The sequence below is a fragment of the Taudactylus pleione genome, unplaced genomic scaffold, assembly GCF_031769625.1.
Source record: "Taudactylus pleione unplaced genomic scaffold, aTauple2 ptg000016l, whole genome shotgun sequence".
NCBI lineage: Eukaryota > Metazoa > Chordata > Amphibia > Anura > Myobatrachidae > Taudactylus > Taudactylus pleione.
In genome coordinates, this window is record NW_028284418.1 from 11,706,797 (window position 1) to 11,778,885 (window position 72,089).

General features: G+C 45.7%; 2 protein-coding genes and 1 pseudogene across 3 annotated transcripts; all 3 read right to left on the reverse strand.

The window, feature by feature from the left end:
* Positions 1 to 36,607: 36,607 nt before the first annotated feature.
* LOC148540900 (uncharacterized) lies at positions 36,608 to 38,986 on the reverse strand. The gene is made up of 2 exons (XM_088474106.1): positions 38,952 to 38,986; positions 36,608 to 37,688 (listed from the first exon to the last, which is right to left on the reverse strand). The coding sequence occupies exons 1-2, from the start codon at positions 38,984 to 38,986 to the stop codon at positions 36,995 to 36,997; spliced, it is 729 nt and encodes a 242-aa protein (XP_088330232.1). The 3' UTR covers positions 36,608 to 36,994.
* On the reverse strand, positions 37,594 to 40,569 carry LOC148540901 (uncharacterized; annotated as a pseudogene).
* On the reverse strand, positions 40,486 to 45,999 carry LOC148540902 (uncharacterized). 2 transcript variants are annotated; one of them, XM_088474556.1, is made up of 2 exons: positions 45,936 to 45,999; positions 40,486 to 43,950 (listed from the first exon to the last, which is right to left on the reverse strand). In XM_088474556.1, the coding sequence occupies exon 2, from the start codon at positions 41,847 to 41,849 to the stop codon at positions 40,644 to 40,646; it is 1,206 nt and encodes a 401-aa protein (XP_088330682.1). In that variant the 5' UTR covers positions 41,850 to 43,950; positions 45,936 to 45,999; the 3' UTR covers positions 40,486 to 40,643. The 2 variants fall into 2 exon arrangements, with proteins under 2 accessions (XP_088330682.1, XP_088330691.1); XM_088474565.1 differs by lacking the exon at positions 45,936 to 45,999 and adding an exon at positions 44,037 to 44,663.
* Positions 46,000 to 72,089: the final 26,090 nt, after the last annotated feature.

Genomic DNA, 72,089 nt, shown 5'->3' on the forward strand with positions numbered 1-72,089 from the left:
GTGAAAAAGGGTGTTTTCACACCCTTTTCATATTATTTTAGTATCACCTATAGTTATTACAGGGCAATTGGAGTAGAATTCGTAAAGTATTACTTATTTTTAGTAAGCAGATCGCATTTCGCATTATTGTAATGGAAAATGTGAACCGACCAAAGTTACTAAAAATAAATTGTAAAAAAATACCGGGGAAAGCCCTGTGATAATAACAGGGTCCAGGGTCTCCCCCAGTTACCGGGCTTCTACTCTGCTCTAAAAGGCAGAGCAGAGCCCGGAGCCGGTCCCAGTGATCAGCTGTGTGGTCTAAACAGACCGCAAGCTGATCTTTGCTAAAAAAAATAAAAAAATTTACTTACCTGACTCCATGGACCGGTGGTCGGGGCTCCGGTGATGTTCTCCCTCTGGTCAGCTGGTCTCCCATGGTGCACGGTGGCCCTGTCATCAGGTGATCGGGTCCCAGTGCAGTATGGGATATCAGCTAGCTGACTGGAGGCATGGAAGACATCACCGGAGCACCGATGACTGCAGGTAAGTGCTATTAAGGGAGGGGGGTCGCGGGGGGGCCCCCGATTGTGCGAGCGGGGCTTAACGATGGGGGCGGGGCTTAGTGCCAGGGGGGGTAGCGACGGCGGTCGGCCGGCACATGCGGTATTTTTTGCAAAAATACCGTGACTAGTGCGCGGATGGGATTCGCAGGGACAGAGCTTTCTCGCAAGCTCTGTGCCTGCAAGGGATTTGTAATAAATTCCTGTGATATTGCCTGAATTTGCAATGCAAATTACAAATGCGGATTGTAGTAAATAGAGCCCATAAACTGATCCACAAGGACAGGATTATTACTTCCCACTAATCTATAGGGGTAAATTTACTAAAGTCAGAGTGTTTAGAAGTGGAGATGTTGCCTATAGCAGCCAATCAGATTCTACTTAACATTTAATATAACTAGCACCTTCTAGAAGATAATCTAATTATTTGCTAAGGGCAACATCTCCACTTCTAAAAACTCTCACTTTAGTAAATTTACCCTATAGAGAGTGGAACGTATCCTAAAAGCTAATGTAATGGGTTTTCTGGTATAACTTCATGCTTAACAGTATGAACGCTTTTTGGATGCACAATATCCACTTATTTATTTTTTCTAATCTAATATTTTTTGATGCTCAGAATCAAAGGTCAATCATCGCTGAAATACTAAGCACAGACACATATCGTATGGTTCTCTGCCTTAGTCCAACTCCAATTTAACACAGGGAAGACCCCCTACATAATATGTACTACATTTTCTTCTACTATTTTCTGCTGATCTTGTTCTAAATGGTATTTGCTTAGTGTGTGCCCAGTCTATGTTACAGACAATACGGGATACATTTACTAAGAATCATGTTGGTCGGAATTTGCCTGTACCGGAGTGTTTAGTAATTTTTTTAAACACGGGAATTTACTATGGAATCTTTAGAGCTAATTACGGGCGATTTCACAGTTAAAATACACCCGAAAATACAAACAGAAATGACTACACCATCATCACAACTCAGCAGTACTTACCCTAGACAGGAACACAACACAGGAATTTAGCAAAAATCGTGATTAGAATCACAGGTGTAATAAAAGCAAACACAGTGTCCAAATAGAAGTTTCAAATAGACCCCCCTCCTGAGCAGCGTGCCCAGCAGAAACATACATGAGTACTGCATGTTCTCCTCAGTATCACAAATGAACCACCTGTGGATCTGTCAGTCAGTGATGAATACACCTGTGTACCAACTAGGAGATCTGGAAAACATGAACTGTTAGTAAAGAGTTGCCTACCCTCCCGATTTTAGCGGGAGGCTCCCGGTTTATAATGAAGCCTCCCGCTCCCCCACAAACTTTACTTCAACTCCCGTTTTTTAGAAGCAATGGGACTGTGCATGCGCAGAATTGAATTGAATACGGAGGAAACTTTTTGCATGGCGAAATTATGTCACTCATGATACTTTTCCGCAGAAACTGACTTTTCACACCTAATTGAGTACGGCCCTTTGTATGACACATATTAAAGCTGTGTTACAATCCGCTACCAAGATTTCTGACAGCCTTAGCAGTGTGTTGTCCTAGCTGTTGCTAGGCAGCAGGGAAGCTGTTAGTATTGTTGAAGCTTTCAGCTACAGCCAGGCTGCAATCTACAGTAGCTCTCAGTGTGTATGCAGTTCAGATGTATTGCAAATAGGAGGATGGTTGCATTGGTTCCTCTTCCTGTTATATTGCATTCACTCCCAGCATTCCCTGCCTGTGACAGCTTATACCTTGTGTTGCTGCCTGGTCCGTTCCATGTTCTGGTCTCCTGCTCTGCATATGCCCAGCCGTGTCAGTTTACTACGTTCTTGTGGAACTTTAATTCTTGTTTCTACCAACTGCAAACCTACATAGTGAATATCTGCCTTGCACATCTATATTGACACAGTTAATATCATCTCTGCTGTATTGTTTCTGCAAATACAAATATCTGCCTTGCACAAGTATATATATGTATATATGCTGTGTTGGATTCTGTTCTACTGCTACAAGTCTTGCTGTGTGGATTATTGTGGCTGTCTGCTAATTCACCTGTTTGCAATCCAGACTAAATGTCCTGCAATTAACCCTGTGGATGCTGGTTCTGATTCTGCAATTACAGGTACCCTGACCCTGTAAAGTATCTGTATCTACTCCAGCCAATATCCAGTGATTGCCTTTGTATTGTATAAGCCCCTACTGCCTGAGCTTATATCCTGGCAGCTGCCTAAGTACCGGTGAGCGAATTCAACTATATGGGAACAACGGGAGGGGTCTTATACATATACAGGGGCATTTCATAACATTATCACCAGCCAAAATTAAATATTTAGCTGGAAGATGAAACCTGCAAAGTCCTGGCCAATCAGTTTCAGGCATTGATTCAGAAATTTCAGGGCTTGTCCCTGCAAGTGGCCTCTCATGATCAGAGTCTCCACACTGCTCCATTGGTAGCATTAGCTAGTAAAGAACCCAAGATGAATCTCCCAGATCAATTCTCTGGAGATCGGAGTCAGGTCTTTAATTTTCGTGAGGCATGCAAAAAATGCATAAAGGATCATCTGGTGCAGTTTCCATTGCCGAGCTCCTTGGATGCCTTGATGCAGTTGGCCATATGGGTAGATCGTCGCATCAGAGAAAGAAGGATGGAGAAGGAGGGTCCATCCCCACTTTACCATACTTTTGCCATCACGTCTCCTAAGGTAGGTCCGGAGCCTGTGCAGATAGGTGATTTCCACTTGCAAGCCGAGGAGAAGGCACGTAGATGTACCCTGGGTCTGTGTCTCTACTGTGGTGGCAAGGGGCACCAGGAACGTTCCTGTCCTCAGAAGTAGGGAAACAACAGAGCCTAAGGGATGTGTGAGAGATCCACTTAGACCTGTCAGCTATGTCAGAGGCAAATTCCATCCTAATTTCAGTGTGCATATTAGTCAGAGGTAAGTAGGTCAAGGCCTCTGCCTTCCTGGACAGTGGAGCTGCAGGAAATTTCTTGGACCTTGCCTACGCACAGTCTGTTGGCAATCCTGCAGATGTACTGGACTCTCCGATTTCCATCTGTGGACTGGATGGACAACCATTGCTTAACGGTCAGGTGAAGAGGCAGACACCTCCTCTTCTGCTATGCATCAGGGCCCCTCATAGTGAGCAACTGTCCTTCTACCTTATCCAATGTCCTCTGGCTCCTATCATACTTGAACGTCCTTTGCTGAAGACTCACAATCCTGTCATTGATTGGGAGAATGGTGAGGTTCTGTGATGGGGTCCAAACTGCTCCAAGGGTTGCCTTACCCTTCCCATATGGGTGCTACAATCAAATTCTAATCCGTTATCACCTTAGCTGGACTATTTAGATGTATTCTACAAGCAGAAAGTAGACACCCTCCCTCTGCATCGTCCATATGACTGTGCCATCGAGCTAGTTACTGGAGCCAAGCTTCCCAAAAACAGGTTATACACCCTCTCCATTCTGGAGTCTGAGACCATGGAGCACTTTATCAAAGAGAACCTTGCCAAGGGATTCATCATCCTTCCAAATCCCCGGTGGGTGTGGGATTCTTCTTTGTAGGCAAGAAGGATGGAATTTTGTGACCCTGCATTGATTATCAAGGGCTCAACAGGGTCACCATTAAGAATTATTACCCTTTGCCACTTATTTCGATCCTATTTGATCAGTTCCGGGACGCCACCATCTTCTCCAAGATTGATCTGCGTGGTGCTAATAATCTCATCTGGATCAAAGATGGAGATGAATGGAAGACAGCATTTAACATGCACTTGGGACACTACGAGTACCTTGTAATGTTGTTCAGTCTGGCAAATGCTCCTGCGGTCTTTCAAGACTATATCAATGATGTCCTCTGAGAGTTCCTGGGTCATTTTGTGGTTGTCTACCTAGATGACATCATGATCTATTCATCTTCTTTTGAGACACACCATGCTATGTCCGCCAGGGTACTGCAAAAGTTATGAGAGAACCACCTCTATGCCAAACTTGAGAAGTGTTAATTTGAAAAGACCGAAGTATCCTCAATCCCAGTTGTTTGCTATGGACCCCGGTAAACTTAAGCCGGTGCTGGAGTGGACCCGACCCACCAATCTGAAGGCCATTCAGCGCTTCCTTGGGTTTGTCAACTATTACCGCAGCTTTATCCGGTCATTTGCCACCATTTTAGATCCCATTGTGCAGTTGACAAAGAAACATACAGATACTGTCCATTGGTCTCTAGCAGCTATCCAGGACTTCCACAACATCAAGGCAGCCTTCACATCAGCATCCGTCCTTCAGCACTTAGACCCAGCATTGCCATTTGTGGTGGAGGTAGATGCTTCTGAGATTGGAGTGGGCACTGTCCGATCTCAAACGGGACTCTAGACTCCATCCATGTGCCTTTTTATCCAGAAAGTTCTCCCCATCAGACACTATTTATGATGTCGGCAATCGGGAGCTTTTAGCCGTCAAATGGGCCTTTGAAGACTGACGACATTGGTTAGAGGATGCTAGACATCCCGTCACTGTCTACATGAACCACAAACATCTCATCTACATTGTGTCAGCTAAAAAGCTAAGTTCCAGGCAGGTGCGGTGGGCGCTATTTTTTGCCAGATTAAATTTTAATATTTCCTATAGACCAGGATCAAAGAATGTCAAGACAGATGCTCTGTCTCACAGCTTTCAGTTGGTACAAACTGCAGTTACACCAGAGAAATCTATTATTCCGTTCACTATTATCCATGCAGGTTTGGCCCAAGTCCTGGAACCGTGCTTTTCAGGACCAAGCACCGACCGAGACTGGGCATCTGTTTATTCCACAGAATCTTTGGGCAACAGTTCTCTCACAGTTCCTTGTTAACAGTGCCTCGGGACATCCTGGGGTGGCCAAAACCTTGGAACTCTTGTCTCGTTCGATGTGGTGGCCATCAATGACTCAGGACACACAGGAGTTTGTACAGAGTTGTGATATCTGTGCCAGGAACAAGGTTCTCCGCAGAGCACCCAGTGGACATCTTCTGCTTCTGCCATTACCTCAGAAACCATGGTCTCACATTACCATGGACTTTAATGTGGACCTTCCTAGGTCAAGCCAGTGTAATTTCATCTGGGTGGTCGAGGATAATTTCAGTAAGATGGCTCACTTCATTCCACTGACAGGATTACCCTCAGCAAAGACACTTTCCAAGTTGTTTTTGCAGCATATATTCCAACTGCATGGCCTCCCACAAGATATTGTGCCGGACCGTGGATCTCAATTTGTGGCAGCATTTTGGAGATCTTTTTGTGCAGCTCTCAAGGTCACTCTGAATCTATCTTCTGGGTATCACCTGCAATCCAAAGGGGAAGACCTATCGGGTAAATCAATAACTGGAGCAATATCTTTGATGTTATGTCTCCGAGTATCTAAACAACTGGACAGATTATTTGCCTTTGGCCGAGTTTGCGTACACCAATGCTTTCCACTCTGCTACATCAGTATCTCCATTCTTCTGTGTTACCGGAATCCATCCGAGGGCTGATTCCTTTGAGCCACTACAACAGGCTTCCAGATCTTAGACTTTGGGCCATCTGGAAGGGAGTTCATCAGACTCTCTAATCTAATCGTACCTGTGTTTCTGCTGACCAGTGACAAAGACCGTGTGACTTCAAGGTGGGCCAATTGGTTTGGTTGTCCACAAAAAAAAAAAAGACTCCGTCAGCCATCGCAAAAACTAAGCCCCAGGTACATTGGTCCTTTCAGAATAATAAAACAAGTTAACGCAGTGGCACGTAAACAGAGACACTAGATGCGCTACCCCTTTAATCAGCAAATGTAACTAATTCAAATCTAGCAGCTCCAACTGCAGGATCTGCTACTTGCACAAACATTATAATACAAGTGGAACGCTTGTTTGAAAAAGTGCACCACAATGAAAGAAAAATTAAATGTTTAATAGAACAGAGTAAAAAAGTAATACACACATATACAGTCAGGTGCATAAATATTGGGACATTGACAGAATTTTCATATTTCGGCCTCTATTCACCACCACAATGGCTTTGAAATGAAACAAACAAGATGTGCTTTAACTGCAGACTTTCAGATTTAATTTGAGGGTAATTACATCCAAATCAGGTGAACGGTGTAGGAATTACAACGGTTTCTATATGTGCCTCCCACTTTTTAATGGGCCAAAAGTAATGGGACTATCAACTCAAAAGCTATTTCATGGACAGGTGTGGGCTATTCCCTCGTTATTTCATTATCAATTAAGCAGGTAAAAGGTCTGGAGTTGATTCTAGGTGTGACATTTGCATTTGGAATCAGTTGCTGTCGACTCTCAATATGAGATCCAAAGAACTGTCACTATCAGTGAAGCAAGCCATCATTAGGCTGAAAAATCAAAACAAACCCATCAGAGAGATAGCAAAAACATTAGGTGTGGCCATATCAACTGTTTGGAACATTCTTAAAAAGAAAGAACGCACCGGATTGCTCAGCAACACCAAAAGACCTGGAAGACCACGGAAAACAACTGTGGTGGATGACAGAAGAATTATTTCTCTGGTGAAGAAAAACCCCTTCACAACAGTTGGCCAAATCAATGACACTCTCCAGGAGGTAGGTGTATATGTGTCAAAGTCAACAATCAAGAGAAGACTTCACAAGAGTGAATATAGAGGGTTCACCACAAGATGTAAACCATTGGTGAGCCACAAAAACAGGAAGACCAGATTAGAGTTTGCCAAACAACATCTAAAAAAGCCATTACAGTTCTGGAACAACATCCTATGGACAGATGAGGCAAAGATCAACTTGTACCACAGTGATGGGAAGAGAAGAGTATGGAGAAGGAAAGGAACTGCTCATGATCCAAAACATACCACCTCATCAGTGAAGCATGGTGGTGGTAGTGTCATGGTGTGGGCATGTATGGCTGCCAATGGAACTGGTTCCCTTGTATTTATTGATGATGTGACTGCTGACAAAAGCAGCAGAATGAATTCTGAAGTGTTTCGGGCAATATTATATGCTCATATTCAGTCAAATGCTTCAGAACTCATTGGACGGAGCTTCACAGTGCAGATGGACAATGACCCGAAGCATACTGCAAAATGCAACCAAAGAGTTTTTTAAGGCTAAAAAGTGGAATGTTATTCAATGGCCAAGTCAATTCCCTGACCTGAATCCGATTGAGCATTCATTTCACTTGATGAAGACAAAACTGAAGGGAAAATGCCCCAAGAACAAGCAGGAACTGAAGACATTTGCAGTAGAGGCCTGGCAGAGCATCACCAGAGATGAAACCCAGCGTCTGGTGATGTCTATGCGTTCCAGACTTCAGGCTGTAATTGCCTGCAAAGGATTTGCAACAAAGTATTAAAAAGTGAATGTTAGATTTAGGATTGTTTAGTTTGTCCCATTACTTTTGGCCCCTTAAAAAGTGGGAGGCACATATAGAAACCGTTGTAATTCCTACACCGTTCACCTGATTTGGATGTAATTACCCTCAAATTAGATCTGAAAGTCTGCAGTTAAAGCACATCTTGTTTGTTTCATTTCAAAGCCATTGTGGTGGTGAATAGAGGCCAAAATATGAAAATTCTGTCAATGTCCCAATATTTATGCACCTGACTGTATAATCAATAAGGTACATATGAACGCTCAGACTAAAAATGTATAGGTGAGAATGAAAATGCAATTCAACAGAAGGTAATATATGGAGTGTAATATGGAACCAAAACAAAGTCCCTCTCTCGTGAAATATGTCAGTGGATCGCACTTTTCAATAAAGGCAATACTCAGTGTCCAGATAAAGTGCCAATAGTCTCACCCAAATAGATGGTTTATCTCTCACCGACCTGGTATATAAACTGCAGTAACATGCAGTGGTTCCAGTATCCACTGCAGCGGGTCCGCCTTTAGGTAGCGTCTCACTCCGGACTTATGAACAGTCAGCCTTCCTGGTGCTGTACAGACAGGTATTGGTCGCTAATCTCAGTCCTGTGTCCCGGAGCGGCAGTTATCGCCAGGCTCTCCTGTTAGCAGAGGTATGCTGGCCCCTCTCTCCTGCTCCTCTAGCAGAGGTCCGGTGTTATGGGCACACTGCTCCCCAGAGCTCACAGATCAGCGGGAGGGAGGGGGGGATAGAAGGCCATAGTGGGCCAGGCGGTGTAAAGGCAATTTAGAAGCAAAAAGGCTGAGCAGTTACTGGATCGTTTGCGCGTTTCTCTGGGAAATAACCCTCAGTTTGGTCAGAAGGCATGATCTCCAGTGTGGAAGTGTGGAGTTTAAATAGCTGCATTCTCTGATTGAATTATCCACATCATTTCTAGCTAAAAGCATAATTAGACACAGTGTTATTTTAACTCACACCTTATAGTGATAATAATGTTTCTAAATATACACATTTCTAACGAAGATACATACAATCAATTTATACATATATAAAATGTAGGAAAAGATTATGATAATGTTTTTATAGGAGAGAGGAAAATAACTTTGTATCAATGATCTGACAACAGACAAATAGTGCACTAGTGCACATTGAGATCAGACTTAACCCGTTCAGGGTGTAAACTGTTTATAGTGCATTCATTACAGATTGTCTTGCTTCAATATAAGACATATGCCCATTTTTCGAAGAAAGAATAAATGAATAAAATAAATAAATGGAATCCTTGTTGATCTTCTTAAATAATTAAAACAACCAAATAAATAAAAAAAATATAAAAATATAAAAAATATAGAAGTAGAATATAAATAAAAAATAAAATAAATAAATAAGAAATACTAATAGAACAATGATTCAAACTTTTAATAATTAAATATTAGTATAAGGATTATAATAATATTAATCATCTTAATCTAAACAGTGATGTTTATATATAAATAAACAAAACACGAATCTGTATAAACACCTATGTTATATATTGTTATACTCATCCTGCATAATCTAAATGTGAAACAGATCTGCAGACCCAAGAATAAGCACCGAAAGATCCTTCTGTATATTGTGCAATCTTTCCTCAAAGGACATGCACAAACAGAGGGGAGATTAATCTGTACCGCAAACCTAGAACAGAGATAAGGGGACTCCAATAATTAATAGAAAATACATAGGACTCTAATTCTATGGTTTCATTGAAACAATCAGGGAACGGTGTGTGCAGAGTGTGGATCCAAAAGGCTTCTCTCATACATAACCTTTTATAATGGTCACCGACTCTTTAGGTGACAGGGATCTGCTCAATAACTGTGGCTCTCAATAATTCAGGGTTAGCTGTATGTTCCTTTGCGAAATGTCGGGCTACACTATGTTTCATATTCCTATTCACAATATTCCATCGGTGCTCCATAAATCGGACTTTAAACTTTCTAATGGTGCGACCGACGTATTGTTTATTACAAGGACAGGATAATACATAAATAGCTTTTTACAATTAGTGATAGTACTAGTCAAATATACTTTTCCCGTATTTGTTAAAAAAAAAAAACTATTTTGTCTGTTTGATATCTGTCTACATATAGTACACCTCACATGGCTACATTTGAATCAACCAACTATTTTGAAGCCCACCTGTTTTTATTGGTTGGTGTTTTTATTTTCACCTGTTTTCCAAAATGGCTTGAGACTAGTTTTCTCTGAAGGTTGTCAGACATTTTAAACGCTAAGGTGGGTTTACTCTGTAGCTTGTTGTTCAGGCCAAGGTCTAATTTTAAAGTGGAGAAGTTTCTGGTTATTTTATTTCTAATTTTATTGGAGAGGTAATTTGTTTAGACACAAAGACAACTGATTTTTCAAAGTCGCTTTGGCATTCCGCTTGGAATTACCAACTTCCCTTAAGATTAACAGTACTTTCCACTGTTTTCTGCTCAAGCCAGTCATGCTCTCCTGGTCCGTGCTACTAGAAAGCCAGCTCCAGTCTTGATATAGGGTCATCAAGAATATGAAGTGGATAATGTTCTAGACTCCAGGTGGATGAGAGGTCGGCTTCAGTTCCTGGTACACTGGAAGGGATACGGTCTGGAGGAGAGGTTGTGGGTTCTAGAGAGGTTTGTTCATGCCCCTAAACTCAAAATAGCATTTTTCAGCAGTTCCCTAGTAAGTCAGGTGCTAGGGGAACCTTGATTCCTCCTCGGGGGAGGGGGGTACTGTTACGATCCACTACCAGGATTTCTGACAGCCTTAGCAGTTTCTAGTCCCTGCTGTTGCTAGGCAGCAGTGAAGCTGTCAGTATTGTGGAAGCTTTCAGCTGCAGCCAGGCTGCAATCTAGCTCTCAGTGTGTATGCAGTTCAGCTATATTGCAATTAGGAGGATGGTTGCATTGGTTCCTCTTCCTGTCATATTGCATTCACTCCCAGCATTCACTCCCAGCAGTCGGTGATAGCTTATACCTTTTGTTGGTGCCTAGTCCGTTCCATGTGTATCGTTGTTCTGGTCTCCTGCTCTGCATATGCCCAGCCGTGTCTGTCAGTTTACTACGTTCTTGTGGAACTTTAATTATTGTTTCTACCAACTGCAAGTATTACCAAACCTACACAGTGAATATCAGCCTTGCACACCTATGTTGACACAGCGAATATCATCTCTGCTGTAGTGTTTCTGCAAATACAAATATCTGCCTTGCACAAGTGTGTGTGTGAATATATATTATATATATGCTATGTTGAATTCAGTGATGCGGCTACACCTACAAGTCTTGCTGTGTGGATTATTTTTGCTGTCTGCTAAATCACCTGTTTGCCATCCAGACTAATTGTCCTGTAATTAACCCTGTGGAAGCTTCTATCTATCTATCTATCTATCTATCTCTATATATATATATATATATATATTTTTTTTTTTAAACAATGGTTCTGGTAAAAGTGCTAAAACCAGTCGGAGCTCTGGGCCTGATTCAGAGCCGAACGCTCTGACAGAGCGCTCGCTCTGAATCAGGGCAGGCCCTCTGGTTTTTCAGAACGGCCTTCTGGCCGCTCGCATAGCTGTGGGTGACCACCCACAGCTATAGCGAGCGGCCATGATGATGGTCGCGATGGTCAAGACCATCATGACCATCGGGCTTGCGACGAGACCCATGTGGTAGGGTCTCGTTGCCGCAAGCCCAAGAGTGCTTTCGGCTCTAACAGAGCCGAAAGCACTCCCACTGACATCACTTGTGATGACAGTTGGGCCGGCCCCAGACGGTAGGTGTTCCCATGGGAACGCCTCCGTCTGGGCAACCACACCCCCGGCCCGCCCACCAAAGGGGGCGTGCTCTCACTCAACATCGACAGCACACCCCCTTTGGTACGAGACCCGGAGCGACGGTTTGCCCGTCGCTATCCAGGTCTTGCGCATGCGCACGACGGAGCCGGCTCCGTCGTGCGCATGCGCACTGGGCCACCATCGATACGCATGCGAGCGCATAGCGCTCGCGAGCGGGTCTGAATCAGGCCCTCTGTCCAGATATATGTCTTTATATAGCAAGTTTTAGTCCACTATAATCCTGATGACAACGTTGACAGATCAAAGCTCTCCAAGTGGACCTTTGCTGTACAGTCCCAGGCGTTTATGTAATATAAAGGTATAATATATATATCATATATATATATATATATATATATATATAGTATTATATATAATATAAAGGAACAAGCTCCATATAGTGTAGTATGTTTAGTAAATTCACTGTACGCAGCACAAACAAATAAAGGCGTACCGTATTACCCTATTAAGAGGGCATGTAATGTAAGGTCTTTTGGTCCACTTAAATTCCCATCACTGTTCATGTGGCACTTGACTCAAGAGAGGAAACACTCTCATAGTGTAGTAATTAAAAGCAATTTATTGCAAAAAGACAAACACAAACACACATAGAAATGCAAAAATACATTCCAGAGATATTCAAATAGCTTATCTGAGAGAGTAGCAGATTTGGATAGCGGGGGTCACTGCGTCCTTAGCATGTTTCGTTACTTACGCCTGTCTAGCTGGACTTCGTCAGGAGGATAACCTTAGGGGACCCTCCACGGACTTACTGTATATACCCTACTTACTAATTGATGTTGACCATACATGGCACGTCCGGTAAGCCAATGGTCAGCACCATCTTGGATGTTACCGCGCATGCGGTAACATCCAAAACAATTATTTCTAGCAAATATAAATAGGGACCATTGATAAAAGTACATATGTAAATATAAATTCATACTAAGATATACACTACAGGCATGAATCAGACCCGCTCACAAGATGCGATCGGTTGCTTACAGAAGGGCCGGATATTTAAATTAAGTGCTCGCACTTCATCGCATAAGAACGCCCACTGTGTGTTAGCGAGCTACAGCAAAGTGCGCTCGCAAGTGTCTGAAGACGCCCCCTTGCCACTCGCAACACACGTCATCTCCGGGAATTGTCTGATTAATCGGGACCATCGTCATTCATCGGAGCTGCTCAGAGCCCTTGGGGTTGCTTTAACGTTCCGCAAGCACAGCGATCAGTGCGGTCTGAAATACATGCAGGTGACGTGTACAGTTACGCTACTTTGCTAATTATGTACGCCCTTTAAACGCCGTTTTGGCGGGCAGACACACCTGCGTTCGCAAAACCACTCCCCCGTTCACATGCACCTTCCCCTGTTGCCACCCACAAACGGCACTATCTGTCACTCCAAGCAGCGACCTAGTAGTGGCTTACGAGCTACCAAAAGCAGATCGCAATGAATGGCTTGTGCACGCGCACTGCGAATTATATGCATGCGCAGTTGGGGGAAAATTACTCAGAACGAGCGATCGCCCCTTAGCGAGCAGGTCTGAATCAGGCCCTAAGTCCATAAGATGTCAACTCAAATACAATAAATGTCTAAAAAGTTGCTAAAACATTAGAAGAATGAACCCAATTGGGAATGGCAGAATAAAATCATATCATGTTTAGTGTTAAAAACATGGAATATAAAATAGGGGAACATCAAAAAGGGGTACATAAAAAATTGGGGTACATCATAAAAAAGGTGTAATTTCATAGCTTTCATTTAACCCAATTTTAACCATCGTATTAAGGGTGTAAATCCAGAACATTTTCCTTTGGGAAAACTTCTTTCCCTGTCTCCACCCCTATCGCCAAGCTGTACACATTCTATTGCTTTAAAATTTAAGCCTGACGGATCTGCATTGTGGTATTTGCCGAAATGTTTAGGTATTAAGTGGTTATCGACTTTGTTTTTAATACCCCTCACATACTCTTGTATCCTAAGTTTAATATTTATTTTGCTTTGCCCAACATATTTAAGATGGCATGGGCATTCTATAACATATATCACCCATGTGGTCAAACAGTTCATTAAACTATTTATTTTGTAGGATACTGTGTCATTATAGTTAAAAAATATATATACTATTAGCACATTTGCAGATATTGCAACTATTACACTTGAAGAACCTTTTACTGTTTTGGATCTATTGTTTAGTTATCACTGCCACAGGTTAAAGTGCTAGGTGCCAGGTGATTTTTTTTTAAGTTTCTTGCCTTTCTGAAGGCTATTACTGGTTTATCAGGAAGGACTTTATTCAAGATGGTATCTCTTTTCAATATGTCCCAATGACTATTAAAAATCCTCTTTAGCTCTTTTTCTTTTATGGTTATAATGTGTCACAAAGATTACTTTATTATAATTTGTCTTCTTCTTTTACTATTGCAGTAGTGCATTTCTTTCCAAGTTACCGGCATTGTTTACTGTTTTCTGTATGGTTTCTTCTGGATATTGCCTATCACAGAATCTCTCTGAAAATATGTCCAAATGTTTTCTGAATGTAGTATCCGAACTGCAGTTTCTGTATATACGACAAAACTGTGAGAATGGTATATTAGTCTTCCAATTGGTTGCGTGGCCACTATTATAATGTAACTATTAGTGTCTACGTTTTTAATGAAATTACGGCTAACAAGTCCATGATTGTCACTCTCATGACCAAGTCCAGGTATTCAATTTCAATAATATATGCTGAATTTTCAACATATTATATATATATATATACTGTGTTGGATTATGTGCTGCTGCTACAAGTCTAGCTGTGTGGATTATTGTGGCTGTCTGCTAATTCACCTGTTTACAATCCAGACACACTGTCCTGCAGTTAACCCTGTGGATGCTGGTTCTGATTCTGCAATTACCCTGACTCTGTAAAGTATCTGTATCTACTCCAGCCAATATCCAGTGATCACCCTTGTATTGTATAAGCCCCTACTGCCTTAGCTTAAGTCCTGGTGGCCACCGAAGTACCGGTGAGTGCTTTCAACTCTATGGGAACAACAGGTTGTTGTTATAGGCAGAAGATCTCAGTAGGAGGCTCTAGGGGTCTTATACATATACAGGGGTGCTTCATAATAAGCTTGGTTAAGTGCTAATTACAGTATGTCCTCTTCATGGATTGGCCTCTAAAATCAAGCATTTGAAACTCCCCTCTAGTGTGTTCGCCCATGAAACAGAGGTTTACTTTAAATTTGTAGAAAATACAGTGAACAATTAATGTAATACACATTTTGGATCATAAATTCCAAGGACTATTTATCCTACTCACAGAGGTACCAGGTGAGGGTGACATATGGGGCACACTATATAGGTTACACTGGGTGGAATAGGCAATGCCTAGAACAGATGAGACATAACGGGGAAGTAACAGAATACTAAAGCAAGATCCTTACAAAATCATCAGAACCATGCATTGGTCACCCTACTCATGTTCATCCTTTGAATACAGTAACTGATTATAAAATTCTAAGTAGTGGGTCTAATGCTAAGTTCTATTGCAGTAGAGAAGATAGCCTTGGCAGGTTCTCCTGGATATTTTAACATAATCTTCCTACATGTTGTTAATGATCAAAGTTATTAGAAATAATTAATGAATTGGGAAAAATATGAAAAAAAAATCTAGATGGTATACTATATTTACTAAAGGTCTATTTCAATTGATTTTGTGTTTCTCCAGCTAAATCACATAATAACTAACAAGACAATTTTCATTTGTTTTTTTTAAGTGTTAGTACATGCGTGATTTAGCCCCAAAAACACATCAAAAGATCGATTTCAAATTGACTCAAATTGATTTAAAAAAAAACAACATTGAAATCGACCTTTAGTAAATATACCCAATAGTCTCAAAAACAATTTGTAAATTGAACCAAGATGCTTCATAAAATGCCTTTTCTGCATTTAGACAAAAAATGATGGTTGGGTTTGGATGTGTTATTAGAGGGGGCTACTGCTGTGTATATGCCTTTTACAGAGTGTTGATGTGTGAAGTTTAATTGTTGTGGGGTTAGCAGGAGTGACATGAATGCTGTTTGCTAGTTCTGTAAGTAATTTAAAATCTTGGTTTAGCTACGTGATTGATTGCAAGATGATAAATGTTCTGGAGTTTTTTCTGGTTTCAGCAGAAATATTGCATAGAAATATTTTGAAGGCCTCATTGAAGTGTGGAAAAGGGATATTGTCTTTGTGATTTCTCTAAAATAGGGTTGTTAGGAATGCTGTAATATCTGGCCTCAGCATTTTATAGAAGTTTCTATCAAGGTCACCTGGGACTGGCTATATCGGTTTATTGGCTTTCAGTGATATTACTGTTGAACCACTTGCCTGGCACTAACTCATGAGATGCTGACCATGGGCTTCATTTACTAACAAGTTTGTCCTGTTATGATATTTACGTTACTGCTCGCCATGGCTTTTTTTGTTTTTTACTTGAATTTATCAATGATGTGCTCGCCGGCGAGCGGTAATGAAAATCATCCTGCCAGCACTGTTTCTGATTTCCTAGCTGTGCTAACGAATGAAGTCGGCTCGCCAAACTCAGGAAGCCGCACTATTTTCTACTCCCTCGGCCCCATCTTGGTGCCAGGCTGCCAGCAGCAGTAAGCGAGAGGCAGGGGCTGGGGAGGGAGCTCTGAGTCTCTGAGGCTGGGGCAGGGAGCCGAGAGTGCTGAGTCTCAGGGCCAAATCGACTGATAGCGGAGATCAGTGAGAGCCCCAATCACCGTTGGAAAGGAACTGGAGCCCTCAAGCAGCCTCCATGGACTGCTACCGCCGCGCTGCTACCTCACGGCCGGGACTGAGCCGCAATGGGTATAGACTTGTATGCTGGGGCAGCTTGATCGGGACCACAGCGCTTATGAGCATGCTGGACCCTGGAGAACTGAAAATAACACAACGAACGGTAAGTTACAAATACCTCTTATTTTTAAATATCAGAAGCCTGTCATTTTTAATGTACATATGAAAACTAAATAGCGCTGCAATACAACAATGCCATCAATAATGATAAATGGCTGCAGCTAAAGTTAACATTCCCAACAAGTTTAAAATGGCTAAATCTGGTTAGTAAATGGAGCATGACATGCATTTGTGCTGTCCTGCTGTGTTCCCCTTGTGTAGTGTGGGATATCAGTCCTGCAGTTGTGCAGAATGGATTTCCTCCTCCTGCTCAGTGATGTTGCAACGTGCGAATGGCACTCCAGGGCACATGCGCCTCAAGTTAAAGTGTGAGGAGGGGAAAATAGTTCCCCTCCAAGCAAAAATATGTTGTTCTCTACATGTGATGATGATCAGTCCAGGCTTGCCTACCCTCCTGATTTGACCGGGAGCCTCCCGATTTTCCGGTGCCGCACGCGGCCCCCTGGAAAGACTGGCAAGCCCCCCGGAAGCCGGCATCCCTCCCTACCCCCCGGTGATGCGATTCGCGCTGAATCGCGTCATCGTGGCTCCGCCCCCTGCTTCATGATGTCGAAAATAACGGCATTGTGAAGAGGGGACGGGGCCACAATGACGCAATCACGTGGCTCCGCCCCCAAATGTGATGTCATGGCCGGGCACGCCCCCCGCTGTTAGCCGACAATCAGCTCCCTCCCGGAAGGAGGGAACTGATTGTCGGCAAGTATGGATCAGTCCCCCCTGTCCCAAGTTCTGCTGCACTCTGCAATCAGTAGAGAGGGCAGGGCTAGGCCACAGGGAAGGAGGGTAACGGGGGGAGGATGGGGTCAGCTTTTGGCACTGGGGGGGGTACGTTGGGTTATGCTGCTCCATAAAAAAAAAAATTGACAGGGGAGGTATATTAAAAATAAAAAATATAATTTATAGTGACACATGAGGAGGGGACTAATCTGGGACCCAATTGACACTGGGGGTGAGGGTGGGGACTCTGCCACAGGGATTTATTACTACAAGGAGGGTGAGGGTTGATAAAGCTGGGAACCTTTTGCTGCTGGGGGGGGGCTATTTCTGATGGGGGTTGGGAAATTTTATTATAATGTGGGCCTATGACATGGGTGGTGCAAAACATCCCCTAGGTATATATATTTTTTTAAATACATGTTTAAAATAAAAAACTTTTTAAACTTTTTTACATTTTAAAAAAAATCAACAACATTTTCTGAGCAGTTTTGGTGAAAAAATGTGTCAGTTAAGTGGTTCATTTGATTTGTTCTACTAATTCAGGCGCTGATAGAAATCTTTATGTATATATGTTTAAATTGACTAATATCACTAGTTATCAACAACTGCATGCACCCAGGTATGCCTGTGGCCGCAGATACTGTAGGTCTAACCAACAGGTAATCTTTCTTGTTCCACAAGTGAATTAAATAACAATATATCTCCTTATGGTACAAGGGCCTCATTCAGCCTGGATCGTAATTGCAACAGCGTGCGCAGGGCCTGATTCAGCACAGATGTAATTGCAACTACGTATGCAGATTGAGCAATTGCTAGCCATTAAACTGCGATTGCGCATGCAGACAGTAATCCATCGCAGAGTGAGTGACAGACCATGAGCGTTTGGGGTGGTGACTAGGGAGTGGTTGCAGAAACGCAGGCATGCCTGTCCATTTAAATGCCAGTGCATGGTCGTGCATTAATTAGCCACTGCGATTGCATACACAGCTTGAGAGCCTTCTGCGTGCGTCGAGATGTGCAACTTTTGTGACGGGTCAGAGCTGCTGTAATTGTGCGCGATGTTACCGATGTATACCAAAGTATATGCAGGACTGCGAGGTGTTACGGATGTGAGAAGGCAGTAGTGGGCGTCTCTATGCTGGCTGAGCTGTGGCTGATGTTACCGATGTATACGCAGGACTGCGAGGTGTTAAGGATGTGAGAAGGCAGTAGTGGGTGTCTCTATGCTGGCTGAGCTGTGGCTGATGTTACCGATGTATATGCAGGACTGTGAGGTGTTAAGGGTGTGAGAAGGCAGTAGTGGGTGTTTCTATGTTGGCTGAGAGGTGGCTGATGTTACCGATGTATACGCAGGACTACGAGGTGTTAAGGATGTGAGAAGGCAGTAGTGGGTGTCTCTATGCTGGCTGAGCTGTGGCTGATGTTACCGATGTATACGCAGGACTGTGAGGTGTTAAGGATGTGAGAAGGCAGTAGTGGGTGTCTCTATGCTGGCTGAGCTGTGGCTGATGTTACCGATGTATACGCAGGACTGTGAGGTGTTAAGGATGTGAGAAGGCAGTAGTGGGCATCACTGTGCTGGCTGAGTGGTGGCAGACATTAGCATATTTTTGCAGCTTCATTGTGTGCGATTACGCAGCTGTGATCACAGTTGCGATCCGTGCTGAATCAAGCCCTAAGTTCACAATAAGGATCAATGGGCCTGATTCAACACAGATCGCAACTGCGATCACAGCTGCGTAATTGCACACAATGAAGCTGGGAAAATATGCTAATGTCTGCCACCACTCACCCAGCATAGAGACGCCCACTACTGCCTTCTCACATCCGTATACCTCGCAGTCCTGTGTATACATTGGCAACATCGAAGAACATCGTCCCCTTGCTCACAATTACAGCAGGTCTGACCTGTTTAAGAATTTGCAAGTCTCGCCACACGCAGTGAGTGCTCAAGCTGTGTAGGCAATCGCAGTGGCTAATTTATGTACAACTAGGCAACGGCGTTCAGATGGACAGACACGCCTGCGTTTCTGCAACCATTCCCCCCGCCACCAGCGCCAAACGCTCACGGCCTGTCACTCACTATGCGATGGATTCCACAGTGCGTCCATGATCACAGTGCGATCGTCGCACATGAGCGGTGCATATGCATGCGCAGTACGCAGCAATCAGCTGATCTGCATATGCGGTTGCAATTGCGGTCCATGCTGAATCAGGCCCAGTGTCCTCTGGATACACACATACACATATGGTCCACACCGCAGGATTTTTTTAATGGCTATATTCATTAGCCATATAGCATACACTGATAACTGCCTCCTACGGCATAACTCGACCTCAATATAGTGTATAAGGGAGGGAGGGCCTGATTCATTACTGATCGCAACTGTGAGTACGTGACGTGAAGGTCTTACTGCGATTGGACTGCGATCACAGTGACTACGCAGACCCATCGCAAAGTGATTGACAGGAGGTGAGAGTTTGGGGCGTGGTGACGGGGGGGTGGTCGTACAAACGCAGGTGTGCCAGTGCGTTTGAATGCCGTTACAGGGGCGTGAATAAATTATCCACTGCGATGCCATACGCAGCTTGGGCTCTCACTGCGTGCGACGAGGTTAGCAATTTCTAAGTAAGGACAGAACTTGTGCAACTGTGTGTGAGGCTACGATGGCACTCGATATTACCGATGGTTTCGCTATTTTGCTAAGTATTTCGGATGTGAGTAAGGGGATGTGGGCATCCTTATGTTAGGCTGCGACGGCATTGCGATTGCAAACATTAGCATACTTTCACAGTGTACCTGTGTGCGTATTTGCAGCTGCGATCGCAATAGTGATCCGTAATGAATTGGGCCCGGAGACAGCCTGCAGCAACAGTCAATTTCATACTTGCCAACTCTCAATGATTATCAGGGAGACTCCCTGAAACAGTAACTATCTCCCTGACTCGCTGAACAGTCTAGCAATCTCCCTGATTGCACCTTACCTCCATTATGGGATAATTAGTATCATTTCCCTACAATGGTTATAAGGCACAATGGTTGAGATGTATTATAGTGGCACTTAACGTGCAGCTATAACTAGAGATGAGCGGATTCGGATCTCTGAGATCCGAACCCACCCGAACTTAGGGGATCCGAGTCAGCTTGGGTTTTCCCATCTGACTCGGATCTGAAAACGAGGCAAAACGTCATCATCCCGCTGTCGGATTCTCGCAGGTTTTGGTTTCTATAAAGGTCCCGCGATCGCCGCCATTTTTCATTCCGGCTGTGGAGTTTGAAGAGGAAGGGAGCTGGGAGCTGTGCTGAGGGAGCTGGGAGCTGTGCTGTTCTGATGTGCATAGGGGCCGGCTACTGTTGTGTCAAGGGCTGGCTGCTTATGTCTATATGTGCATAGGGGCTGGCTAGGCTACTGTTGTGTCAAGGGCTGGCTGCTTATGTGCATAGGGGGCGAGGCTGGCTGTTGTCCATATACTGGGGCTGGCTTGCTGTTGTCCTGTCCACTCCATAGGGGCTGGCTGTTGTCCATAATATCTAATCCATATATAGTAAGTTATATACTGGGGCTCGCTGGCTCTTGTCCTGTCCACTCCATAGGGACTGGCTGGCTGTTGTCTATAGGGGCTGGCTGTGCTGCTGTGTTGTCCAGGAGGTGCTCTATCCATCCGGGGTGCTATTAACCCCCAGTGTGAAAAAAATAAAGTATTTTATTTTTATTTCTGTGTGTGTGCGCGTCTGTTAGCCACACTTATCAGCAACATAGGTGCGCAGGGGTGCTCTGCTGCTGTGTCTCATTTATCAAGGGGCTGCTGCCTCATTCAGGGGTGCTCTTCACCCCCAGTGTGAAAAACATTAAATAATTTTTTTTGTGTGTGCATATTAACCTGCCACACCACCAGTGTGAAAATAAAAACAATTTTTGAGTGTGCGTAAATGTGTATTAGCCACAGCACCAGTGTGAAAATAAAAACAATTTTTTTTGTGTGTGCGTGTTAGCCTGCCACACCACCAGTGTGAAATAAAAACAATTTTTTGGTGTGTGCGTGTTAGCCACACCACCAGTGAAAAAATAAAAACGTTTTTTTTTGTGTGCGCTTTAGCCACATTTATCAGCAACATAGGTGCGCAGGGGTGCTGTGCTGCCTGTGTCATTTATCAAGAGGCTGCTGTCTCTTTCGGGTGCTCTCCCTCCCAAGTGCCCCAAAAATATTAATTCAATCAATCAATATGTTTTTGTGTGTGTGTGTGTTAACCACTGCATCACAAAATGCCTCTGATGAGATTTGCATAAACATTTTCAAAGGTGATAGTAGAGGATATGGTTTAAAAAATGGAATAAAGCAGCTAAAACTGCATTCTCTGATTATAGTGTCCGTACTCCCAGTCCCTACCCATGGCCCCTCTACCTGAATTTCAGCGAGGCAGAGCCATGCAACTGTATTCCAGAGTGCAGCTGCTCCTCCTGTAGCCCAGGTCAGAAGATGTGTAGGGGGTGTGGTGAGGACAGTGGTGTCACAAGGTGGGTGCAGGGGGTGCAGGCCGCACCCGGGTGTCACCCACCAAGGGGTGACACCAAGGTGCAGACTGACACTCCCCCACAGTGACTGGAGCCGGGTGCTGCACTGTAGTATTAAGTGCAGCCCCCGGGTCATGACACTGTGAGGAAGCCGACACTGCAACACAAGGCAGTCAGCACCCCCTGCACCTCCTCCCAGTAATATTAAAAAAAAGGGACAAGAGGATTCGGGCCGCGAGGCCACACCCCTTTGCACGAGGCCACGCCCCCTTTTTGGGCCGCAACGTACCTCCCCGCACCGGGTGACACTGCGGGGAGGGACGCCACTGGGTGGGGATATGGACTAAAATGGAGCTCACATCCACTAAAGTGGACAATGAATCCCCAATCTAACAGGGAGCGCAGCTGTAATTTATACACAACACAGGATGGGATGATGATATAGGCTTGGGGTATAATCTAGAGTGATGTATACATCATATTCTAAACACAATATTAATTTGTCCCCGCTGGAATCCACCATTACAGGTGCCTCTGTTATTTTTGCACATAATTGACGGTAAAGGTCTTTCTCATAGAATTTATTTTGATGGGCATCATCTTTTCCACATTTTGGGGAAGTAGTCTCAGGCCGATCTTTGACAAGGTTCCTGGCTGTGCTGAAAACTCTTTCTGAGTACACACTGGAAGGTGGGCAGCTTAAGTAAAGCAAAGGCAGTTTTTGTGTAAGGGCCCTCAAATTGCCTCTTTTTCCTGCCAGTAGTTCTTTACATCTCTTCAGTTTTGTGTCCGTTGGCAAGACGAAACAATGTCTTCATCCCACATCTGTGCTGGTTAAGTGGCACTTTGAGGCCACTAACTAACTATGTTTATTTAATGTCCCTGTAAAGGTTGGGAAATGTTCAATGTGGAAGCTTTGCAAAGGATTATTTTACAGTCAATAGTTTTGGAAAGCAGTCTTCCTGGTCCTCTTCTGGGTTGAAAATCCACTCCTAGCACCTGAAGTTGGTGCAGGATTCTCAAGAAAGACACAATGTAAGACCTTAAGGGGTAAATTTAATTTACTAAAGTGGAGAGTTTTTAGAAGAGAGTTTTAGAAGTGATGTTGCTTGCCCATAGAAAACAATCAGATTCTAGCTATTATCTTTTAGAAAGTGATGTTAAGTAGAATCTGATTGGTTGTTATGGGCAAGATCACTTCTAAAACACACTTTTAAAAACTCTCACTTTAGTAAATTAAATTTACCCCTTAACATATTTGTGCTGGTTAAGTGGCAGTTTGAAGGCCACTAACTATGTTTTTTTAATGTCCCTGTACAGGTTGGGAAATGTTTTTCAAGTGGAAAGCACTACTTGAAGTCTTCCTGGTCCCCTTCTGGGATGAGAAAATCCACTCCCAGCAGCAGGAATAGCACTCAAGGATTCTTCTGTGGCAAAGACTGATGTGAATGAGTAATATATTTTTTGTAAATGCCTCCTGCCCTACCCTTCTCCCTCATAAATTTACTTCACAATAAAAAATGAAATTAAATTTACTACCAAACCCTTCCTGTCTCTGCCTTCAACTACATACATACTCCAACTCCCCCAGGCCTCTCTTGAATAATAAAAACATTTGTTTCTTGATGTGCCATGTTGGCAGTTGAACTGCCACATTTTTGTGCCGCCCACTGCTGCCGCATAGCTTAGTCAGCCAGCTAGCTTGGTGCAAATTTTTGGCCTAAACTGGATGAAAACAATATCGTGAGCTGTGAGGTGGTCAAAATTGACTGGAAACGAGTGGAAATAAATGTTATTGAGGTTAATAATATTGTAGGAACAAAAACAGGCCCATTTTATGTGATTTTAGCTGTTTTTATGATTTTTTAAGACAAAATCCAGTACCAAAACACGGAGGTGAGGTTTTGGCAAAACCAAATCCAGATCCACAACCAGGGGAGATTCAGATCCAAAACCAAAACACGAAGGTCGGCGCACATCTCAAGCTATTACTAGGCATGTGCGCCGACCCCTGTATTTTGGTTTTGGATCTGTATCTCCTCTGGTTTTGGGTCTCTGGATTGGTTTTGCCAAAACCTCCCTTCCGTGTTTTGTTTTTTGGTTTTAGATCTGGATTTTTTTCTTTAAAAAAATCATAAAAACAGCTGAAATCACATAAAATGGGCCTGATTTAGTTCCTACAATATTATTAACCTCAATAACATTTATTTCCATTCGTTTCTAGTAAATTTTCATCACCTCACAGCTTACAAGATTGATTCATTCATCTAGTAAGGGCCAAACGATTGCATCCAGCTATCTGGCTCAAAACTGAGTGATAAATAGAGTTGAGGACTGTGCAAAGATGATGGTTGGGGTACCCCTTGAGGATTGAAGAATTGATAGTTGATCATTGATACAGTCACTGGCTGAAGGAGGAATTGATAATTGGTACAGCCACTGGCTGAAGTAAGAATTGATAGTTGATACTTGGCACAGCCACTGGCTGAAATAAGAATAGTTGATACTTGATACATCCACTGACTGAAGTAAGAATAGTTGATACTTGATAATTGATGCAGCCATTGGCTGAAGTAAGAATTGATAGCTGATAGTTAATTGTTGATGCAGCCTCCAGGCTGAGTAGTACTGGAATACAGAGTTATGATTGGGAACTAGTCCTGCAACAGCCTTGAGGGCTGGAACTCTTGGCAAGTTGCACCCGTGACAGCCTTGAGGGCTGGTGAGGAGTGACGACAGGTGGCCTTTGAGCTGTGAAGCAGGATCTGGCCTCTGGGCCATGTAGCAGCCTTGAGAACTCTTGGCGGAATGTGGCCTTTGGGCCATGCAACAGGATGTGGGCTTTGAGCTAGTGCCGCCGGGTTGACACAAGCAGCAGTTGGTTCAGAATTCTCCTTAAAAAAATGAAAGGGACATGCAGGAGATGCTGTCTGTAGCTATTACAATTTCTGGACATTCATAAACCATAACATTAAAAATGTCAGACAGCAATGCCCCAAACTGCACATAATGGAAAGGAAAAAGGTGCAAGAATGAATTGTCCTTGGGCCCTCCCACCCACCCTTATGTTGTATAAATGAAACAGGACATTCACAGTTTAACAAACCAATCACTTCAGTGACAGGGACTGCCACTTGTGGCTGAAATGATTGGTTTGTTTGGACCCCCCACAAAACAAGCTGCAAATGCGCAGTGGACATTGTTGGCAATCATCTTATACACAAACTGGCTTTACAACATAAGTAAGATCAGATGTCATCATTGTCATCCCCATCAGTGTGTACATCCTCTTCTTCACACAATATTAAATCGTCCCCGCTGGAATCCACCATTACAAACGCTTCTGTAGTTTTTTTACTTAATTGCTGATAAAGGTCTTCCTTGCGAAATTTGTAATCCATTTTGAACATCATCTTTTCCACATTTTTGGGAAGTAACCTACGAAAATCACTGACAAGGTTCCCGACTGTGCTTAAAACTCTTTCAGAGTACACACTGGAGGGTGGGTAACTTAAGTACAGCAAAGCCAGTTTGTGTAAGGGACTTCAAAATTGCATCTTTTTCCTGCCAGTAGTGAAACTGAATGTCTGACATGCCTATTTGGATGCTATCCCTAAAATAATCATCCACCATTCTTTGAATGGTGACCGTATCAGACAAAGTCATGGTAGACATGCCACTCATTGTAGGCAGTTCTTTCAGACCCAACCAGATGTCATTAGTTTTTGCTGATTGATCTGCATCACCACCAGCAGTGGGTCTCTTAGGAAAATTTATTTTTTTTCCTGGTAGCTGCAGAAACTGAAGTAGGAGATTATGCCGTGTCACGTACCGATTGAGCTGACAATTTTTTTACCAACAGCTCTTTGCATCTTTTCAGATTTATGTCCATCGGAAAGAAAGACACAAGGTATGACTTAAACCTAGGATCAAGTATGGTCACCAAAATATAGTGATCCGATTTCAAAAGATTGACGACCCTTGGATCCTGGCAAAGCGAATGAAGGGCTTGATCTACCAGTCCGACATATCTAGTGGAATCACTCCATTTCAGCTCCTTCTTCAGTTTCTCCAGCTGCTTTTGCAAAAGTCTGATTAGGGGAATAACCTGACTCAAGCTGGCAGTGTCTGAACTAACTTCACATGTGGCAAGTTCAAAGGGTTTGAGAACCTTACACAACACAGAAATTATTCTCCACTGCGCTTGACTAAGGTGCATTCCAGCACCTATATGTCATAGGCCGTAGTGTAGCCTTGGATAGCCTTTTGCTGCTCCTCCATCCGCTGAAGCATATAGAGAGTAGAACTCCACCTAGTTACTACCTCTTGCTTCAGCTGATGTCAGGGCAAATTCAACAGTTCTTGCTGGTTCTGCAATCTTTGAGACCCAGTTGCTGAATGTCAAAAATGTCCAGAAATCTTTTGGGCCACCGAGAGCATCTCCTGCACGCCCCTGTCATTTTTTTTAAATGTTGCACCACCAAATTAATTGTGTGAGCAAAACATGGGATGTGTTCGAATTCACCCACATGTAATGCTCGCCCAATATTGCTGGCATTGTCAGAAATCATAAATCCCGAGGAGAGTCCAAGTAGGGTAAGCCATTTTGCAATTATTTCCATGAGTTTTTCTAAGAGGTTCTCAGTGGTATGCCTCTTAGTGAAACAGGTGATACACAGAGTAGCCTGCCTCTGAATGAGCTGGCATTTGTTGTACTGTTAGAGGCAATACACTTGCCCAGTGGGCTTGCACAGTCATGTAATCTTTAGTTTGCCCTTTCCCACTTGTCCACATATCTGTGATTAAGTGGACAGTGGGCACAATGGCATTTCGAAGGACATTAATAAGTTTTTTTTTTGTCCTTGTACAGATTGGGAATTGCTAGTCTAGAGAAGTGGAATCTAGAAGGGACATGGTAGTGGGGACACAGGACCTCCATTAACTGCATTAATGGCGGATACTGGATGCACATCTAATACCAGCATAGCTGTTATGGTGTCAGTAATCTGCTGTGCAACTGGGTGTTTGCTGTCATACTTGCTCGCAAATGCAAAGGATTTTTTGACAGTCAATTGGTTGTGTTGAACTACTACAAGTAGTCTTCTTCCTGGTCCCCTTCTGGGATGAAGATCCACTCGCAGCAGCAGGTGTAGCCCTCAAGGATCCTTCTGAGGAACCACGGATAGGAGAGGAGTCAGCCCTTATGATATTAGATGCAGGAGTACTACTTCCGATCACGAATGAGGATGTTGATGATGATGCAGGTGTTGGTGGTGGAGATTGCAAGTGCTTGGATCCAGATAGAAGGGAGCAGCAAGGTGACACTGGACTGATAGTTGTCCATTTTTTTGTCCCCAAAGCTTCAGAATTTTAAATACCCTTTCCAATTTGATGAATGTGCTGCAAGTGATGTAACTGGGAGGAGGTTCCTAGATGGTTAAGGTCTTTACCTCTACTCACTGTTACATGGCAACGGTTACATATGGCTTGGCAAAGGTTGTCTGGATTTGGGTGGAAATAATTCCACACATGATAAGTGGATTTTTTGGTCCTTTGCCCAGGCATGGCAACAATGGGATTTTTCCCACCATGGGCAACAACTGTTGCCTGATTTACAGTTTTTACACAAACATCCTCGCTGAAAAGTATGGCTAATGCGCACTCACACACAGAAAAAATTGTTTTTATTTTTTTCACACTGGGGGTAAAGAGCACCCCTGAACGAGGCACAAGCCCCTTGATAAATGACACAGGCAGCACCCCTGTGCACCGACCTTGCTGATAAGTGTGGCTAATGTGCACACACACAGAAAAATAGTTTTAATTTTTATTTTTCACACTGGGGGTGAAGAGCACCCCTGAACGAGGCAGCAGCCCCTTGATACAGGCAGGACCCCTGTGCACCTACGTTGCTGATAATTGTTGCTAACATGCACACACAGGAATTTTTTCTTCTTTTTTTCACACTGGGGGTGAAGAGCACCCCTGAAGTAGGCAGCAGCACCTTAATAAATGACACAGGCAGCACCCCTGCGCACATACGTTGTTGATAAGTGTGGCTAACAGGCAAAAACAGATTTTTTTTTTATATATATATTTTTCACACTGGGGGTGAAGAGCACCCCTGAATCAGGCAGCAGCCCCTTGTTAAATGACAGATGCAGCAATCCTGCGCACCTACATTGCTGATAAGTGTGGCTAACGCGCACACACACGCAAAAAGAATAAATTCACACTGGGGGTGAAGAGCACCCCTGATGGACAGAGCACCCCCCCTGGACAACACAGTAGCACAGCCAGACAACCCCTATGGACAACAGTCAGCCCCTATGGACAGGACAACAGCCAACCAGCCCCTATGGACAGGACAACAGCCAGACAGCCCCTATGGACAACAGCCAGCCAGCCAGCCCCTATGTACAGGACTACAGGCAGCCCCAATAGACATTAAGCAGCCAGCCCCTGACAAGTGACAACAGTAGCCAGCCCCTATACACAGCAACCACAGCCCCCTCCTACCTCTTCACTCTCCACAGCAGGAATGAAAATGGCAGTGATCGCGGAACCTTTTATACAATCTGAAACCCACAAGAATCCGACAGCGGAATGATGACGTTTTGCCTCGTTTTGAGATCTGAGCCAGGCGGGAAAACCCAAAGTTCGGGTGAGTTCGGATCTCAGAGACATAATGTGCGTTGATGAGGTTAATATATCTCCCCCAATGATCCCTATGGCTACATGCATTTTCTGAAAAGTATCAGTGTGTTTTCATCAATAAGAAGATCTTACTAATTACTTTGTGGCTAATTTACATTTGGATATCAATCAGGTTTATGGCACGTCACTCAGATGTAGCAGTACACGTTCAGTTTAACTTGCGCTCATAGGTGTTGCTTTCACAATCGCTCAGAAATGCTTTTTCAAACGTAGGCAAGCATTGTCAATTTGTATTTATAATGAAAGCTGCGTCCTGCGGTATAGCTTCTCCGTATGTTGTATAAGGGAGGGAGACCGCGTACAGCTATAACCGGATTACCAAAGTACGGATGATTTAGAATCAATGTTCATACAGTACAGTGCACATTGAGAACTGCCTTCCGCGGCTGCAATGCCACCTCTGTGTGCTGTCTCGGGGACGAAGGCCACCTGCAACTATAATCAGCACACCGCACCTTAATATGAAAAGTCCATAGTCCCGTTATGGGTATATCACTGGTCTACTCACGTATCCTTTAGGTTTTTATAATGGCAATAGTCATTCCTCTAACATGTTTCGCTCCACAGGAGGCTTTTTCAAAGAAGAAAAACAATTGGAGCACGAATAGGTGCCTATGAAGATTCTGACACTGCACCTGGAACAATGGTACAGGGGAAGGGTGGGAAGTTCTTACTTTGCTGAGCAAACTAAAGGAGTGTTCGCCTTTCTGCAGACAGGTAAGTTGGAACATTTACATCATAGAAAACCGTATTATTTGCAGGTGCTTAGGGGGAGGTGCAAATGCTGATTGTGAATGCACAGCTGATGCAAATAGGTGCTGTCTTGTTGCACGGACATATATAATGCATCAGATCCAGGGCCGTAGAGAGCTGGCCTGGGCTCCATTACTATCTGAGGACATGGCCAAATTGCGGGAGGAGTGGCCACTCCCTCTTAGAAAAAAAAGGAAAAACTATTTTCACAGTGCTGCACGCTGAGAAGGAGGATGCTGTGAGCATCTCAGCAAGGCACAAATGTGAGGGGGTGTGTGATCAGTGCGATCGCTCCCCCCCCCCCACAGGCAGAGGAGACTGCTGCTGCTGCTCAGCGGCAGCAGTCTCCCCGGTTCCACTGTAGCCCAGCATACAGCAGCATGTGGGAGAGCCCTGACGGTTTGCGTCAATAAGCCTCACCTCCTTTGTGGTAAATTGCCGTGATTGTCTGAAATTTAGATAGGGGGCAGGCTAAATGACGCGACTCATGCAGAATCGAGTCAGTAAGCCCCGCTTCTTACACGGGGACCCGCAATTGCCGCGGAAATTCTCCCCATTCTGCCCACTTCACTAGGAAGTGGGCAGAATGCTGGAGAAGTGCCTACCCTTCTGGGGGTGCGGGGGGTTACCCAAAAAACCGGGAGCCTCCCGCAAAAACTGGGAGGGTAGGCCTGTATGCCCCTAGACCTAACCCTCCCTGCAGACTAAACCGAACCATCCCTTCCCACAGCCTAACCCTAACCCTCCACCTTGTGCCTAACCCTAAATCTAACCCTCTCCCTAACCGAAATACTAACTGCCGAGATGTCAGTGGTCGAGATGCTGGCACCGGGATTCTGATTCATGTTGGGATTCCGTCTGACTCGGATCTGAAATCGACGCAAAACGTCATCATCCCGATTTCCGGGTCTTGCGGGTTTTGGATCCTATATAAGGTACCCGCGTCGGCGCCATTTTCTCAATCGGCTGTGGACAGTGAAGAGGGAGGGTGGGAGTTAGGGCTGGCTGGGCTGTGTAGTGTAGTGTTGCAGTGTAGTGTAGTGTAGTGCAGTGTAGTGTTGTGCTGTGCTGCTGTTGTCCATAGGGGCTGTGTCCACTACTTCAAAGTCCATAGGGGCTGGCTGGACTGTGTTGTGCAGTCAGTTGTCCATAGGGGCCACTCCAAAGTCTTGTGCAGTGTCCCAGTCCTAAAGGGGTGCTGTAGTGTTGTCCACAGGGTGCTCTGTCCGTCAGGGGTGCTCCCCCCAAGTGCTAAAAAAAAATATATTTTTTCTGTGTTTGTGAATTGTGTGCGCAGTAGCCGCATGTGCATCAACAAAGTAGTGCCAAGCGTGCGCCTGTGTCCCATAAATAAAGGGCCAGCTGGATTGACCGCTAAAGGGTGCTGTAACCCCCAAAGGGCACTCCAAACAAAATAAAAAAATATATTTTTCTGTGTTTGTGAATTGTGTGCACTGTGGCTGCACGTGCATCAACGAAGGAGCAGCGCCAAGCGTGCGCCTGTGTCCCATAAGTAAAAGGCCGGCTGGCTTGTCCGTTAAAGGGTGCTGTAACCCCCAAAGGGCACTCCAAACAAAATAAAAATATATATTTTTTTGTGTTTGTGAATTGTGTGCACTGTGGCTGCACGTGCATCAACGAAGGAGCAGCGCCAAGCGTGCGCCTGTGTCCCATAAATAAAAGGCCGGCTGGCTTGTCCGTTAAAGGGTGCTGTAACCCCCAAAGGGCACTCCAAACAAAATAAAAATATATATTTTTCTGTGTTTGTGAATTGTGTGCACTGTGGCTGCACATGCATCAACGAAGGAGCAGCGCCAAGCGTGCGCCTGTGTCCCATAAGTAAAAGGTCGGCTGGCTTGTCCGTTAAAGGGTGCTGTAACCCCCAAAGGGCACTCCAAACAAAATTAAAAAATATATTTTTTTGTGTTTGTGAATTGTGTGCGCAGTAGCCGCACGTGCATCAACAAAGTAGTGCCAAGCGTGCGCCTGTGTCCCATAAATAAAGGGCCGGCTGGATTGACCGCTAAAGGGTGCTGTAACCCCCAAAGGGCACTCCAAACAAAATTAAAAAAAATTTCTGTGTTTGTGAATTGTGTGCACTGTGGCTGCACGTGCATCAACAAAGGAGCAGCGTCAAGCGTGCGCCTGTGTCCCATAAGTAAAGAGCCGGCTGGCTCATTTCTTAAAGGGTGGTGTAACCCACAAAGTGCACTAGTCTCCAACAAAAATAAAAAATTATTTTCTGTGTTTGTGTGCGCCTTAGCCGCTCGTGTATATCAATATAACATAAATGGAGGACCAAACTTTCTCCGATAAAAATAAAATAGGGATAACATGCCATCAACGTCATCTGCCAAGGCCGATGTCCAATGTCATATTAGAGGGCACATACAATCCCAAATGACAAAGTTCAGGAAAATGACCTTGAAAAAAACATTTAAATCATCTGAAGAGAAACGTAAACTTGCCAATATGCCATTTACGACACGGAGTGGCAAGGAATGGCTAAGGTCTTTCCCTATGTTCATGACTAGTAGTTCAGCTTCACATGACGATGGAAGCCCTCCTCCCACTAAAAAAATCAAACGAGTTAAGCTGGCAAAAGCACAGCGAAGAACTGTGCGTTCTAAGAAGATATCACAAATCCCCAAGGAGAGTCCAAGTGTGGTGGTGGTTGCGATGCCTGACCTTCCCAGCACTGGACGGGAAGAGGTGGCTCTTTCCACCATTTGCACGCCCCCTGCAAGTGCTGAAAGGAGCACCCACAGTCCACTTGCTGATATGCAAATTGAAGATGTCACTGTTGAAGTACAACAGGATGGGGATACTGGTGTAGCTGGCGCTGAGGAGGAAGTTAGCGAGGAGGATTCTGATGGTGATGTGGTTTGCCTAAATCAGGCTCCGGGGGAGACAGTTGTTGTCCGTGGGATGAAAAAGCCCATCACGGTCATGCCTGGGCAGAAGACCAAACATTCCACCTCTTTGGTCTGGCAATATTTCTATCCAAATCCGGACAACAACTGTCTTGCCATATGTACCATATGTAAAAGGTGGAAAAAGTATGGGTAGGGACGTTAACCACCTAGGAAAATCCTCCCTTATACGGCACCTGCAGCGCGTTCATAAAAAGTTACTGTCAAGTTCAGAAACTTTGGCTAAGACCGTAAGCAGTCCAGGGACACCTAAATCCCGTTGTCCTGTTGTATCCAAGCGCCTGCAAACCACACCGTCAACTCCCTCCTCGTCAATTTCCTCCTTAGGAAGGATCGGAAGTAGTCCTGCAGGCCATGTCACTGGCATGACTGACTCTCCTATCCGGGATTCCTCCGGAGGATCCTGCATTGCTACGCCTCCTGCTGCCACTGCTGCTGTTGCTGCTGCTGGGAGTCGTTCATCATCCCAGAGAGGAAGTAGGAACACCACTACTTTTACTAAACAATTGACCCTCCAACAGTCCTTAGCGAGGAGGATGAAGTACGACAGCAGTCATCCTGAAGCAAAACGTATAACTGAGGCCTTGACTGCTATGTTGGTGTTAGACGTGCGTCCGGTATCCGCCATTAGTGCAGTGGGATTTAGACAATTGATGGAGGTAGTGTGTCCCCGGTTCCAAATCCCGTCTAGATTCCACTTCACTAGGCAGGCGATACCAAGACTGTACAGAAACGTCAGAAAAAGTGTCCTCAGTGTCCTGAAAAATGCCGTTGTACCCAATGTCCACTTAACCACGGACATGTGGACAAGTGGAACAGGGCAGACTAAGGACTATATGACTGTGACAGCCCACTGGGTAGATGTATCACCTTACGCAGCAACAGCAGCAGCGTCACCAGTAGCAGCATCTCAGAAACGCCAGCTCGTTCCAAGGCAGGCTACGCTGTGTATCACCGGTTTCAGTAAGAGGCACACCGCCGACAACCTCTTAGAGAAACTGAGGGAAATCATCGCCCAGTGGCTTACCCCACTTAGACTCTCCTGGGGATTTGTGATATCTGACAACGCCACCAATATTGTGCAGGCATTACATCTGGGAAAATTCCAGCACGTCCCATGTTTTGCTCACACAATAAACTTGGTGGTGCAGAATTTTCTGAAAAGCGACAGGAATGTGCAGAGACGCTCTGGGTGGCCCGAAAAATTTCTGGCCACTTTCGCCATTCATTGACTGCGTGCCGAAGACTGGAGCACCAGCAAACACTCTTGAACCTGCCCCGCCATCACCTGAAGCAAGAGGTTGTGACGCGGTGGAACTCAACCCTCTATATGCTTCAGAGGATGGAGGAGCAGCAAAAGGCCATTCAAGCCTATACATCCACCTATGACATAGGCAAAGGAGGGGGTATGCACCTGACTCAAGCACAGTGGAGAATGATTTCCGTATTGCGCAAGGTTCTCCAGCCCTTCGAACTTGCCACACATGAAGTCAGTTCAGACACTGCCAGCTTGAGTCAGGTCATTCCCCTCATCAGGCTTTTGCAGAAGCAGCTGGAGAAAATGAAGGAGGAGCTAAGACAGAGCAATTCCGCTCGACATGTGGGACTTGTGGATGAAGCCCTTCTTTCGCTTTGCCAGGATTCCAGGGTGGTCAATCTGTTGAAATCAGACCACTACATTTTGGCCACCGTGCTCGATCCTAGGTTTAAAGCCTATGTGGTGTCTCTCTTTCCGGCCGACACAAGCCTGCAGAGATGCAAAGACCTGCTGGTAAAAACACTGTCAGCTGAAGCGGAACGTGACACGTCAACACCTCCTTCTTCATTTTCTCCTGCAACATGGGGCTGCCAGGAAAAAAACTTAGGTATCCTAAGCAACCCGCTGGCAGTGATGCAGGGCAGGTAGGACCAAGTTTGGACATCTGGTCCGGACTGAAGGACCTGGCAACAATTTCTGACATGTCTACTGTCACTGCATATGGTACTGTAACCATTGACAGAATGGTGGAGGATTACATCGGTGACAGCATCCAAGTAGGCATGTCAGACAGTCCGTACCTGTGCTGGCAGGAAAAAGAGGCAATTTGGAGGCCCCTGTACAAACTGGCTCTATTTTACCTGAGTTGCCCCCCCTCCAGTGTGTACTCCGAAAGAGTGTTTAGTGCAGCCGGAAACCTTGTCAGCAAAAGGCGTAGGAGGTTGCTTCCACAAAATGTGGAGAAGATGATGTTCATAAAAATGAATTACCAACTCTTCCAGGGAGATCAGCCTCCAGAACATACAGAGGGAACTGTGGTGGTGGATTCCAGCGGGGACGAGTTAATACTCTGTGAGGATGAGGATGTACACAACACTGAAGAGGGTGAGGATTCGGTGGATGAGGATGAGGATGACATCTTGCCTCCGTAGAACCAGTTTGTGCAGGGACAGATTAATTGCCAGCTTGTTTTGTGGGGGCCCAAACGAACCAATCATTTCAGCCACAGTCGTGTGGCAGACCCTGGCGCTGAAATGATTGGTTTGTTAAAGTGTGCATGTCCTGTTTATACAACATAAGGGTGGGTGGGAGGGCCCAAGGACAATTCCATCTTGCACCTCTTTTTTTTTTCTTTGAATTATGTACTGTTTGGGGCCTAGTTTTTCAAACTGCCATCCTGTCTGCCACTGCAGTGTCACTCCTAGATGGGCCACGTGTTTGTGCCGCCCACTCGTGTCGCTTAGCATAGTCATCCATCTACCTCGGTGCAACCTTTTGGACATAAAAACACTATTGTGAGGTGTGAGGTGTTCAGAATAGACTGGAAATGAGTGGAAATTAAGGTTTTTGAGGTTAATAATAGCATAGGAGCAGAAAAATCAACACATTCTGTGATTTTAGCTGTTTTTATGCTTTTTTAAAAAAAAATACAGATCCAAAACACAAAACCCAGAACCCAAAACACCGAAGGGTGGTTTTGGCAAAACCAATCCAGATCCAAAACACGAACAAAGATCCAGATCCAAAACCAAAACACAAAACACGAAAAGTGGCCGGTGCACACCCCTAATAGCAACCAATCAGATTCTAACTATTATCTTCTAGAAGGTCCTAGTTAAATGTTAAGTAGAATCTGTTTGGTTGCTATGGGCAACATCACTTTTAAAACTCACTTCTAAAAACTCTAACTTTAGTAAATTTACCCCTAGGAGTATGTATTGTGAGTTGTCAAAAATAAACAAATACACAAAGTTTCCCTAGACTTTATCCCCTAATAAGTCAGACGTGTTACATACAGCTTTATATGTGTATCCAACATAGTAAATACCTCACTGCTTCTGTTCATTATGGCATTATGGGGGTTCCATTCTTTAATAAAAAAAATCCCAGCCCTCATCAAGCAGCAAAGGTTACACAGTCCAGGGCAGCAGGCACTGCCTCACTCTGATGCATGCCTCCCATGAGGCTGCTCCACTGGTCAGAAAAGCATGTGATGAGCTCCACCAATCAGAGCTCAGCACATGCCTCTCTGACCGATTGTGCTAAGTCTCATGAGATTTATGGCCCAGATACATCAGTGACATATTGTCGCAATTCACCAATCCCCAGGCACCTGGGTCGGGGCATTGGGGAAATCCAACATGTTGATTTTTTCGGTCTTAACCACAAAATGATCAGTATCTGCAAAACTGTGGATTTTTAGCCTGCAGAATCTCCCTGATTACCCGATGAAGTACCAATTGGCGGTTTTGATAACCGATCAGATCGGCGTTGGGGAATTGCAGCTTATATATATGGCCCTCAGTCTTTAATCAGCTCCCAGCAATGCACTGCACTCAGTGTGGCATGATGCATTGAATGGCACCACTCTCAAATATTGGGAGGGGGGGGCAAGTTGTGATTCCCAACCCCCAATTCATGCACCAATAGGTCTGTGGCTTTTATAGGCCAGGAGAAAGATCTACTTAATATTTTGAGTTACTTTGACTGAAAGATAAATGCTTTGGTGATGCAGTAAAAGATATCAGAAATTCAAAAGGCTGCTATAATAATGGGACAGATGAATGATTTAACCATGCCACAACTAACTTGCCATAATTATCACTATCAATTTTATCTCTCTCCCACCTTTGATAAATACCCCCCTACTATATCACTATTGCTGAAAAAATATTTGTATTAAACCTAGTAACGGCTGATGTTTTGCCCAGTGTATGTGATCATTAACCATAACATATAACACTTCAAACTTATCTAATAATAAAGACACGGAGACAGTAATGGATTTAAAAAACAGGTCAGCTATTTATTTAAGAAAGTTAATTTAATTATTTAAATATTTTAAATATTGTATGGTGGCTGGAAGGACGGCACTTACACAGAGCAGCCCAACAATGCAAACTCAACAACAAAACACGGCATTGCGGGCGTATATCCGCCCTATGGATGTCAAACCCTGCACTTGGGTATTAATCATAGACCTTCTAACACACACAAAACCATCCTTAGATGGCTGTACTGCCCCCGTAGAGGTGGTACAGTACTTCTCAACTTAATAGAAGGTAAGCACACCCAATGCACACACACTACACCCGGGCTGATGATAAGCCGTACTTCTCGCCAAAGCAAGGATCTACATAAGAGAACCGCAGCCCGCCACCATACGCACTAGACCACCTGACTTATACCATCAAACAAACTCCCAACAAACAAAACTAAACCAGCCTCCGTTAGATGCACCCCATCAGGCCTATAGAGATGTTTATCACGAAACCTGATTAAAGGATGTTGGATCACAAAACCTCCCTGTGACAGCAGAAACTTCCCTACAGCAGCATTGATTTTCTTACGAGCCTCGTCCAAAGCTTTTGGAGAACGAGCACCACGCCACTGTAGCCTAGGGATGATGCAGGACCAAATCACTTTACAGAAAGGCCAAGCACCCATAATGAGGAGGAGGTCGGACACTATGTCAAGCCTTAAATCAAGGGAAATCCTGGAACCAATGTCGTTTCCACCCAGATGTATAACCAGCACTTTGGGGACACCAAACTGCCGTACTGCGGCCATCAATCTTGTCTTAAGAGACCCCCAACGCAGACCCCTAAACCCTAAGCAGCGAATCCTCGCGGACTCAGGCTGTAACAGCTGGACGCTGACATGGGAGGCCCTAGCGGCCCAAAAAACAAATGAATGGCCCACGATCCAAACATCCCTAACATCAAATATCGGACCTATAAGGGGCAGGAAAGGAATGTAAATAGAATTAGTAAATGAAAACAGAGTAACAGGAGAGAGACAGACAGGACGTAAAACAAATATTTTAGCAGCCGTAAGAAACCGACTATAACTAGATTGGGAACTTAAGCACAATTAAGGTTTAGTTTGAAGAGACTAATCAAAATAACAAACTTTACTTAAATTTACAGTAACTAATTTTATAACGATTTTAAATTTGGCTGCCTAATAACACGTAGAACAAACAAGTTTAAGTTTAGAATCTAAATTAGCATTGGACAACAATAGAGAACGATAGGGGAAAACCAGGGAGGGAAGGGGAGAGGGGAGGGGGGGGGTGGAAACAGGAAAAAACAAAGCAACTCGACGAGAGGTAAACCAAAAACCTGCTGAGGGACTGTATGTTTGGCCGAATTAGTCCGTCTAGCAAGGTAAAATAAAATCCCTCAAGACCCCCACTTGTTTAAAGCAACAAGTGGCAAGTATTACCCGAGTAGGATGGACAGGGGAGACATAACAAGACAAACATAACAAACATGAAGAAAAGTCGAACGAAGACATGAGACATAGGCAGACATAACATCAACAGAAAACGCAACAGCAATTTAATCAGCGACCGCCGGCCTAACATAACGCTTATAGCAAGCCGATTTCCAACGCCCTAGAGCCATGATCTGCGGAACCGACAAGCCAGCCGCGGCGGCCGATGTAGCTGCGCCAATTCTAAAGGAATGGGTACCGAAATCTCCGGGGGAGAGGCCAATGTGAACCAAACAGTGTCTAAAAATGAACTGAAACTGATACTTAGTAAGAGGCGAACCGTCAGCATGAAGCAACCATGCGCCGCCAACTACAGGCCGTAATGGCACGAAAAGCTTAGCCAAATGTACCGGGCAAACACGGTGATCCACGCAGGACTTAAGGGAGACCCAACGACCGCGACCCAGTTGATCAGTTTTAGATCGCGGTATTTTGCACAACAAAGCCCCCTCCCCAATACTGATATCGGAACGGGACATGGGCGAAAGCGCTAATCTAGAAGGGGCAACAAGCTCCAAAATACGGAAGGCACCATGAAATGCCATAGAAAAAGCCAAACAAAAAAGATTAGCCTCGAAAGGAGAAATCACCACATGAGGAACCGCAGCTAGCAACTTAATCAAAAGGGGAATATCAATCGGTCTTCGCTTATCAACCGGCCGAGGCGAGGCGCGAGCCCAACCCTTAAGGGCCTTGATAACTGCAAAGCTCTTCATAAGGTCTGTGCGCCCTTTCAGCCTGGAATAAAAGGAAATGCCAGCCAGCATGCGCGAAACTACCGCGCGGGACCGACCAGAGACATACATGCTCCAAACAAAAGAAAGCATTGAGCACTGCGCGCTCTCACCTTGGCTTCCGCGATGACGTAGGTAACTTTCCCATTCGGACCAAGCCTTCTGATAGGCCCGCAATGTAGTTGGGGCAAGGGATTGCTCCGCTAGACCCTCCATGCCGACTCGATACCTGCCAAACATATGGGGGGCAAGGCTCACCAACTAAACAAGCCTCCGGAGCAAGCGACCTAAACCGATCCCACTGAAAACGGGAGAGCGCGTCAGCAATGTTATTGTCCAAGCCTGAAATGTGACGTGCCTTAAACAAAATGTTAAATTGCAAACAACGCAGCACATGTGCGAAAGCAAGCGCAAAGCAGGCAAGGAAGAAGCGCGCTGTCCATTAACAGCGTGAACAACGCCTAGGTTGTCGCATCTAAAAACAATGTTCGTATCGCGCAACTCAGTAGCCCACAGTTCCAGCGCCACCATAATGGGAAACAATTCCAGAAGGATTAGATCTTTAGTTAAACCCCTGGAAAACCACTCCGCAGGCCAGGGGGCAGCGCACCATGACCCACGGAGGTAACACCCAAAACCCGACGAGCCGGCCGCGTCCGTGAACAACTGCAACTGACCGCTGGGAACAGGAGGAGGCAGCCACAGGAGAACACCATTAAAGTCGGCTAAAAACGAGAGCCAAATAGCTAGATCCCTTTTTATTTCGGCTTTATTTGCGAATAAAATGGTGCGCCCGGCGGACACCTGCAGTGGCTCGCTGTAGTTTCCTAGAAAATACCCTACCCATGGGGATCACCCGGCAAGAGAAATTGAGCAAACCCAGGAGAGACTGAGCTTGCCGCAATGTCACCTTACCCGCAGCCAGGCAACCCTGAATGGCATGCTTCAATTTGAGAAGTTTCTCAGCTGGAAGCCTGCAGCAGCCATCCAAGGTATCAATTTCAATGCCCAGATAGGACAGCCGGGAGACGGGGCCCAAGGTTTTATCGCTGGCAATAGGAACCCCAAAAAAGGAAAAAAGTGCCTGAATGGACTCTAACAAAAAACGGCAACGGGGGGAATCAGCAGGGCCGACGCACAGGAAGTCATCCAGGTAATGGGCCACGCCCTGACCGCCGGTACCAGCCTCGACGCACCAATGCAGAAAGGTACTAAACCTTTCGAAATAGGCACAGGACACGGAACACCCCATAGGCAAGCACTTGTCTATGTAGTATCCGTCGTCCAAACGAAAACCCATGTACCTGAACGAGTCCGGGTGCAAGGGCAACAAGCAAAAAGCCGATTCCACATCCACCTTTCCCATCAAAGTGCCGGGTCCGTGAGCCCTGACTAGCTCTAGCGCCTCATCAAAAGACTGATAAGAGACCGAGCACAACTCCTGCGGAATGGCGTCATTAACTGATCGGCCAGATGGGAAAGATAGGTGCTGAATGAGCCTAAAAGTACCGGGCGTCTTCTTAGGGACCACCCCAACAGGGGACAGCACCAAGTCAGCTAAAGGGGGCACAATAAAAGGACCAATGATGCGACCAAGCCGCACCTCCTTAAGGACTTTTTCCCTAACGATGTACGGCAGCTCTATAGCAGATCGAAGGTTCCTTGGAGAACCCGTAGGCACCACTGAAGCTACCGGCAAACGAAAACCAAACTGAAAGCCATCACTTAAAAACTACGCCGCAACTGTGTCAGGGTACCAAGCGAGCCATTTTGCCATGGCGTCAAGGTTCACAGGGGAGAAAGCTTTAACTAGCAGGCCCGGGGCCGGCAGGCTTTCTGGGATCTGGGGAAGCGATAGATTTCGAGCAGCCAGAAGCTGGGTGGGCATCGCCGCATTTGCTACAGAGGTGGTAAAAACGACACCGCTGACCAAATGAACACTGTGTCGAGTTAAATGCGAAGCACTTACCCTTACTAAGGTTGTTTGGGCCTGACCGGCTAGCGCCGAACTTTCTCCGTTGGCCAACTGCAGCCGGAGAAGATTTGGCACCCTGAGTGACATCGAGCCAGACCTCGACATCCTTGCAGCCAAAATCAATAATGTGCAGCCGGTCCTGCTTACGACGAAATTCTTCGTCGTAAACGCGCCAAGCAGTCCCTCGGCCTGACCTCTGCATATTATGAATTAGATGAAAGTACCTAATGATATTGGGGTGTTCTGCAGGGCGGGTTTCCAAATAGCATGCCGAGAAGACGAATATTCCAGCCTGCCAATTAGAATACGTCTGGAAGGCGTCCAAACCAATACCGCCTTTACGCTTGGCGGCTCGCAACTCCTTGCGCATGGTATCTGTAAGGGCGAATACGTCCACATAACGACCCTTCCTTATCCTGTCTTTAACGCACGGACGGAGACCCCGCAGAACCGCAGTGTTTGCGCAACGCACCACCCCGGCGTCAGCACTATCCGCGGGCGCCTTGTCATCACGCGGGGCGTGGCGCTTATGGCGAGTCTTATGCAAGCGCCTGTCAGCCTCAATCCTAGCGAACTTAGCCGCACGCTTACGCGCCTTGCGAGCTTTCTGGGAGGGGCTATTATCACTGGAGTCATCAGAGGTAGAATAACTTACGTCACTAAATGTAGAATAGGAACTGGCCGAACACTCACCAACCGTCCCAGCTATAGGATCAGCACGGCTACCGGATTGATGCGAACCAGAAGCCGCCTTGTCACCAGCTTCCCAGGAGGGGTCCATGGAACCTGTAATAGATGTTGAAAGGCCATCCGGAGCCAGGGAAGGCTGTGGGACCCCAACTGACGGAAGACCACCATTAGGACCCGCACCTGAAGCGCTGTCAGGCATACGTACGTCTGAAACGCAATTTATCTGCGACGCGGCTGGAGCAACGGGGGGCGCAACAGGGGTGCTTGGCCATGCTTGCGCAGTAGCAGGCATCAAGGCCGCAAACATTGGCGCCAAGGTGGTGGCCATATTAACAAAAAGCCCCATAATAGCAGTGGGGTCAAATGCCTGCTGGCCAGCTGATGGCAGGGGGGAGGGAGCAGAGGGCCAGGAATAGCGGCAGGCAAAGAGGCCATAGCAGCAGCCCCAGGCAGTACCAGTGGGGCTGCAGCATTAACGGACCTAAGCCCCGCCCCCCGCCGAGTCCCAAGATGGCGGCCGCTAACAGCGGAGGCAGCGTCATCCACGCCACCTCCGCTAGCAGCCTGGGACCGTCCGGCAGCACGGGGGGAGGGTGTACGCGAGGAGGCACAGCTCCCACTCGCAGAGCGCCGGGTGCGGCGCCGGCTAACTCCCGCACTGCGGGCGCGGCAGAGTGAGCCCCGCGACGCCCGCCATCTGGCGGGAGTAGAGGAAGGGCTCACAAGAGCGGAGGTGGCCAGGGCATCAGCCGCTGGAGCGGGAGAGAAGCGGGCAGGAGGGTGAGTAGAGCGGCGGGGGCGGTCCATGGAGCAGCTGGCCCAGCAGGTGACACGGGGAAGCTGCACAGGGTAGCAGGCACAGCCTCAGGGACACAGGGAGAGAAGAGCAGGTAGAGGAGCTATAGGAAGAGAGGGACAGAGACAGCACAAAGGGAAACAGGGATTAAAAACTAAGATAAAGTGGAAAAAAGAAAAGTATAGAAAAGAAAAGTCTGCTTGTGCACACTGTACCTGACCCAAATGAAACAGGAAAGAGGCCACAGGCTTGCAAGCCTGGCCTTATAAAAGCTCTGTCCCACTCCGCCCAATAATGATTTAATAGGCTGTAACCTAACCCCATGATCACTACCCCAGGCAAAAGCCCAGCCTCCTGGTTTAAGACACTCTTGTCTTATTCAAGCCCTCCGTTATTCTTCTCAGGAGTGAATTTTTGATCACAGAAGCCTCCTGCAACACATTACATCTAGTACCCATAGAAAAGTAACTACAAAAAGTGAAAGATGGATAGGTTATTGACGAGCATGAAATAGCTTTATCACATTTTATACAGGCGCCTATCCTAACACCAGCTGAAATAGACCCTCAGCTTAAAGACTCTAATGAAACATCAATGCCTTTAACTGAGGATAACAATTCCTGTCACAGGATAAGGTTGCAATCCTGCAGCTAGAGCAGAAATCACAGAAACAATTGAGGTAGTGCCTGATAGAAATGGACTCCTGGATAATACTGACACAGAAGAGATTGAGGGGGATAAATTTAGGGAACATGTAGGAATACCATTATCTTCTGATACTGTGCTGAGGGGAAAAAAAAGACAGATGTCATAATATAGTTACAATAGACAGTGTTCTGGTGATATTGGTGACGGTGACAACAGCATGGAAGCACAGAGATGCTGAGGGCGTCACGGATTTAGGATTCTATTGGTCCAGTCTGGAATCGGAGTCTTATATATTCAGGGGCCAATACCCTGAGACTGCTCTGATGAAAGACCTGGAGCGCGCTTAGGAACTCAGGCACTGAAGGACCAGGATTGGAAATACCGGCTTGCTGATCGCTCTGGTGCACCAGCCTGTACTCTGCACACTGACCACAGCGCTGGAACCAGCACCACTTACACAGAACCAGCCCTAGACGGTAATAAATAGCACAGGGAAACCCATATTCAGCCATCAAGAGAGAATAACCACTAACCTGAATAGACCCCCGGTGAGGCGGCTGGTATACTGCAGAATATCGAAAGATATGCTGGGGCACAAGGTCCATGTAGCACAGGCGTCGGGACCAGAGGGACAAAGGCGGGCTCCACAGGAGTAGAGACTGGCGATGTTCACAACAGCAGTTGGTAATAACCCATAGATGTAATGGTAGAACTGGGGACGCTGGACATAGGTGAATACCGCGGCACCTGGATGCAGCAGCAGATGGAGTATGCCGGCGGATGAATGCAGATATTGAAGTCCATGGGAGATTCAGGTAACAAAGTCCACTGGAGACACAGGAGACAGCAGATACTGAGGCCTGGAGCCTACACCGATCCCTGGAGGAATGAAGTTGTTCTGGCAATGCTTCAGCTCCAGGTGCAGGTTTAAATATGAAGTGGTTCAGAGTCATTGGTCTAAAAGACCAGGTGAGCACTCAGGTGAATCAGCTGATTTGTTTACCTTGGGAAAGCAGAAATGTATGATTGTCTGAGCATACAGGAAATGCTAAGACCCTGATTTGCGACAGATGGAGAAGGGGAGGGTACCTGGTCTGGGCCTCTGTTGGGGGTCGGTCTTTCCAGGGAGGCATAATTTACTAAGATGGCACTGCCACACATGGTACCTGGTGGGTGTGACCACACAGTGTCAGATTAAGGGGGGGGCTCAAGTTACCCCAGCCCCCCTCTTTCAGGGCCTCCCCTACTACTTTAATCAGCTGCAGTGCAGCATAGAACTGTACTGGCAGCTGTAGAGCAGGCGAGAGGTGTAGTCCGGGCTGGGGGCTGGGCTACGTGTCACTGTACATTCATTACCTGCAGCATGGGAGAGAGGAGGGGAGGAGACCTATCTAGCAGTGGCAGCCAGCTTATAATAGTAAGAGAGCTCAGGGAAGGGGCACTCTATGTACTGTGTGTATGTATGTAACTATGCATGTATGTGTGTGACTATGAATGTGTATTGTGTATAGATGTGACTAGTATGTGTATACAGGGCTGCCATCAGAAATTGTGGGGCCCGGGACTGACTTCAATAGGCAGGCCCCCCCTTCCCACATAATGCAGCCTCACACCTCTCCTTGTGGTGCAATATAGCGATGTGCAAAGTTGTACGCACTTCAAGATGCACATGCAGCATATGTGCAAATGATATGCCTCCACAAACATACACATACAGGGGTATTCAATATGGGTGCGATAACATCGTTTTTGCGTTAATATTTTGCGGTATGACGTCATTATCGCAGGTTTTAGTTTTACACCGTATTCAATTTCAAAGACTTTTTGCAGTTTTGAAAAGTCTTTGATAAAAAACGGGGATAAGTTTTCACCATTGAATAGGTGTCGAAAAAAAGTGAGGAATTGGGGTTTAGGGGTGCAGGCTTAAAAAAAATAGCCTGCACTCCTGGGACTGACATTTAAAAAAGAACTGTGTCAAAAAAAGTTTTTAAAAAAAATAGGGACACCCCAAAAAAATAATTAAAAAATTGGGGTGAAAAAAAAAAATGGGAAAAATTGTTTAACAATAGGGAAATAGGTTCAGGGCTATTCTGCAAGTATGCGGCAGATGTTTTCTAGAATAGAAATATAGCGGCAGGTGTACAAATGCAGAATTTTTAAAAACTTACTTTAGGGACATAAAAATATGCTAGTACCCATTTTCATGTACCCCAAATGTGATGGGACCACTTAAAAAAACGAAAAAAATAACCTAAGTGCTCTTCAGCATCACTTCTTCAATGTCGGGAAAAAAACACCTGCTGCGGCTATTTAAATCCCCAACTTTCAATTAAAGGCTAAAACGGGGGTACCCATAGTGATCCCCCATGTTTTTACTACTTACAATTTTTTTAAGGAAAAATTCGTAACTTTACGCAAATCCAACTTCGGAGTTTCCCGTTTTCGTTAATTTTATATTGAATACGGGTATAAGCGGGAGCGCACCCGATACTTTAACGCAGGTAAAAACTTCGATATGAAACATTAACTTCGACAGTGAAGTTAACGTTTCATATTGAATACCCCTCGTAGCGTGATATACAGGAACAGCGCTATTTTAGCGTTATACAGTAATTTCTAGATTAAAAGTGACAATTAATTTTAAAGGAAAACCAGGTTGGATGCTCCAGTGTCTGCAAATAGAATGCATTGGGGCCCATATATGTTCAGTAGCAAGCTGCTGAAATGTATTTGGTGATACAGGTATTTGGTGCTCTGGAAAGACATGAACAAAACTTCTGCCAGTATGTAGGAAAGCAGGGACAGCCCTGCACACTAAAGTGAAAGCTGAAAAGGAATAATCGAGGGATTGCTGCACAGGAGGAATATCTATAAGACAGGCTGTTGGTAGATGTATATTGTTTCTAATAGGTCTATGTGAGTAATAAAGTTATGTTCTGTCTCTCCAGCACGCTGTTTCAGCCTCGTTCTACCTATGAATCTACTTACCCATATTCTTCTGTGCTAGACTGCTGCTCCTCAGGTCATGCCGCGGCTCCACTTTCTCCTTCAGTGGCGCCCGGTGACGTCATCACGTCAAGCGCGCCAACTAAACTTTATTGTACATCTGCAGAGGGGAGCAGGGACAGATCTCTTTGACAGCAGGCTCCTTTCACCTCGACGGCCAGGCAGTAGCGGCTCGGGAAGACGGGGGGACCCTTTGGGCGAGAGGTAGGAGCGGGCCGGGCCCCCCTTTTCTATTGAAGTGACTGGGTCCGGGACAGTAGTCCCGACTGTCCCCCCCCCGATGGCGGCCATGTGTGTATCATACCTCCCAACGGGACAGTCCCACTATTCAGAGACTGTCCGGCTGTCCCACCTGCGGACGCAGTGTCCCGCGATGGGGGTAAGTTGAGAGAGAGCAGAGCAGCGGTTTAATAGAAACCGTGCACATGCGCAAGGCATCACTTTGCTGCAAGGGGAGAGCCTGGGAGCAGCCCAGCAACTCTGGGAATGCTGGGCTTGCCCCTGAGTGATGTAACGATAGGCGTGCCATTAGATAACGCCCCCTTTACAGATAGACCATGCCCCCTTTTTGGGGACACGCGCGCCTTTGGTGTGCAGATGTCCAGGCTGCTGAATCGCCAATGTTGGGAGGTATGGTATGTTTGTGACTGTATGTGTATATGTGTATTAGTGTTAGGGATGAGCGGGTTCGGACGCCCCGAGCCCCCCCGATCCAAGTCGTATCCGGGTCAGGCTCGACTTTTCCCGCCTGACTCGGATCTGAAATCGAGGCAAAACGTCATCATCCTGCCTTCCGGATCTCGCGGGTTTTGGATTCTATTAAAGGTCCCCGCGTTGGCGCCATTTCTCACTCCGGCTGTGGACAGTGAAGAGGGAGGGTGGGAGCTAGGGCTGGCTGGGCTGTGCTGTGCTGCTGTTGTCCATAGGGGCTGTGACCACTCAGTCCATAGGGGCTGACTGGGCTGTGTTGTGCTGCTGTTGTCCATAGGGGCTGGCTGGGCTGTGTTGTGCTGCTGTCATAGGGGCTGGCTGGGCTGTGTTGTGCAGTCAGTTGCCCATAGGGGCTGTGTCAACTCCAAAGTCTATAGGGGCTGGCTGGACTGTGTTGTGCAGTGTCCCATAAAGGCTGTAGTCCTAGAGGGGTGCTGTAGTGTTGTCCAGGGGGTAATCTGTGCATCAGGGGTTCTCCCCCAAAGTGCACTCCAAAAAAAAAATTTTTTCTGTTTGTGAATTGTGTGCGCAGTAGCCGCACGTGCATCAACAAGGTAACGCCAAGCGTGCGCCTGTGTCCCATAAGTAAAGGGCCGGCTGGCTTGACCGTTAAAGGGTGCTGTAACCCCCAAAGTACACTCCAAACAAAATAAAAAAATATTTTCTGTGTTTGTGAATTGTGTGCACTGTGGCTGCACGTGCATCAACAAAGGAGCAGCGCCAAGCGTGCGCCTGTGTCCCATAAGTAAAGGGCCATCTGGCTTGTCCGTTAAAGGGTGGAGTAACCCCCAAAGTGCACTCCAAACAAAATAAAAATATATTTTCTGTGTTTGTGAATTGTGTGCACTGTGGCTGCACGTGCATCAACAAAGGAGCAGCGCCAAGCGTGCGCCTGTGTCCCATAAGTCTGTTGAAGAGTGGTGTAACCCCAAAAGTGCACGCCACAAAAAATAAACAAATCTTTTTTTTTTGTGTTTTTGTGTGCGAAATGTATGCGCAGTAGCCGCAAGTGCATCAACACAGCAGCAGCGCCAAGCATGCGCCTGTGTCATAAGTCAAGGGCCAGTTTGAACATCTGGTCCGGACTGAAGGACGTGCCAACAATGTCAATTTCTGACATGTCTACTGTCACTGCATATGATACTGTCACCACTGACAGAATGGTGGAGGAATTATTTTCTATGTTTGTGAATTGTGTGCACTGTGGCTGCACGTGCATCAACAAAGGAGCAGCGCCAAGCGTATGCCTGTGTCATAGGTAAAGGGCCGGCTGGCTTGTCCGTTAAAGGGTGCTGTAACCCCCAAAGTGCGCTCCACAAAAAATTATTCTTTTTTTTTCAGTCTTTGTGAATTGTGTGGGCTGTAGCCGCACCTGCATCCTCAAAGCAGCAGCGACAAGCGTGCGTCTGTCTGTTAAAGGGTGGTGTAACCCCCAAAGTGCGCTCCACAAAAAATAAAAAATTCTTCTTTTTTTTCTGTCTTTGTGAATTGTGTGGGCTGTAGCCGCACCTGCATCCTCAAAGCAGCAGTGACAAGCGTGAGTCTGTCTGTTAAAGGGTGGTGTAACCCCCAAAGTGCACTCCAACAAAAATAAAACATTTTCTTCTGTGTTTGTGAATTGTGTGCACTGTACGTGCATCAACAAAGGAGCAGCGCCAAGCGTGCGCCTGTGTCCCATAAGTCTGTTAAAGGGTGGTGTAACCCCCAAAGTGCACTCCACAAAAAATAAACAATTCTTTTTTTTCTGTGTTTGTGTGTGAAATGTATGCGCAGTAGCCGCACGTGCATCAACACAGCAGCAGCGCCAAGCGTGCGCCTGTGTCATAAGTCAAGGGCCGGTTTGGACATCTGGTCCGGACTGAAGGACGTGCCAACAATTTCTGACAAGTCTACTGTCATTGCATATGATACTGTCACCATTGAAGAATGGTGGAGGATTACATCGGTGACAGCATCCAAGTAGGCATGTCAGACAGTCCATACCTGTACTGGCAGGAAAAGAGGCAATTTGGAGGCCCCTCTACAAATGGGCTCTATTTTACCTTTGTTGCCCCCCCTCTAGTGTGTACTCCGAAAGAGTGTTGCTTCCACAAAATGTGGAGAAGATGATGTTCATAAAAATGAATTATCAACTCTTCCAGGGAGACCAGCCTCCAGAACGTACAGAGGGACCTGTGGTGGTGGATTCCAGTGGGGACGAATTAATACTCTGTGAGAATGAGGATGTACACAACACTGAAGAGGGTGAGGAATCGGTGGATGAAGAGGATGAGGACGACATCTTGCCTCCGTAGAGCCAGTTTGTGCAGGGACAGATCAATTGCCAGCTTGTTTTGTGGGGGCCCAAACGAACCAATCATTTCAGCCACAGTCGTGAGGCAGACCCTGGCGCTGAAATGATTGGTTTGTTAAAGTGTGCATGTCCTTTTTATACAACATAAGGGTGGGTGGGAGGGCCCAAGGACAATTCCATCTTGCACCTCTTTTTTTTCTTTGCATTATGTACTGTTTGGGGCCTAGTTTTTGAAACTGCCATCCTGTCTGCCACTGCAGTGTCACTCCTAGAGGGGCCACGTGTTTGTGCCGGCCACTTGTGTCGCTTAACATAGTCATCCAGCTACTTCGGTGCAACCTTTTGGACATAAAAACACTATTGTGAGGTGTGAGGTGTTCAGAATAGACTGGAAATGAGTGGAAATTAAGGTTATTGAGGTTAATAATAGCATAGGAGCAGAAAAACCCACAAATTCATGTGAATTTAGCTGTTTTTATGCTTTTTTTCAAAAAAATACAGATCCAAAACACAAAACCCAGAACCAAAACACGAAGAAAGATATAGATCCAAAACCAAAACACAAAACACGAAAAGTGGCCGGTGCACACCCCTAATTAGTGTATGATTTTATGTATATGTGACTGTATGCATGCGTGCATGTGACTGTATATATGTAGATATGTGTGTTACTTTATGTGTATAAGTGTAGTGTTCACTCTAGCTCCGGCGACAGGCAGGGCGCCGGAGCTAGAGAGGGCAACCATGTGCGAGCGCCGAAGGCGCGCGTCTGAAAAAGGGGGCGTGGTCATGAAAAGGGGGCATGTCTATAAGACGCATCCCCTTTTCGTCATACTTGGGGCGTGCCCGGCACTTACGGACACGCCGGGCAGCCCCAAGCGCTGCAGACAGGGAGAATATGCGTCTATTCTCCGGCGGTGACCGATTCACCGCACATTTTTCCACCCGCGGGACACTGCTTCCCGCGGGTGAAGACGGCAACCACAGGCTGTGAGGGCAGGGCGCTTTTTGCCCTCCTCCTGGCAGAAGATCTCTCTCTCAACTGATCATCTTGGTGAAACCATGCTGCACTGCAGGTAGGGCAGATTTAAAATGTGAAGGGAGATGTAGATTTGGGAGGGAGGTGTCCAAACTGACATCTAATTTGTAGAGTAATAACAAAGCTGTGCAGTATTTGTGGGCTACATGTAGAAAAGCAGCCAGTATTTACACTACATGCAAAATAAAATGTATGTATTTACAACCCTTGCATTGCAACATGGTTTGTCCAGGTTCACAGTTAAGTGCTATCTCTCTCTCTATTCCCATCTCTGAATCAGGACCAGTGCCCACAGACTAGGGGATAGATCTACTATCTGTCAGGTTAACAAAGCCATCAACGATCGGTGGCTTTAACAGATGAATATGAAAGGGCACTCATAATTAATGCTAAATCAGCATGGTTTAACATTAATTACTATTGCTGTTTGAAAAACATTGGTCAAAGCCAACGATCATTGACACTTTGAAAACACAATGTTTTGTAAAGCTGTCCTCAAAAGTCTGGGATGACAGGATGGGACCGCGGCACCAGTATCCCGACCGTCGGGATCCCAAATGGTAAGCATTGGGGTGCACGGGGAAGGTAGTGATAGGTAACGGTGTTAGGTTTAGGCATTAAGGGGAGGATTAGGCATCGGGAGGGAGAGTTAGGATTAGGGTGCGGGGAGGGGGAGGTTAGGTTTAGGCACCAGGGAGGGGGTCTTAGGTTCAGGGTGCAGGGAGGGGGAGGTGAGGTTTAGGCACCGGGAGGGAGGGTTAGAGCTAGGGTAGGGGTTAGGGTAGGGAAAAAACTTACCTTGCGTTCCTATGGGTGTCTGTATTCTAGCTGTCGGGCTGCCTCTGTCGGGATTCTGAACAGCGGTATCCCGACAGCCGGGATACCCAATCCCAAAAGTTTGTCCCCAACTAATCCAGTATTATGATTGTTCCCTCAGGACACAGCATTGGGGTTTAATGTTGATTATTATTATTATTATTATTATTATTATTATCCTTTATTTATATGGCGCCACAAGGGTTCCGCAGCGCCTTACAAAGTACAGAAACAAATGAGCACCTAAGACAACAGCTATTAACAGTACAGACAATGCAGTGCAAGTACATGATTTATAAACAATGCTGCATAACACCTAAATAAGCAGCAGGGTGTCAGTAAGCAGGTTTAGGTGCCATTGTGAATGAAAGTAAAAGTATGGCAAGAAGAAGCACGTGAGGAAAGAGGGCCCTGCTCGCGAGAGCTTACATTCTGAGGGGAGGGTCAGACAAACAGGGGTGACACAGATGGGCTAGATAGTGAGGAAGGAGCATAGAGTAGTGGGTTAGGATGAGTGCTGGAAAGCATTGAGGAAGAAATGGGTCTTGATGGCCCATTTGAAGATTAAGAGCCAGGAAGCCAAGTGATGGAGGAATTTTGCAGGAGCAGTGGTGTCAGAGGGGTAAATCCAGGGTTTGGTGATGGCTAGGAGAATCAAGGCATTGCAGATGAAGTGCTCATGAACGTAGACCAGTTTATTATAGACAAAACTGGCTTTCCAGAGGGAACAGGAGAGAGGGACAGAGTTAAGAGGTGAGAGGAGAATGAGATTATTAGGGTTGATGCAGTGTGGAGGTGATACTGATCTAGAGAAGGGGAATAAGGAGTGTGGGGTTATGTGGCTGGCTTCTGAATGAGGAAGGGTGACAGCAGGTGGTGGGTCAGGTGGAGGTTTAGTGTGGTGTGGGGGGGGAGAGGATAGGTAACTTGGAGAAAAGAGAGGGTGCAGGGTTTAGTGGTGGTGCAGCAGGACCATGGTGGAAGAGAAGTGAATAATACTGGAGTTGTGGGAGATGCAGTTGAGAGACTTATATGTGATGAAGAGAGACAGAGGAGGGGGAGAACGTAGAGGGGACTATGGATGGAGAAAAGAGGTGAAAACTGGTGGTAGAGGAGAAAATAATGTAGCGGCTGAGTAAGGGTGGAGTAGAATAAAAGAGACATCGTGTAGATGAGGCGGTTGGGGGTGAAAAAGTCAGTAGTAGTAATGAGTTTGAGGGAGCAGTACAGGTCAAAGGTCAAAATCAGATAAAAGAAAGAACAGTGCTGGAAGATGTAAAGGCACAACTACAATAGTAAATTATAACCAAAAAAGGAGTGTAGAGCTGTTAAAGTAGCAAGACTTGAGAATTAGTCTAAAGTATGAAAATATATATATATATAAAAAAAAAAAAAAAGGTATAGGTGTGAAACAATGGTAGGTACTACAGTGGTATAAAGATAAATTGACAGTGGTATTGGAATGATTTAAACAATGTAGAGAAGAAACGCAAACATACAAGTATTAAATGTTCAGTAAGCAGGTAGTTGCTTGCAATGCTGAAGCAGGGTGTTGTCAAAAGGTGTGTCCAGGTTATAATGGAAGCTGGTTGCTGAGTTGCAGGGTTTCCAGAAGCTCAGAAGATCCTTTGCTTTTTCCAAGTTATAGAGAGTTCTTTTAAAATATTGTCCTCCTGATCAAGCCTTATTTGCTTTCTGTATATCTTCATTGTAAATTACACTAGCATTATGGAATATTGACAAAGAAAAGAGAGTCAGATAACAAACATATACAAAATAACTCAGAAAATCTGGCCATCATTATTTCACATTAATATACAGCAAAGTCAGGAATCGCTAATTCATTGAGATTTTGGAACGAGTAGTTTGTGGTAAATGAACATAGTGGTAGAGTATCCAAGATTATATACATCACTGTTGTTCACACACTGCGTATAGGCAACAAATACAAATTCCTGTCTTATTCCATCAGATGTACAGCAGCCAGACATTACACTGTCCAGAATAGAAACAGCATCAGCCTCGCTCTCAGCCTCTGTGGCAGCTGCATGCCCTGTTTATAAACTGCCTTGTTTAATATGGGCAAATAACTCTTCAATTAATTCTTATTTCCTTTTATTTCATAGAGTGTCATTATCCCATACAGGGCCGTAATGAAGGCGATTCCACCGCCCTAAGGGCAGTACCGAGGGGGGCTGCCCAGGGTACAAAATCTGCTGGTATGGCTCTGATTCCATGTATTATTTATACTAAATTACACAGGTACAAACATACATTGTTTTAATATTGGTATGTAGTGCTGTTTGCATTAGATCACAGGTTCTCAAACTCGGTCCTCAGGACCCCACACAGTGCATGTCTTCCAGGTCTCACAGAATCACAAGTGAAATAATTAACTCCACCTGTGCATCTTACAAAATGTGAGTAATGAATTCACCTGTGCATCTGTTAGGTGACCTGGAAAATGTGAACTGTGTGAGGTCCTGAGGACCGAGTTTGAGAACCACTGCATTAGATGCATCGCACGGTAGCCAAGATATTTTAAATCAATGTATTTTATAATGTGTTTATATTACTGTAGCATCAGATTTAACTTGATTATTTATGGGCTCTTACACTGTACATTTATTTATTTCCTAATGAATGATAATTCCCTATTTGTAATAGCTTTGCCACATCTATTGTAAAGCTGTTCCATAAATCCACCAAATTATGTCCGTATTTCCTATAATGATTCAGCAGCACCTGTCCCCAATGTATCCTATCCTGCACAACACGACTGAGGAAGTGTCCTCCGCTAGAAGAAAGTATAAGAAAGCCGAGGATTTTCATCCTTCTGGGAGCAGGACAAGAATAATTAATGTGTAAGGAAGGGATCAGGAGCTGCTTAAATTGGCCGGTAACAGCTCACAAGTAATTCTTGGCAGTAATGGCTGTGTCTGCTGGAAACATTTATTTCCTAATGGAGGTAATGCAGCTAGAAGAGCTCAGTGGAGATGATGATGAATGGTAAAAGGAGGGGCATAGGGACAGGACGTTGGAATTCAAGGGAGAAAGCTGGGTCACCTCACTACAACACACAGAACTTATACTGTATCTTTCCATACTTAAGTGATTAGGAGGTGGGGAATACAGGGACAGTGAATAGAGGATAATGAGATAGGCTGGAAAAAATATACAGAAAGGATGGGAGTGAACTAGGTTAAATCACAATAATATTTTGAACATGTGTCAGTTAACTTTTAGCTGCTTTAGATTTGTGAAATACTGTTAGGAAGAGACTGAAGTAGGAAAAGGACAGAGACGACAGGGATGAAGGGTAATTGATAGATTGGTTTTCTGTCACTGTGATGCTGAATTTGGTATACGTTTAATATGCCGGCGGGCGGGATCCCGACGTCAATACACCGACCCCGGAATCCTGACTCCCGGCATAATGCCAACCACGATATCCAGAAGAGGATTGGGATTCCGATGTCGGCATCCCGACCCCCACCATACCGTAGGTAAGAAGACGGGTAAGTATGATACTTAGCCCGAGGATTGGGGGGAGGGTTAGGTTTAGGCACCCCTGGGTGGAGATTAGGGTTAGGCACCCCCCCGCGGAGGGGTAGTTTTAGGGTGCGGGAAGGGAGGGTTAGGGTTAGGCACTAGCAGGGGGTGGTTAGGGTAAAGCACCCCCCGGGGAGGTTAGGGTTAGGCACCACCAAGGGAGGGTTAGGATTAGGGGGGGAGAGGGGGAGGGTTAGGGTACTTACCGCCCCTGTCGGGATCCTGGACGATCGGGCTTCCGGCTGAATAGCCACCTGGATATCATACCGATTCCACTGAATTTATACCATTTAGTGATTGAGGGGCATATTTACTAATATTGTTTTTACTAAAATATTGTGAAAACAGGTGTTTTCACACACTTATTTTCACACATTTATTTTAATATACTTAAATGTAAGTGCTTTTGGAGCCGTTTTCATAGAAAACTACTCCAAGCCCTCAAATGCGCATTATTTTAGTAAGCAGATTGCATTTCCCATACCTGGATGGAGATGGACGGAATTGCAGAGCTGCACACAAGCGGTTGTGAAATTCCGTCCATCTTAAATGCAAATGCAGCAGGAGGTGTCTGTAGGAAACAGACATGTCCTTGCTGCATCTGTGATCCCAGCACTGTCACTGAGGTCACTCCTGGGATAACCATTGCAATCATCGTGACCATAAGTCACTATGGTTGCCCCTTTGGCCAGGCTTTGGTAGCTGAAGCTTACCGCATCGTGACCGGCTTCTGCAGCATGCAAGGCCAGGAAATCTGTGTCTACCGACGCAGACCTTGCCCTCGTCCATCCTGGAAAACAGGGGTGACATGCCCACGTTTCCAGGAACGCCCCTGCTCCGCTCTTCAAACGCAGCAGCATGTCAATCCTGCGCATGCACAGACCACTCACATCAGAGATGTACAATAACCATCGGGTTAGCTTACATCTCTGAATCAAAATATTGTATTTTCGTAGCTTGAATGCGGGAGCATTCGCCATCTTCAGATGGCATTTGTTCCCACTCACAGTGCGCAACCCGCTCCTCCCTATGGGAAGGAGTCCCGGGTTGCAAAATGCAATCCTTTTGGATCCCTCCACCCCAGTCCGGCTCCTTCCGCCAGACGTCGGGGCTTTGTGCACCTGCATGAACTCAGAGTCAGGCAGGCGCACTAGCACTGCCGAGTCGACTAGCACTGCCAAGCATTGAAGCCACTTCGTGGAGACAACTGATATTCTGCGAGTTAGTATGTTATTTATCGGGGTCCACTTGGACCCCGCTAATTAACATAATGAATAGACCCCATACAGTGAGATGGAACTGATGAAAAAGAAAAAAAGGGAAAGAGACAGCAAAAAGAATAATCTGAGTCATCTCATTACATCATGCAAAACTCAAAGAGTTAGATGGAAATGGAGTATAACCTTTTAGATTCAGGGCTTGTGTCTCTTCAAGTTGGTTATTTTCTCCCTGCCTTGTCTTAGCTGTAAGAAGGGGAGGAGGTAAGTAACGCAGCTACTTCTGTAGCTTTTCGGAGCAGCTATCCCCTCACCGGAGCAATGATGAATTACTCCGGTGTAATCTATCCCCCACTGCGGGTTGGATACTTCATCATCGGAGGCCAAACGGTCTTCGATGATGAATAGGCCCCAGCACCTTGTTTCACTATTTAGGCTTATTTATATTTTGTATTTGTCATTTGTGTTTTGACTGTTCTATTGTGATATGATCATGTCTTAAACTGAGTGGTCTACAGTATATATAGTATCAAGTTTGTCCTGTATAGTATCAAGTTTGTCCTGATAACTAATATCTCTTATCCCTAACTATTATCAGCTATATGACATGTTTTTTCAGAACAATTTACCATTCTTGTCATGCTGTGGCAGATGCCCCTGCAAATGGTAAAAAGTACTCCTTCACTGCTTATAGGTTACTCTCCTGTGTTCTCACCCAGTTCACTTATAGCGAATGCACCCCCATTGGGCTGCACATGTGCACAGTATAGACTACCAGAGGGGAAACTGATGAGCCTTGTCTGAAGAACCTATAGTGGACTACAATGGGGTATTGGCCAAGCTCCAAATAATTTAGCTTTTCAGGGTTTGGTAAATTAGAAAAGACAACAGCTCCAATTGAGAATAATGGAGACTGCGGAATCCAGTGTTAATTAACTGAATGCAGGAGATATCTCTGAAATATCCTGGGCTCAGCTCTTACCAAAGAGCAGGGATACTAACGTTTCCGCTTTATATTAACGAGAAAACACATTAATAAACAGGACTTTGAGTCTTCTTACCTGAACTAGATCTTGGTCTGTCATAACGATGTTTATATCTGTGCATTCAGTCCTGATCTAACACTGGCCTGAATCTATGCAAGGACCATATAGGCCTGCATATGCGTAATAGATCAGAGCGGACTCTTTTGTACTTCAAGCCCCTTAGGAACCACTTAGCTACAGAAAGTCCTTGTAGCTTTTTACAGCATATAATCTCTTCTGGATTTACAAGACGCTGATATATATTGGATGTTAAGTGCACTTTATCGGAGAATGATTATACAGTAGTCTGAATTTTGTATGCGGATATAACCTGGCTTTATTTGTTTATTTGTATATATTTATATAAAACATGCATATTCCATTGCTCTTTACAATCAGCAACAAAACAGTAATAAAACAAGACTGAGGGGCCTATTCATCATACCTAAAGTTTTTCAGGAGGTAATTAGGTTTAGAACTCGCATGGAGTTCTACCTAATACCGGAGGAATTCATCATTCCTCCTCCCTATCACTATCTATTCCGAAAAGCTGTAATTTTTGCGATGACAGCATCCCAGCCTGCTCTAACTCACCGCAGCTGGAAACAGTGCTGCGCATGCGCAGCACTGCCTACACCTGCGATAAGTTTTTGTCCCCCCCTCCGCTCATCTGCTCCCCCTCCCCCCTCGCTCACCTCCCCCCGTTCAGCACTTACCTGCCCTCGCAGCAGCCTCCGGCTCCGTCTGCTATGCTATCACATGTTCTCCCAGCAGTGTTTAGGAGAAAAAAAAATGTTTTTTTTTTCTAAACTTTATTGTGTTCTGCTGGGAGAACACAATGTCAGCATAACAGACGGAACCAGAGGAGAGACCAGAGCGCCGGAGGGAAATGCCAGGGGACCTGTCCAGCTTGAAGCAGGTAAGTGTTACCTACTATACGCCACCTCACAGTGGCAGATAGTAACACCATCAAATTCCGAAAATACATAATTTTCGGAATTTGATGAATACCATAATTTCCATATCCCCATACTAACAAGTTTACAATCTATAGTAAAATAGGAGTCTGATACATGATTATGCTACATACTGTACATGTCCAACCAAAATGTAAGGGTAAATGGTTCTTGGTGTGCTACAGTATATGATCCAGTCACACAGCAATGTCGGTTTGCGGTCAGAGAGATAAGCTGGCCACACACTAGACCAATTTACATCCAACCTGCTAACTAGTTGATTGGTTGGAATGAAAATCTGGTAAGGTATGAAAGCAAATGACAATCAGCAATTTGCTCCCAAACGCCGGAAAATGGACAAAAACTGTTGTTTGAACAAATTGTTTAGATCAAACATTTAACAAACTTGTCTGAACGACCATTTTCATCTGTTTTCTGGCATTTAGGAGCAAATTGCTGATCATCATTTACTCCCATTCCTTACCAGATTTTCATTCCAACCAATCAACTAGTTGGATGGTTAGATGAAAGTTGGTCTAGTGTGTGGCCAGCTTTATGTGAGTGGAGAAAAAGAACAGATGCAAGTTGGGGATGTAATTGGTTAGAATAGTGTATGGAGGCTATGTTGTTGGCTCAGGAAATTGATAATCATGCCTGAAGAGGTAAGTTTTCAGGAAACGCTTGAAGGTTTGGAGACTAGTGCCAGATTGTATACTGTATAAAGTACCTCTGGTAAAACCCACCTTGAAGTAGAAAGCTGTAAGACATAGTGCTCTATGTATGACTACTAACTAAAAATCTGTATAGCTGCATTTCCCGGAAACTTAGATTTTAGTTACGCCATTATTTACCAAGCCGGGGCTTCAAGTTTGTTCTTCCCCTTACTGGTAGCCGAGTGCTCACAGAGAAAGGTTATAGTAATATGCCAATGCCTTGCTAGATAATACAGTGTCTTGACCTAGAGGGGTCAAAACAAAGCCTTTTTGGTTTCGCAAGTCACAATTGATGTTCCCATAGAGGTGTGAGCAGAAATAAGTGTCACAAACTAAGGCGGTCTCTCAGAGGTGGGCACTATGGCAGTAGCGGCTGCATCTTTTTTGTCATAGATGCTACTGCGTCTTTATTCTAATGCCGTGGCCAATGGGCATCCTATTGAGATGCCTACCAGTTGTGGTGCAAATCCACCAATGTGAGTACAAACTACAAAGACATTCAAAGTTGCACTATCGGCGCACCACTGGCCATACTATTAGACATTGTACCTGACATATGGCAGATGAAGAAAGTTTGACTGAACATGGCCAGTGGTCAGTGCAACTGCATCTTTAGATGTAGTCGCTGACTCCGATACGACCACAACACACCAGCATCTGGTAGCCAACCTCCCCCAACCACTACCACCGTTAGCCAGTAGAAATGCATATACAGTAGATATTGCATGGATCTGCATGCAATTTCGATCTGTGTCTCTGGGCCTGATTCAGAGATGGATGCACTTTCAATGTTTCTGCAGTTGAGCAATTTGTTACTACTAGGGGTGAGCGGGTTCGGATTTCTGAAATCCGAACCCCCCTGAGCCCCCCCGATCCGAGTCCGATCCGAATCAGGCTCGACTTTTCCCGCCTGACTCGGATCTGAAATCGAGGCAAAACGTCATCATCCCGCCTTCCGAGTCTCGCGGGTTTTGGATCCTATATAAGGTACCCGCGTCGGCGCCATTTTCTCACTCGGCTGTGGACAGTGAAGAGGGAGGGTGGGAGTTAGGGCTGTGTAGTGTAGTGTAGTGCTGCTGTTGTCCACTACTTCAAAGTCCATAGGGGCTGGCTGTGTTGTGCTGTGCTGCTGTTGTTAATAGGGGCTGTGTCCAGTACTTCAAAGTCCATAGGGGCTGGCTGGACTGTGTTGTGCAGTCAGTTCTCCATAGGGGCTGTGTCCACTCCAAAGTCCTGTGCAGTGTCCCAGTCCTAAAGGGGTGCTGTAGTGTTGTCCAGGGGGTGCTCTGTCCATCAGGGGTGCTCCCCCCAAGTGCTAAAAAAATAATATATTTTCTGTGTTTGTGAATTGTGTGCGCAGTAGCCGCACGTGCATCAACAAAGTAGTGCCAAGCGTGCGCCTGTGTCATAAGTAAAGGGCCGGCTGGCTTGACCGTTAAGGGTGCTGTAACCCCCGAAAGTACACTCCAGTCCAAACCCCCAAAAAAATTATTTTCTGTGTTTGTGAATTGTGTGCGCAGTAGCCGCACGTGCATCAACAAAGTAGTGCCAAGCGTGCGCCTGTGTCATAAGTAAAGGGCCGGCTGGCTTGACCGTTAAAGGGTGCTGTACAACCCAAAGTACACTCCAAACAAAATAACAAAATATTTTTTCTGTGTTTGTGAATTGTGTGCGCAGTAGCCGCACGTGCATCAACAAAGTAGTGCCAAGCGTGTGCCTGTGTCATAAGTAAAGGGCCGGCTGGCTTGACCGTTAAAGGGTGCTGTACAACCCAAAGTACACTCCAAACCAAATAACAAAATATTTTTTCTGTGTTTGTGAATTGTGTGCGCAGTAGCCGCACGTGCATCAACAAAGTAGTGCCAAGCGTGCGCCTGTGTCATAAGTAAAGGGCCGGCTGGCTTGACCGTTAAAAGGGTGCTGTAACCCCCAAAGTACACTCTAAACCAAATAACAAAATATTTTCTGTTTGTGAATTGTGTGCGCAGTAGCCGCACGTGCATCAACAAAGTAGTGCCAAGCGTGCGCCTGTGTCATAAGTAAAGGGCCGGCTGGCTTGACCGTTAAAGGGTGCTGTAACCCCCAAAGTACACTCCAGTCCAAACCAAATAAAAAAATATTTTCTGTGTTTGTGAATTGTGTGCGCAGTAGCCGCACGTACGTCAACAAAGTAGTGCCAAGCGTGCGCCTGTGTCATAAGTAAAGGGCCGGCTGGCTTGACCGTTAAAGGGTGCTGTAACCCCCAAAGTACACTCCAGTCCAAACCAAATAAAAAAATATTTTCTGTTTGTGAATTGTGTGCGCAGTAGCCGCACGTGCATCAACTAAGTAGTGCCAAGCGTGCGCCTGTGTCATAAGTAAAGGGCCGGCTGGCTTGACCGTTAAAGGGTGCTGTAACCCCCAAAGTACACTCCAAACCAAATAAAAAAAAATTTTCTGTGTTTGTGAATTGTGTGCGCAGTAGCCACACGTGCATCAACAAAGTAGCAGCGCCAAGCGTGCGCCTGTGTCCCATAAGTAAAGAGCTGGCTGGCTCATTTCTTAAAGGGTGGTGTAACCCACAAAGTGCACTACTCTCCAGCAAAAATAAAAAAATATTTTCTGTGTTTGTGTGCGCCTTAGCCGCACGTATATATCAAATCGATATAACATAAATGGAGGACCAAACTTTCTCCGATAAAAATAAAATAGAGAAAGATCAAGAACCACTTCCTCCTAGTGCTGAAGCTGCTGCCACTAGTCATGACATAGACGATAACATGCCATCAACGTCGTCTGCCAAGGCCGATGCCCAATGTCATAGTAGAGGGCACATACAATCCCAAATGACAAAGTTCAGGAAAATGACCTTGAAAAAAATATTTAAATCATCTGAAGAGAAACGTAAACTTGCCAATATGCCATTTACGACACGGAGTGGCAAGGAACGGCTAAGATCTTTCCCTATGTTCATGACTAGTGGTTCAGCTTCACATGACGATGGAAGCCCTCCTCCCGCTAAAAAAATCAAACGAGTTAAGCTGGCAAAAGCACAGCGAAGAACTGTGCGTTCTAAGAAGATATCACAAATCCCCAAGGAGAGTCCAAGTGTGGTGGCAGTTGCGATGCCTGACCTTCCCAACACTGGACGGGAAGAGGTGGCTCTTTCCACCATTTGCACGCCCCCTGCAAGTGCTGAAAGGAGCACCCACAGTCCACTTGCTGATATGCAAATTGAAGATGTCACTGTTGAAGTACAACAGGATGAGGATACTGGTGTAGCTGGCACTGAGGAGGAAGTTGGCGAGGAGGATTCTGATGGTGATGTGGTTTGTTTAAATCAGGCTCCGGGGGAGACAGTTGTTGTCCGTGGGATGAAAAAGCCCATCACGGTCACGCCTGGGCAGAAGACCAAACATTCCACCTCTTTGGTCTGGCAATATTTCTATCCAAATCCGGACAACAACTGTCTTGCCATATGTACCATATGTAAAGGTGAAATAAGTAGGGGTAGGGACGTTAACCACCTAGGAACATCCTCCCTTATACGGCACCTGCAGCGCGTTCATAAAAAGTTACTGTCAAGTTCAGAAACTTTGGCTAAGACCGTAAGCAGTCCAGGGACACCTAAATCCCTTTTTCCTGTTTTATCCAAGGAATCGGTGGATGAGGAGGATGAGGACGACATCTTGCCTCCGTAGAGCCAGTTTGTGCAGGGACACATTAATTGCCAGCTTGTTTTGTGGGGGCCCAAACGAACCAATCATTTCAGCCACAGTCGTGTGGCTGACCCTGGCGCTGAAATGATTGGTTTGTTAAAGTGTGCATGTCCTGTTTATACAACATAAGGGTGGGTGGGAGGGCCCAAGGACAATTCCATCTTGCACCTCTTTTTTTTCTTTGCAGTATGTACTTTTTGAGGCCTAGTTTTTCAAACTGCCATCCTGTCTGCCACTGCAGTGTCACTCCTAGATGGGCCACTTGTTTGTGCCGCCCACTCGTGTCGCTTAGCATAGTCATCCAGCTACCTCGGTGCAATCTTTTGGCCATAAAAACAATATTGTGAGGTGTGAGGTGTTCAGAATAGACTGGAAATGAGTGGAAATTAAGGTTATTGAGGTTAATAATTGCATAGGAGCAGAAAACCCCACAAATTCTGTGATTTAAGCTGTTTTTATGCTTTTTTTCAAAAAAATACAGATCCAAAACACAAAACCCAGAACCCAAAACACGGAAGGGTGGTTTTGGCAAAACCAATCCAGATCCAAAACACGAAGAAAGATCCAGATCCAAAACCAAAACACAAAACACGAAAAGTGGCCGGTGCACACCCCTAGTTACTACTGCACATACACGAAAAGCCCAGAAAACACTTACTGTAGGAGCGCATTCAGACCCGCTCGCAAGTTGCGGTCGCTTGCTGGCAAAAAGGGGCCAGTTATTTAAATGAAGTGCTCGCACTGCGTCGCGTAAGGACGCCCACTATGTTTTAGCGAGCTACGGCAAAGTGCGCTCGCAAGTGTCTAAAGACGCCCACCTGCCACTCGCAACACACATCATCTCCTGGAAATGTAGGGTAAATCGGGACCATCGTGAGCCATCGGAGCAGCTCGCAGCCCTTGGGGTTGCCTTAACCCGCCGCAAGCACAGCGATCAGTGCTGGCTGAAACACATGCAGGTGACGTGTGCACTGACGCTACTTTGCTAATTATGCACGCCCTTTAAACAGCGTTTTGGCGGCCTGACATGCCTGTGTTCACACATCCACTCCCCCGTTTACATGCAACTTCCCCTGTTACCACCCACAAACGGCACTATCTGTCACTCAAAGCAGCAACCTGATAGTGGCTTACGAGAAACCAAAATCAGATCGCAAAGACTGGCTTGAGCATGCGCACTGCGAATTATACGCATGCGCAGATGGGCAAAACTCGTTCAGAGTGAGTGATCGCGCCTTAGCGAGCGGGTCTGAATAAGGTCCTTACTGTGCACACGTGAACCCAAGTTTTGCAGTTGCATATGGCATCGCTAACACTTCAGAAGAGGTATGCAATTTCTGCCCATTTCAGGATGGAGACTGGGAGAGGACCTAAAGTGATCACAAAAATGGACCGTTTCATGGGCGTATTAGGGGAGTGTTTTGTAAATCTGTGTCTTCCTAATTGCAAATACAATGCTTCAGAGGCCATGTTTAGTTGGAAGTAGAGTAGAGTATAGTTGAGTAGAGTAGCTAGAGTAGACCCTAGGCTGCTGCAAATATCGATGGTGTGACAGATGTTACATCGATGTTGGAGTGTTTACAAATACCATAGCAAATACACAGTGCCTGAAAGTGGGTGTCTCACCACTTGTACTCTCCATCACACTGTGGAGCACGTAAGGAAGGCTGAGATTAGCATATGCATATTCTCACAACTGTTATTGAGCACAGCTGCATTACCAACCATCTGTAGCCCTCTGGGCCTGATTCAGAGTCGGACGCTATTTGCGGACAGTCGTTTCAAAAAAGGGGCCGGCTGTTTAAATTGAGCGCTCGCTCTTTGTGGTTTGTTGACGCCTCTATGTCTGAGCGAGCAAACGAAAAATGCGCTCACTATTTTGTAAAGACGCCCCTTTGCCGTTCGCATCACACGTCATCTCCGGTGTTTATTAGATTAATCGGGTACATCGAAAGGCATCTGAACTGCTCACAGTGCTTGTGGTAGGATTTTCCTACCGCAATCACTGTGAGCAGTTCAGGCTAAAAGACAACCAAGTGACGTGGTCGATGACGCTCCTTTACTAATTATGCACTCCCATTAAATGCCCTTTTGACCGTTAGGCACGCCTGCGTTCGGGTCTCCACTCCCCCGTTTTCAAGCACCTTCCCCTGTTACCATCCACAAAAGGTACATTCTGTCAATCAAATTAGCAGCCCCTCGCTGTTTTGCGAGCACACGATTTCCGACCGCAATGACTGTTTTGCGCATGCGCATTACAACCCATACGCATGCGCAGTTGTGCGAACATCGCTCAGAGCGAACGAGCGGCCGCTTACGAGCGGCTCTGAATCAGACCCTCTGTGCGGTAACCATTGGACCACACGCACAGTGTGGCAAGGACACATATGCAAAGAGAAACCATCAGCCAATTGCGTCCATTGGCTTCCCTGCGTCCACCTGGGTTTTTGCTATATGTGAATGTGTAAATAGAAATGATCCGGTTCTATGACCATGCTGTGTACCAGGGTCAGACTGAAACCTGGGAAATTCCCAGGTTGATAGACCTGGTTATTTCCCAGATCTTATATCTGAAAGGGGTATAACTGATATATTAACCAGTTAATAAATTGAGAAAAAGCCCTATAGCATTAAAAACATTGGGGAAAGGGCTATTGCCAGCTTAATAAATAGACCTCATAGATAGTATTTATGTATGTAAACAATGCAAGTAAATAGAGGCACTGAAAACAATTATTTTAGGTCACAGTGTAGAAACGAATAGGTAGAATCCTGCAATACTGACTGTCATCTCTTGCTGACATAAGTGGAAATAAGTTATTATAATAACACAGTAATTGTTGTCCCATGTACAGCAAATTGGTAAACAATCCTGTTAATTCACTGAAGTGCACATGGAGGGGCTAATCATAGTTTTATAAAACTCTTCAATGATTAAAGATCTGTGCAGGAGCCGCACTGCACATGTACAGATCAGTTTCTGCAAAGTAGCTCACAGTGCCCCACAAGCCACAGAATGGTTGTCATGCTGCTGGCATTTGGGGGTGGTGACGGGCAGTGTTTCAGAATATGGGGGCATGTCAGCGCCGTTTTCTGGGCTTCATTGGCCACGGCTGTGTTAATTTTGCCTACTCTCCCGGGACTGTCGGGAGCCTCCCAAAAATCAGATGCCGCTCCTGGAACCCCTCAAGAGTAGGCAAGTCTTTTGCATTGCCCGCTGGCCCCCCGAGACCCCCCCGCGCCCGCACGTGAAAGTGGGCAGTTTGGGGGGGCGATTCACGCTGAATCGCGTCATCGTAGCCCCACCTGCTTTGTAATGCCGGCAATATTGGCATTAGAAAGTGGGGGATTGGGCCGCGATGACACAATCGCACGGATACGCCCCCGCTCCACCCACTTCAGCTGCCCCCATCCTCCCTGCTGCACCAACCTGGCAGCACCCTCCCGGAGGGAGCTGCCAGAAAGTCGGTAAGATCCTGAGTGACTGGAGGGTAATGGTGTATATACACGGTACGATCAGTCAGCGATAACGATATCGCTGACTGATCTCCCTGCACCTTCCCGGTGTACTGGATGATCGATATCATTCATCCAGCAAACCACCAACCCACCAACGACGAGCCAGCGACCCACGATTAACGATGGTTGATATCGTTATCGTCCATACGTGCCCGCACATTGCTGGTCGTTTGAGGGTTGGAAGGCACAAAAAAAATTAACAATCTGAACGATAACGATATGAACGATATCGTTATCGTTTATTTTCATCGTACCGTGTGTACGCATCATTACTCAGATGTACAATGTTCACACAGTTGATACGATGGCTGCATCATCGGATGCAGCAGCACACTTGCCGACAATCAGTTCCCTCCTTCCGGGAGGGAGCTGATTGTCGGCTAACAGAGGGGGGGGGGCGTGCCCGGCCATGACATCGCATTCGGGGGCGGAGCTGCGTGATCACGTCATTGTGGCCCCGTCCCCTCTTCACAATGCCATTATTTTCGGACCCCCCGCAGCGGAGGTTTTGATATTAACTCTGAGGGGGGTTGGGAGGGATGCCAGCTTCCGGGAGGCTTGTCTGCCTTTCCGAGGGGCCGGCAGCGGCACCCGAAAATCGGGAGGCTACCAGCCAAATCGGGAAGGTAGGCAAGCCTGTGCAGCAGTGTATTAGATAGCATATATTTGCAATTCCGCTGCGTATGGGGTCACAGCAGCAATGGGCAGCAAATACTAATTTTCCTTGAGTTCACTGATGTTATTGTATTAGAAAGATTGAGCCATGGGGGTAAATTTACTAAGAATCGAGATAGGTTGAGATGACCATCTCGAGTGATTTATTCATTTTTTCCTGCTTGCAAATTTACTAAAGGCAAAGTCGGGTAGGTTAGAGAGAGATTTCTCTCATCTCACTCATAAAATTCAGGTGAGATAGCAATCTTGAATCAAACCATCGGGCCAAATCGGAAGTACTTTTCACCTAAAACATACATCTCTCAAATTTACCAAGAATCGGGATTACAAGATCGGGTGAGATAGGAGCAAACTCTCTGTCAAAATCACTCTTCAAACTCTCAACCCCCTGAGCTGCGAGATGGTCAGAAACATACACAAATCATTGTGATTTGTATATGTTTATTTCTGTAAATGGTTAAAATACGGTTAATTTAATTTAAAAAATGACGTGAGGTCCACCCCTCAAAAGACTAACCAGCCCCGGGCTTGCCAGCCTGTCCTGGTTCTTAATTTACATGGAAAAAAATGTGTAGAGTTCCACTGTAAATTTAAGAACCAGCACCAGGCAGCAGGGACAGAGCTGGTTTTAAATATACAGAGAGAAAAAATGGCGTGAGGTTCCCCGTATATGTAAAACCAGCCCTGGACCCTTTCTAACGGGGGACTGATGCCACAGCCAGGGGCGCCCTTTCACTGGGCCCCCCAGCCACAGCATCAGCCCTGACCATTAGTCAGCCCATGCCAGGGATCCCTGGGTAGTTTGGGACCTCCCCAATAAAGGGGTCACCCTCTCCAGGGTCCCCCTGGCCTAGGCTGATAACCCGGGGCTATCCCCGGCACCCTATGGAGGTGGGTGCCGGGTTGATAGTGTATGTGTAGTGTAAAAGAAAGGGTTACATATTGTCTTTAGTTGTGGAACAACACGTATCAGCAAGCCTCCTCCCCCCCACATGCTGGTATTTGGAGAACCACAAATACCAGCATGCGGGACATTGCGGACCTGCTGGCACTTGTAGTTCCACAACCAAAGCAATACGTAATAAACACAACATACGCCGTGACAGTAAAATTTTATTATAACATACATGCACACTCACTATCACACTCACTATCACACATACTCACCTAGTATCCAAAGTAATCCATGGGGGTACCTAAAAAAAAAATCCATACTCACCTCTCCTATGCATAGGTAACGTCCTCTTCTCCAAGTAGGCATCCAAAGGGTTAAAATAAAAAAACGAGTACCCGAATCCAAATGGGACCAAGCAAAGCTATGTGTTTCCACATAGGTTTACTCCGCGCAAATGACCAGGGCACACGTGGGCCCCGTCATTGAAGGAGTCGCCAGTCAATCAGCGGGCATCTCCGTCGGAGCAGCTCACCCGTTAGAAAGGGTCCAGGGGTGGTTTTAAATATACGGGGAACCTCACGCCTTTTTTTTTCCGTATATTTAATACCAGCATTGTCCCTGCTGCCTATTGCTGGTTCTTAAATTTACAGTGGAATCCTACACATTTTTTTCCCTGTAAATACAAGAACCAGGACAGGCTGGCAAGTTCGGGGCTGGTTAGTCTTTTGGAGGGGGACCTCACGTCATTTATTAAAAAATCATTTAACCCTTTTTAACAAGTCTTAACACACAAGCAGCCAACACATATCTCACTGATATGTGCAGGCTGCTAGTTCGGGACAGATTTATAGAGAGAAAACACTGCAATCTCGGGTGAGTAATCTCCTGCAAAACGAGATACTCGGGAGAGATATCTCGTTCTGCTTCACCATCGGCCAACTCGTTTAGCCTCAAATCGCCTGTTGGTAAATTTGGTAAAAAAAAAGGGATTAAATCACCCTAGTTTTGGCGAGTACCAGCGAGATAAATCACTTTGAAAATCGGGACCATCTCGAATCAAAGTAAATTTACCCCATGGAGAAACCTTACTGTCAAAAGGATGCATATCTGTTTAAAGGATAAAGTATAGCACGGGTACCTTAGCAAATGTATAGGTGACATGCCTAATTCACTTCCTTCCTGTACATATAGATGCAATCCGTTCCTACGCATAAAAAGCCTATTTGTTTAGATAATGGTAATGGCATGATTGCTTCATTAACTGTCGGTCTGTTTTTGCATAAGCAACAGCAGTCATAGGGTCACAACATAGCAACTGAAGATGAGAAGAAAAAGACGTATAAAAACAACAGACTAAGGAACTGTCATCGCACCAGTAAACTGACAGCTCTTTGATGGCCGTTTTAGCAAGGGTAATAATGACAGCTTCTTGCACTACAATTGTTACCACTTTAGTAAGAAACCGTAAAGAAAAAACTCAATAACAATAAAAATATCACCCTAGGCCTAAACACGTCAAACAGTATATGAGCAATGCAATTATTTCAATTTAGTGGAGAACTATTGCTAAACAAATTACTTTAATATTTTCTAGCTTGATGTAAAATATATCCCACGTTTTTCCCTTGACATATTTGAAAAAAGCAAAACAACCACAACAATAAATATAGCTGATTGCGGCAGGCTACTGTTCATTTCCTGGAAGTACACCCTTAGGCATTTAAAGGAGCACTAACCTAGAAAGGTAAACTTTCCGATATGAGTTGTGTATGTAAAATGAATTGTTTACTGTTATCTTGGCATTCCTCTGCAGCTCAGGTATAAAGTTCTAGCTGTTGTTTTTATTTCTCTCCTATTCCCCCCTTCCCTGTGTATCTTTCTTTTGTGAAACTGCCCTAAGGACACTCCGGGCAGTTCCTCAGGCTGCCATGTATGCTACGAACGGCTCTGCAGTTCTGCCACTGTATCCAGGCACCGTACAAGCATAGGCGAAACTAGATATTTGGTCATGGGTGGTCCCAGTTCCAACCCATTACCAGAACTTGTTACCTTGGAAGTTTGGCAGTGTATTTTGTGATCATTATTTAGGCAGCAAAGATTTGTAATGTTATTCCTTATAATGTTCATGCCAGACTGAGGGTAAGGCAGGGCACTGAAGTGCGAGCAGAGTCATTATGCACGTGCCGAAGGAAAGGGGGTATGGCCGACCAGGAGGGGGCATGTCCTCGTGACACATCCCCAATTCATCACTCTTGAGGGCAGAGAACTGAGGTGAAGATACAGGGAGGGTGAGTACAGAGACACTGAGCGGTACTTACAGGGAGAGTGAGGCCAGGGACACTGAGCAGGAGTAATAAGGAGAGTGAGGGCAGGGACACTGAGTAGGAGTAACAAGGAGAGTGAGGGCAGGAACACTGAGCAGGAGTAATAAGGAGAGTGAGGGCAGGGACACTGAGCAGGAGTAATAAGGAGAGTGAGGGCAGGGACACTGAGTAGGAGTAACAAGGAGAGTGAGGGCAGGGACACTGAGCAGTACTTACAGGGAGAGTGAGGGCAGGGACACTGAGCAGGAGTAATAAGGAGAGTGAGGGCAGGGACACTGAGTAGGAGTAACAAGGAGAGTGAGGGCAGGGACACTGAGTAGGAGTAACAAGGTGAGTGAGGGCAGGGACACTGAGTAGGAGTAACAAGGAGAGTGAGGGCAGGGACACTGAGCAGGAGTAATAAGGAGAGTGAGGGCAGGGACACTGAGCAGGAGTAATAAGGAGAGTGAGGGCAGGGACACTGAGCAGGAGTAATAAGGAGAGTGAGGGCAGGGACACTGAGTAGGAGTAATAAGGAGAGTGAGGGCAGGGACACTGAGCAGGAGTAATAAGGAGAGTGAGGGCAGGGACACTGAGTAGGAGTAACAAGGAGAGTGAGGGCAGGGACACTGAGTAGGAGTAACAAGGAAAGTGAGGGCAGGGACACTGAGCAGGAGTAATAAGGAGAGTGAGGGCAGGGACACTGAGCAGGAGTAACAAGGAGAGTGAGGGCAGGGACACTGAGTAGGAGTAACAAGGAGAGTGAGGGCAGGGACACTGAGTAGGAGTAATAAGGAGAGTGAGGGCAGGGACACTGAGTAGGAGTAACAAGGAGAGTGAGGGCAGGGACACTGAGTAGGAGTAATAAGGAGAGTGAGGGCAGGGACACTGAGCAGGAGTAACAAGGAGAGTGAGGGCAGGGACACTGAGTAGGAGTAATAAGGAGAGTGAGGGCAGGGACACTGAGCAGGAGTAATAAGGAGAGTGAGGGCAGGGACACTGAGCAGGAGTAATAAGGAGAGTGAGGGCAGGGACACTGAGTAGGAGTAATAAGGAGAGTGAGGGCAGGGACACTGAGCAGAAGTAGTAAGAAGGAGAGTGAGGGCAGGGACACTGAGCAGGAGTAACAAGGAGAGTGAGGGCAGAGACACTGAGTAGGAGTAACAAGGAGAGTGAGGGCAGGGACACTGAGCAGGAGTAATAAGGAGAGTGAGGGCAGGGACACTGAGCAGGAGTAATAAGGAGAGTGAGGGCAGGGACACTGAGCAGGAGTAATAAGGAGAGTGAGGGCAGGGACACTGAGTAGGAGTAACAAGGAGAGTGAGGGCAGGGACACTGAGCAGGAGTAATAAGGAGAGTGAGGGCAGGGACACTGAGCAGGAGTAATAAGGAGAGTGAGGGCAGGGACAATGTGGGGGGAGTTACAGGGAATGTGAGGGCAGGGACACTAATGGGGAGTTACAAGGAGGGTGAGGGTAGGGACACAGAAGAGGAATTACAGGGAGGGTGAGGGCAGGGTTATTGGTAGATCCAAGTTGAAGAAAGGACCTTTGACGTCACAACCACGTGACTGCTACAGCAGGGCCGGACCGCTACCAGTGTTACCATCCACGTGGACATAGAGGGGGAATATAAACCTGTGGCGAGCCCGCAAGGAGACACTTTTGGACCCCCGTTCTTAACCTAGCCCCTCCCTCTTTGACCACAGGTCATGTGGTTGTGACGTCTGAGTACCTGTCAAGAATCTTGTTCTAGACTGGGAGTGGGCAATAAGCGGTCCTCGAGATGTTGTGAAACTACACATCCCAGCATGCCCTGCCACAGTTTAGCTATTCAATGCATGCTGGGATTTGTAGTTCAACAGCTGGAGGGCCGCTTATTGCACACCCCTGTTCTAGACCTAACCGTGAGGGCAGGGACACTTAGGGGGAGTTACAGGGAGGGTGAGGGCAGAGGGATGCAGAGGGAACCAAATGTGACCATGTATGTGTGTGTATATATATATATATATATATATATGTGTGTGTGTGTGTACATACATATATATATAAAGTGTATAATGTAATTACATAGACTGGAACTCTCTGCATATAAAGCTAGTAGGTGCCCTCCAACAGGTACTACAACAATATAACGAAGACAGTGGCAGCAGAGCTCTGTAGATAATAGAGTCCAATGCTTGAAAATGAAGTATAACATTACAGAACTTGTGTGTGTGTGTAATATATATATAACATATAGATTTTATATAATCACACACTTACCTGATAGCCCGGGGAAGTGCCTCCTCTCCTCTTCAGGATCAAGGACATGCAGCTGGCTTGTGATACTCTCAAAGTCCAAGAAAAGGTGCACATACACGTAACGATTTTTTGAACGATTTGTCGTTAACGACATCGTTATCGTTCAATCGTTGAAAAAATCATTCAGTTTCTGAGTTATAACGATGAACGATAATCGTTCAAGCGCGGTCCCGTTTGTAGTTTGTAGTTATCGTTCATCGTCCATTTTAGACTGTCCAACATAACAATTTTCATTAAGGGAAGGACCATTTATCATTCATCGTTGTAAAAATTGTTCATTACACTTCAAGAAATCGTTCACTTTTTCAAGGTAAAATCTGATAGAAAATCATTGGTTACAAAATCGTTACGTGTGTATGCACCTTAACTGAGGCTTTCAGTAAGGTGATTCCCTGTGCTAGCTTGCTGCTGCTCTTCCGGT

Excerpts from the sequence above, each read along its gene's own strand:
- LOC148540900 (XM_088474106.1), bottom strand. The coding sequence starts at position 38,986 with ATGGGAAAGTTACCTACGTCATCGCGGAAGCCAAG. Across the intron at positions 37,689-38,951 it reads ACGTCATCGCGGAAGCCAAG|TTCCCAATCTAGTTATAGTC; the intron begins GTGAGAGCGCGC and ends ATTGTGCTTAAG.
- LOC148540902 (XM_088474556.1), bottom strand. The coding sequence starts at position 41,849 with ATGGGGCTTTTTGTTAATATGGCCACCACCTTGGCGCCAATGTTTGCG.